This window comes from Pinus tabuliformis, chromosome 2_1 (genome assembly GCF_031772625.1).
Source record: "Pinus tabuliformis cultivar Carrire ecotype Pingquan chromosome 2_1, CPIR1, whole genome shotgun sequence".
NCBI lineage: Eukaryota > Viridiplantae > Streptophyta > Pinopsida > Pinales > Pinaceae > Pinus > Pinus tabuliformis.
This window is the reverse complement of record NC_142299.1, coordinates 498,789,714-498,861,802: the sequence shown is the minus strand read 5'-3', so window position 1 is coordinate 498,861,802 and position 72,089 is coordinate 498,789,714. Positions and strand designations below refer to the sequence as shown.

General features: G+C 36.1%; 1 protein-coding gene and 1 pseudogene across 1 annotated transcript; one reads left to right on the top strand and one right to left on the bottom strand.

The window, feature by feature from the left end:
* Positions 1-13,062: 13,062 nt before the first annotated feature.
* LOC149201119 (uncharacterized) lies at positions 13,063-17,721 on the bottom strand. Its single transcript, XM_089402882.1, has 3 exons — positions 17,152-17,721; positions 13,674-13,866; positions 13,063-13,459 (listed from the first exon to the last, which is right to left on the bottom strand). Exons 1-3 carry the CDS (start codon positions 17,203-17,205, stop codon positions 13,329-13,331), a joined length of 378 nt encoding a protein of 125 aa, XP_089259008.1. The 5' UTR covers positions 17,206-17,721; the 3' UTR covers positions 13,063-13,328.
* A 20,563-nt stretch (positions 17,722-38,284) lies between these two features.
* LOC149201118 (serine/threonine-protein phosphatase PP1 isozyme 3 pseudogene) lies at positions 38,285-39,290 on the top strand (annotated as a pseudogene).
* The last annotated feature ends 32,799 nt before the right edge of the window (positions 39,291-72,089 follow it).

Below are 72,089 nucleotides of genomic sequence, written 5' to 3'. Positions count from 1 at the left end.
TATTTCAGTCATTATGGGGTGGCAAGGAGGTGTTAGGATGGTGCATGAAGTCGCCTACAAGTTGGAGCCTGTGAACACTTCAGGGTGGTAGGTTGGTCTAGGGTGCTGGGGCATCCATTCAATTGATTACTGAAGAAACCAAGGCATTGGGGCGTCCTTCCAGAGGGAACTAGACAAGAATGTTTTTCTAGAATTCTAGAGAGTTGATGCTTTCATTTTAGTTGGGGCTGAAGATTAAAGAATTTATTCGTTCGGTGGTTTTTGACCCGGAGGGGGTTTTCCACCTAAAATTCTTGTGCCTATTGTGTTCTTTTATTTAATGTTATCACTGCATAAACATTAATAACAATTGAAGATTAAGTAATGCTCTAAAAAGATTTAAAGGTGCTAATTGCTAAGGAATATTTATTCACCCCACTCTCAGTATTTCCAACACAACGGAATATTACATTGAATGCCTTAATAATATTCTAGATTATGCATCGGATTGGGATGTGTTATAATGATATTTTAGACGTTTGCAGGTGAAGCAGATTCAGATGAAAGAGGTGCATTACAGACGTTGGACTTGTTAACATAGGCAATGATGAAATGGATAGATGCGATAATGCATTGGTGGAAGTGTTAATTCAAGACAATATTCATTACATTGCAACATGCGTTACAGATTTTAGGGTTTCATGCCCTAATTTAGCCCATGTCAAAGTTTATGATAGTCCATACAGTTCATTTTATCGTGCCCTTACATCAATAGAGTGCATTCATATTCACAGCCTGATATTTGCAGTCAGTTGAAAACTACAGATCTTACAATTTTAATGTGACTTTCATAAATTTGAGGACATAAGACTGGAACCATTACCTAGATTGGAATAAGAAACGCCTGCCTGTATAACAACAAAACAATGCAAGTTAACATTGGGTGCATTAATACAATGGCAGGATTAACATTAATACATATATTGCATGGCATATAAATTGAAAATATAAGGTGGTATATTTACAATACATACGACATCAGTGTCCTTTCTACCTGGTGATCAAAAGAAGTTGAGAGATCCAAGTGAAAGCCATATATGGAGATCGTTGGCAACATGTGGCGTAGCCCAACAGATTTCCAATGTGTAGTTATGGAAAGGTGGAGCGTCGTCATTTATGGTTTTATGCCCTAATACATGGCATTATTATATTGGCTCCTTATGAAAGATCAATAGATATAGTAGTCTTTCTCCAAAAGACACAAATGATGGTGATATACATATGCATTAGTAATATTATTCGATGGAGGTTATATTACATGGTGAATATTGTGCTCCCAAAGAAGCTTAAATATAAGTTCTCATGCACAGTCAGTATGGATGTCAAATTGTTCTGAATTTTTGTGAATAATGAATTATGTACAAATTATATCGATGTATGTTATCTATATTGGACATTCAACAACAATAAATGTGCACTCATTGAACTCAATGATCGATCTAAGCAAGCTACATCAGTGCTCCCTGCTTGGAACACATGTTTTTTTATTACATAATGGCAGGCTATCACCTCACATATGCATATGCTACGGCATCTACAAAATGTAATTTTCAAACATTAATGGAAATTACAACTTTTTTCCAGGGGAAAAAAATACTTGGATACAAGCATTATATGGAGCTGCATTATATGGAACAGCACTATGTGTTATTGTTTATTTGGAGCACTTTCATAATATTGTTTAAATGGTTATGGATTATATGGAGCATCTTTATAATACTATGAGCGATATAATGTTAATTCAATGGGCATTGTTATGAAGCCACATGGATAAATTGTGGACAACCATATGATATAGTGTTGCTCCCCTGCCTTGGCACATGATGACACAGAAATGAATGGGATGGGCATTATTTGTTGAAGTAAAATGGAATCAAAGCTTGTTGTAAGACTTTGTTAATATCATTGTTATTGCCTCTGAGTTTATGCTTTTATTATGTGTTATTATTATCTTACTAGGTTGGAAATACTTGAGGTTCAGAGTTTCCAACACCCAAGTTCATGTTTGATCTCAAAATCCTAAATTCCTCAGTGTTCCAAGCATCTGCAGTTTTGAACCTTCAAGGGGTGGAATGACATGCATAATATCCAGTGTTTTTTTTAGTCTTATCTTTGGAAACACATCATTGATTTATAAAAGTGCAAGTCGAGGAAGAAGATGAATTTTACTATGGAAATATGGTAGAATCTGAAGTCGATACTAATGATTTTAATGACTATCCTAGTAAAGTTGATACTAATGATTTTAATGATAAGAATAACCCAATGAATGACTATCCTAGTGCAGAGGAATCTGAACTTGATGATAAATGTTGAAGTAGCTTCTCCAACGAGTCTAAGGAAGAAGATCCATTTGATGAAACAATGAAGATTTCGATGTTGTTGAGAGTAACGAAGAAGCCAGAAAATGGACATACCGCAAATGATGATAAAGTTCCTTCAAAATTTCTTAACATGCCTTGCAACTGTAGAATTTTCTAGTTTATACTTCTTTAGTTATAACAGTTGGACCATCACCACGACATCGAGGAGAGACAACAAGCACAATTATGTTTGGTCAGAGAACCATGAAAGTGGAAAATATGGAGAAGCTGAGGGAGGAGTTTGATTACAAAAGTCTTTGCCGCAAGCTTGAAATTCAGGTGGATGTACTAACTATGGAGAATGAGCGACAGTCTAAAGTGGCTCTTGATACTTATTATCGATGGCACAAAAGCTCATATCGATGTGGACAATCACCATTACAACCTGGAGTTTATTAATATGGTGTTATTATTATTGTTCAAAAAATTATTTACAGGAACTATTTTGTTGGGATTAAAGCAAATCCTATTTATTCATTGGAGTTGTTGAATAATCATATTCTTTGTCTACCAATTTTAATAATGGAGATCAATTTTTTGCTTTGGCAAAGGGAGTTTTAAAATGCCATGAAAAATTAGAAAATTTTTGAGTCTAATTTGAGTTGAGCTTTTGTATATGGAGTACTTGGTAAAGTTGTGTAATGCTTAAGGTAACACTATATATAACAATCTTTATGAGGTTGTGTAACATTGTGTAATGTTGTAAATCTAGGAAAAAAAATGGAATAAGAACATTGTTGTATGGTGGTTTTATAATTTAGGGTTGTGTTCTCTAAAGCTATTTGTTTGCCATGGAAGTCTGCTGAGAAGCTATGGAAATATCTAGTTTAATAGCAGATGTGTACTCACATATTAATTGAGAGCTTTGGCACATATTATGGTCCATAATATTGGAAGTGTTGGCACATGAAAGCATTGGCACATATTATGGCTGTTCACAATACATATATGGCAGCAAGCATTGGCACATATTATGGATGTTCACAATACATATATGGCAGCAAAGTTATTAATGTGTTGATCATTGTATATTGGAATACATTCAGTTGGAGCAGCCTTGGAGAAGCTTATATTGGAGCAACCTTGAAGATTGATACATTGGGAAGCCTTGGAGATTAATACATTAAGCAGCATTGGAAATTGATACATTGGTAGTGTTTTTAATACATTCTCGGGCATAGTTATAAGAATTAGGGTTTTGTGCCCTAACATGTTTATTCCCTAAGAGTTCATTATGGAACAACCTTCATTATGGAGATGCAGTGAATCCTGAATATTTATATCGTGGAGAACATGTTAATATAGAGAGTGTTTATATTCAAATGATGAAGACAACTTTCTTTTCAATTATGGATCGCTGGTATTTTCATGGAAATCCCATCTATGATGCCTTTACGGTTGAAGATTAAGAATAGGTGTTTCTTGCATAGCAAAGGAATATGGAGACTTTGCATCTACAGTGTGCACTCTTATAGAACATTTAAAATCTACAAGAAGACGTCTTCATAACCTCAATATGTCTGGACAACAGCGTACATTTTTTTGGGAGTAGCCGATTTTTTCATCATTTTAAAGGAAGACCTCAAGCCCTAAATCAAGAGCTCATATTTTTCTCATAAACACAATGATGGAGGTTCCAACACATGTTAAATTGGATGGTTGCTTGCTACAAAATGGTACTCCAAAGTTGGATTAGAGTGGAAAATGATTTTGTTGAACTTTCTATCCAATTGCTAGAAAGTGGATTCTATAAGAATATTCATAAACCAATAGCAACATCAGAACCTTATGCAGCGCATAAAAGAGTTTTATCATGCTCATTGCTCTAACATTGTCATATTCAAAGCTTAAATGATTGTAACATTTTGCAAATCACTATATCGTTTTTTAGATGATATGGAGTTTTTCAGAGGTGGAGTTTCTTTTAGTGTAGCAGATTTGGTTTAGATCAACATTAAATATATGCTTAAAGGGCTTTATAGTACTTTAAAGTGCTACTTCCATAGCTTTAAACATTGGAGTTCAGTGGATTTACATAGTCAGGGGGTTTTGTTAAATTCCAACCCCTTTGCCATTGATGTAAGCAAAGCAAGGATCACAATGATTGTCATCAATGCCAAAGGGAAAGATTGTTGGCATTGTTGTCATTGATGGAAAAGGAGCAAGACAAGGGAAACAAAGACAAAGAAGCGGAAAAACTGCGCAAAGGCAAAGGAACAGCGAAAGTGTGGCAAAGGTAAAAGAGCAACAAAAGTGTGGCAAAGGTAAAAGAGAGCAAAAGTGCAGCAAAGGCAAAGGAGTAGCAAAAGTGCAGCAAAGGTAAAAGAGTAGCAAAGTTGAACAAAGGAGCAAAGACAGAGCATTGGTGTGTTGCAAGGCTATGGCAAAGGAAAATATGTGCAAGAAAGAATGTTGCAGAAATTGCTATGTTGAAGATTTATTGTGATGAAGTGTTGCGATGCAAGGTAAAGGAAAGACTCCATGACACCAAAGCCAAGACTCCATGACACCAAAGGTAAAACTCCATGACAACAAAACAAGACAAGACTCAAGGAGGTTGAGATAATGACATGAAGATGTTGTGATGTATTAATGATAAATATTGTTATTTGATGTTGGCTTATGTTGATGAATTTAGTCATTTCATGTGGATGAATAATAATATCAAACGGATTATTTATTTCTGTGTTTTAATATTCAAGATATGAAGAGTTTGAAAACAAATGAGTGGAAGGCAGAGTCAAGCCTTTTCACTTCGTATTCTTATGTGGAATACAGCGAGCAAACTTCCTTTATAAAAATTTTGTTTTTAGAAGCAAGTGAAGGAAAGAGAGTGAGAGAATGTGGGAGAGATGATTGAGGTATTATGCACTAGTTATATGGCACATTTGAAGCTTATTTGAAGGGAATTTGAAGAGAACAGGAAAAAAATGAAGATGGAGATATGCAGAATTTGTGACTAGGTAAACTAGCACATTATTGTTTCTTGTTTGCATCAGGGGGTTGTAGTCTCATTTTAAGTTGTGGTTTGATAAATATCCAATTGGAGTTAGTTGAGGTAGGAGCTTTGTATAAGATGTAGCCTACAGAAAACATATGGGAGTTGGAGGTTCCTTGCATGTTACAGCTTGCAAAAAATTGAGATAGCAGACTCATGTAGGTTGGAGCCTACAAAAAATCAAATTTAATAAGGAGTAGGAGCTTGCCTTTGCATCACAACAATAACATAATCGTAGTTTTCTCTCTTTATGGGTTTCCACATATATCAGGTATCATTATGTTGTTATTATATGGTGTTGTGATGTTTTGGTTTGCTTATTACTTGTTGTTCACATATTCAATCTGTTGGTCATTATTTGTTAAGATGCTCATGTAATGATTCAGTTGATGAAATTGATGAAAAAAATACTAATGTCCATGAATATACTAAACTAATTCACCCCCACTCTTAGTTTAGTCAAGTTTTCATCATTATAGTGATGTGAGAGCTATGTGAATGACAGCTACGAGCAAATCAAAGATGCGACATCACCATTTCAAAATGCGAAGCTATCATTATCATAATGTGAGATATAGCAGACCATGCTAAAGTGCGAGAGGAGACTTGTAGCATAAGTATTGTTGCCATACATATAAGGTTGTTCTGAAATATATGTGAGATATAGAGTATCCTTGTGGCAAGAGTATAGCCCTATAACCAGTGCAAAGCCCTGAGATCAAATTGAAGTTCTAAACCAATAAGCTTGTACAAGCCAAAGAGAAATGTCGAACCTCATAATTAAGTCTTAATCTAATCCATGTAATATAATGAGACAAGAGGTGCCCATTTATATAATTCAATGAGGATAGCCGACCTTTAATTTGAACTTCAAATAGAATGATTTTCCATCCAATAATTTGTGCCTACTTCGAAATCAATAATCAATTCATTTTAATAATATTTCGAAATTAAGGGCTAGGGAATTTCTCCCTAGCTGCCAAAATTAACAACACCTATTATGTTTTGTCAAATAGTTTTGTTGCTATTTCAATATGTAAGGACATACACCTAACAAACCTATAAACAATGCAATTGGGAAGTCGAAAATAGAGATTTGTTTTTAATGATAAATAATATATTTTTGTTAGTAGACCATGGCCCAGCCCTAAAAAATTGCATTGCTATGTTATCTTTCAATTGCAACATCTTCAAATATAAAATATATTTGTTATAATGTTTGGTAAAACATATTCTTGTTTAGAAAATATGCATTGATAACACTGTAACCCTTTCCACAAACAGCCCAACAAAATAGCAAACTCCTCCACTTAGTGTGTAATAGAGTAATGAGGTTTGGGTTGTTAGGTGGCTTTGCAATCTAGTATAATCCTTCCCTTGTGTTAAAAATTTGAACCTACTATTTAAAGTCGTTGATTATATTTTAGTTTTCACTAGTTCATTTGCGATTTATGCATTACACGGGTTCGAATCTTACATTTTACCAAATACATTTTATATGCCTTGAACCTTGTATAAGCAACCTTGGTCTCCATCACTTGCTCCATCTCCTTCCACATTTTTTTGGTGGGTATTTTTCCCATTCTCCAACTACCATCGTCTTGAATATCTTCCACACCAACCTGATATATATATAGGCATGCTACACTCAAGACATGATTGATGTCAAAATTTTCGAAAAAGCCCATCAAGAATGCATTTTCATTTCATTTTCATTGATTGTCTTCAATATTTGCAAAGGCAAACTTTTTCAGCCTCAATCAATTTTAAGTACCTTGTGAAAATCCCTCTTAGCAAATAAACCATGGCTTGATCACCCTTTTAAAACACTCACTTTGATGTTACCGTGCTCCTCTTGTATTATTCATTATTTTCTTCTAATTCTTTCCTACCTTGACATTGCACGTCTTGTATACACTCCACAAAATCCTCAATTTAGGATGATAACTCAGATCCGCTATTTCTCGGGTCTTTCTACACAAACAATCTAAAAAGGGGATTTCCATGTAGACCTATATTGAAATTAAAAGGGATAGTAAATCGAATCCACTATTCTAGGATATTTCCCCATAAACAATCTGAAAAGGGGATTTCCATATAGACCTTATGATGTTGAAATTAGAGGCTAACTCGGTGTGTGATCAAAGTAAAATCCATTGTCATGTTTTCTTACCAATTAGGCTACCATGTATGTTGCTCAAGCCCTTATCCACTACTATCATTTGTCCACTGGTTTGGGGGTGATAAATTGAATTATACTACAAATCACTATCCAATTTTTCAGTGTCCTCCATAAGTGACAAAAAAAACTTTGTATAGCAGACGTTTGTGATTGTCTTGTACAACTTCTTTGAAAAACAAATCAATGAACTTTATTGCATCATTCATTTTATTACACAGAATGAAGTGGGCCATTTTGGAAAAACAGTGCACAACCAAATTGGAACCGTTACCTCTTTGAGTATGAACCAGCCCTTGCACAAAATCCACAAAGATGTTAATCCAAGGTCCTCGTGGAAGTAGAATTCATGCAAACTAGTGTTTTGTTGTCATCCCTTTAACAAGATAGCAAGCTATGCAAATAGAAACAAATTTATTTGCAAATTTTCTCAATTGTGACTAAAGAACTTTTCACTTACTAAGCTTTGTCCCCTCTATGGACCTCCAAGCCACTTCAATGAATTTCTCTGTTCAGTTCCCACCTTCTATATCCAGTGGGAATACAAAGTTGCAGTACTTTAAACAAAATCCATCAACCAACAAATATTCATCTAAATTTAATTTATCTATATAAACTAGGTTACTGAGTGCTTGCAAATGCAGCATAAATTTTTACTAAAACACAAGTCAGTTATATATTTTTCCTTCATTTCTTCAAATCAGTCTTCTCAAGATTTACAAATAATGCATCTGTTCAGGTGTCCCAAACACCATTTTTAATTGTTCTAGATGTTCTTCCATATTTTTACTAAAAGTCAAAATATTCTTTATAAAATACAAAAGAAAAGAAAAAAATTAACAGATTTGCCGATTTATTTCTAACTCTCTCATCCATGGTTCACATGAATGCCCTTGCAGCATCAAACAGTCCAAATGGCATTACCAGCTATTCATACACATTGTCCTTGGTTTTGAACTCTGTTTTCCACTCATCTTCTCCCAGATTTGGATTTGATGGTAGCCACTACTTAAATCAATCTTAGAGAAGACCTTAGCACCTACCAATCAATCTAGAATATTATCCATTCTGGGGCAATGGATATATGTACTTCATGTGATCTTGTTAAGGGGCTTGAGAATCCACACACAATCTCCACTTTCCTCCCTTCATGGCTAATATAAACACAGGGGTGGCACAAGGACTCGTGCTCTCTCTGATGAACCCTTGCTCAAAATTCAGTTATTTGCTTTTTATATTGTTGCTTCTAGATAACTCATCCTGTAGGCACCTTGGTTGGAAAGTCTTTCCACTGGGATTGATGTGTGATACCTCTAAAGGGAGGTAAACATGTTGGTAATTCCGATGGAGTGAAGTATGCATAATCATTCAACATCTTTTGAACTTCTTCTAAGATCCTTTACTTTCTTGGCACATTCTCCTCTAATGAGCATAGTAGAAAGAAAACTTTTCTAGCTTCTTTTAAGAACTTAGTCTAGCATTTTGTACTGAGAAAAAGGAATGTTTTGTCAAATTGGCCTTCATCTTTCAGATGTTTCAACATATGTTTCTTTCCACCCTAATGCACTCCATCAATAATTCCTTTACCATTATGGATGGCATCCTTATCCTACTTCAATGGCCTGTCTAATGACAAATGATGTGCATCCATAGGTACTACAGCACTGTTCCTTGTCTTCATATGGTCCAATATTAAATGAAATTTTTACATGGATTGGCTCTAGAACTATAAGAATCGTAAATTTCAAACCATATGTACCTACTAAATTAGTAAATTCTCTAAAGAGCCACTATCAATAATGACTTTGCATACCTTGCCTTTACATTTTTATCTAGTTCTGAAAACCTCATTCCTTGTCCAATCTTTTCTGTTGTCTCTTGACACCGCAATACCAATGTTAGCATAAAGTTCTCACCTATTTCAGCTTCAACTTCCTTCTATTTGTGGCTCCTCTTGGGCCACATTGCTCTATTTGCAGATCTAGGGTTTTCAGAGCAGTCTTGGGTTTTGTGAGGCTTGTTGAAAATATAAAGCCATACTGTTCTCCAATAGCCAAAAAGCCTCTTCCTCTACTTCTCAAACAACCTCTTCCTCTAATGTCAGGGTTCAATTCATTGCCTTCCTCAAGGCCCTCACACTTGATAGACTTTGAAGTATTTTCATTTCCAGCAATTGGAGTACTTCCACCCCTTTTTCTCATCAACTTACCTTTACCCAGTTTAACTTCTTTTCAGCTTCTATGTCACACTGGTATGCCTCAGCTACAGAATGTAGTTTTAACGAAGCTAATTCATCCTAAAGTTGAAATTTTAGTCCATCAAGATAACTAGCAGTTGAATCGTCCACATCTTGAATATCCACCTGATTTGCATTATCAGAAATTGGTGTATATACTTGCACAAAGGCTTCTCCATTTGCCTCAAATTCTGGAAATGTTTAGACATATTTTGAAGCTACTCTGAGGGCAGAAACTTTATCTTGCCTAGCTCCCTTCTCTTGGATTGTTGTAGACTATCCCACCAAAACATAGCACATGAAATTAATTTTGCCACAGCAAACTTTACTCTCCTCGGATCATCTTCATCAATATCTGCCATGTCATAGTACCTCTCTAACTCTTGTACCCTCCCCACAGAGATTTGGATTCAATTCTCCTTTAAACTCGAAAACCTAGGTCTTGACTTCTGACCCTTGCTTAGGATAGCCTCAATCACTGCTCCATGGGATCAACTGTATATTTTTCTAACCCTAGGTGACCACTGTCCTCATGTTCTCTAATTAAATAACTCAAAACAGAATTTATTTAACAGCAGAAACCTAAATTTTTGAACATTGCATCAATCACATAGTAGCTGAAAAATGAATGGAAGAAATAAAATGCATACACAAGGATTTCTCCTTCTAATCAGCTTTTCATTCCTTTGATCAAATTTCCAAGGTGACCTCTGCAGCCTGCTTGTCCCGGCAGCTGTACAGTCAATAAAATCACCTCAAACAGCAATGGAGAGACTGTAAAAAAAGGTACAGCTGCAGCGGTACAGCCTGCTCTGTTTATGCCTTTCCTATAAAGCAAATCACTCTCTCTGCTCCCAATACTGAAGCACACTCCAGCTATCCACAAAATATAATTATGCCCTACAAATCTAAAGGTGTACGGCCTGTGCATGGAAAATACCACTCTAGCAGTGTACAATGTGTTGTACAACCTATTGTACTTATTGGTCACTTCAGAAATCTTCTCTTCTTCTCCTTCAATGCACTCTACCCTTTTTCTGCTCTCTTACTCTCTACTCATATGAGATTGGTTGCTCCTATCTTTTCCTCTTTATGCTTTGAAATAAATAACTAATCTCCTTAATCCTAGAAACCACCTAACTCAACCTTGAGATGTGCAGCTAAATATTAAATCATAATTTAAGTCACTAATGTTTTAGAACTTTTAAAACATTTCATTTAGATTCTTAAGACTAAGTTGACTTCAAAACATTAGGCTTCCACTTCTCTTTTATTTTTCAAGAGAAAATACAAAATGGAATCATTCCCACATTTTCTAAGTGATCACTTCACAAATAATGAGAGAAAATGAAATAATAGGAAATCTAAACCTAAGACACAATTTGAATTTGTCCAAGAAGTCCTTCCCCTGAACTGGTCCAACAAAGCACCATGTAGATTCTGCTGCTCTCTGTTGTAGGTCCCACTATGTCATCTTGTCCTCTGCATCATTCCTCATAATGTCTAAAACCACTCACTCCGCATTCATACTGAAGCCTGTGCAGGAAGTTCCTGTCTGAGCTACATTTCTCAAAATCAATTACCCCGACTTGAGCTCCATGGTTCTCTTGTTTCTCTTCAAAATCACCATGCTACAATCTAGCATCCAGTGCTTCTAACCACCTAATAAATTCTTCACCAATATTTCTCCCATCTTGTGCTCATTCTGCCACTCTTTCTCAACTGAATTTGCAGGGCTTCAGTAACGGATTTGCACACTATTGACTGTATACTCTAGAGTGCAAGAGCCCAGGTTTAGTTGGTAATAGATTTAATTCATTTTGGATGGGAATAGATTCACCTCGCTCAAGAAGTTTGAAAAAAACTGGAATTTCACATAAAATTTTGACAAGAAAAGTCTTCTCTTTCAAGAGAGCTATGTTCTAAAATTGTGAGAAATATCGTGAGCCACTGAATGACTTATGTAATTATGCACTCTGGTAACCTATGCCAGTGCCAGATAACTAATAGCAGAAAAACACATGAAGAGTAAAAATCTGGAGAAAGTAAGCATGCTATTTAATTGAACAGTCACTGAACAAGAGACTTTCATTGTCTGTAAAGTTATGAACATGAACTCTCACATATTTGGAGCTACAGTCTGTCACAGTAGCTAATCATTTTCTGTTAGATCTAAAACTTTTACTTCGCAACTTGCAACAACATCAAACGAGAGGACATGGTATGACCTAGTAATCTTTTAGTGATACATCTCAAATAGCACTAGGCATTAACATTAACTGCTCCTTATTCATGAGAAGAAAAAGTGAAGCCTGTGTATTAAAAACTCCATGTTGAAATAACAATTCTATAACTTGGACTGCTACAGAACTGGATGTTCTGCCAACTGAGTATGACTTGACCTCTGTGACGAAAAAACTTGCAAATACTTGAAAGGTAATTTGCATATAGTTTTTTCACAAAAGGTTTCCCTCATGGATGTGGTACAAGGTTATATTTGTGATTTATTGTTCTATAATTTGTTTATAGAAAGTTAACAAGATTCATTGGTGAGAAACTTTAATGGAGAAAAATAGGCAAATGAATCTGTGCAATTTCCTTAGTATCATACACCAAGAATAAGTTAGCCTCAATAATGTTTGACCTCAACAATGAGACACCATCAAGAAATATCAATATGCTTCAAGTGCAGTTGCACTAGAGTCTAGAAGCATTTACTATTAGGTGACATTAATTGTTAGACACGATGTATCAACTCAGTTTCTACTTTAACATCTTTTGGAAAAGGAATATTCAAGCCTATGGCTGGCAAACCAGTGCCAGGTCTCATTTGAGCTTTGAAAATGAAATGCATAAAACTTCAGCAATAAAACGCCATTGAGAAATGTGATTGAAATGCAGTAGAAGAAAAACTAAACACAAGAATCATTTACTGTTTACCCTGATTAAACAGATATCCTGTAAAAATTCAGTTCCTACATCGACTTTTGTAAGAGTCGAAGATATAAAGAAGCCCATGGGTTACAAAGGGCCAGGTCTGCTATGGATCTGAAAACGTGGCGAACTATATAATGCAAAGCTTAACCATTTATTTTCTCATCTTGGAGATGGGTTCATCAGACTCACTTCTAATAAGTTGAAGTTCTTCCTGTAGTATTTATAAAATCATAATTCCATTATTTCTAGTGTGCATATACCTCCACCTTAAGAACCACTCCAACAAAATAACAATCCAAGATGCAACAAATAAGAGCATGAAAAATGAACTATTTCTATTGACTTAGACTTCACTGGGAAATGTCGTAGTAAATATGTTGTTCTCAGCATCCGGGGACATATGACATGCATGAAGTCCCTATAGAGTCTATACACATCTGAGATTCATGAAGAGAGAATTGCCTCCTTGGAAAGAAAAATGAAGATTGCAACAAGGATGAAAAGAATACATAAACGAATGCGTTAACACCTTTTTCATGTGAATCAATTTTCCCAAGCATATCTTCTTGGCCAGTCTCAAGGGTCAACTTTCAATGACACAACTCGAGACTGTCGATTATGCTTTGCAACCTTAACAAAAACTGCTGAGAGGCAGGAGGGTGCCCACCAAGGCCTACGAACTTCTTGCTCACCTTTCAAGCATGCCACTGGAGTGAAACAAGCAACACATGCCCCAAAACACAGGTCAATCAGAATCAGCAAATCAAGCCAAACTTAAAATACAGACATATAAAAAGCTTTACATTCATAGATGCACTTTGTAGTTGGCAATAATAACAAAGGAAAATAACTAGTAATGGAGGACCAACAGTCCTGAGTGTGCAATTTTAACATGTAAGCATAATATCAGATGGCACTAACCTTTAATATGTCGAAGTTCCTTGCACAAAGTTATAAAATCCCCCCATTTCATGTGACACCGCCTAATAAACCGCAAAATCTGCTCAGTTGTAAATGTTGATAAGCTATCCAGATATTCTCCATTAACACCATTCTCTTTGAAAATCTGCCTGTAACTGCCAAGACCAATTTCATCCAGCCATACCCCAACATCCTGAATAAGACTCCCACATGTCAAATTTGGCTAAAATAGAAATTTTCCTAGGCTTCAGAAGCCGCCATAGATAGACTTGTGCCATGCTTAGGAGACTGAAAATGAAGCATCTCATAAATATCTGCTATAACAATCAAAGACACTTCAAACTACAAAAATCAAACAAGCCTAACAAAAATCATATCTATCCTGCAAAATTTCCCTTATCATAGCTCATCTATTGATGTAAAGTCATCTATAAAAGGAAGTTTACAAAGATCTAAGAATGCCTTGCCATTCTATGCTATTTATAATTGAAAACATGCAACTGTTGCGATATTTAGAAACAACCTGCTCTTCCAGTGATCATTATACTTGGGAGCATTTTTATTTTCTTTTCTTACCATACAAAGCTACTAATGCGTGCTCACAGTTACGTACCTCCCACTCATGAGATCCATTGCAACTCCACCTGTATTCAGTGTTTAGTATATCCCACTCATAAGGTGAGTCATCAAGGATTGTAACTCTCTAAAAAAATGTGAGATCACTAGCTACAAATGGCTCTTGGGCATTAAGATGGGTCTTTTTTTGAAGTGTGCTCTGGTTTGGAAGAGATTATTTGGGCCAAAAACAGCCTCCATACTGCCTTCGATTGGACCTGAGACATTCTTTTTCCCAGGTTAATATGATATTCAGCCATAAACTATTTCCTGCTAAGATATACTTCTGTCATTCAAAGTCTGTGTTCAGTTCTGATTGAATCTCTGGTATTCTGCTACTGTTGGATTTGGCCCGAGTTGACACCCGTTTGACATACTTTTTTCCTAGGTTATATGATGTTCAGCTACAAACTATTTCCCACTAACATTTACTTTTGTTATTCAAAGTCTGTGTTCACTTCTCATTGAAAGCTCTGGTATTTCCCTGCTGTTACTATTGTTCATGTCTTTGCTGTTAGTACTCTTAAAAACTGTTGAATTTTGCCGCAGTTAGTTGCCTTGTGAATTTCCTAAGTTAGGGTTGCTTTAGTATCCAGATTCTCAGAACTATTTCCATATTTCAAATTTCAGTTCTCTTATCAGGTTTTCGTGCTGGCTAATAACAGTGGCAATAGAGCCCCGATTGATAGCCGATTCATACCATATTTTTCAGTTACAGTTCAGATTATAAAATTAGGTCCATAAGAGCAACCCAGTATAATTTAATGTTATTTCTATGTTTGGGGCCTTTTATCTGAAGAGAACAATTAGAGAAACATTGTTTATATTCAAATGCATACTCGCTCATATGCATTGAACTACAGAACACAAATCTTACTTTCAATTTCATTGCATCTTTTCAATGCCCATGGAAGTCACAAATGGAGTCTTGATATTACAAGACTCATCAACTTCCAAGTCCAAGTGGACACTTGAATTTGACGTTGCTCTGAAGAAATCGAGTGGAGCCAGAGCCTCCATGTCTTGGACTTGCAAGTCAAACAAGTCAGATTGACTCAGCCCATTAGACTTGATCGTCTATCTATGTACACACAGAAAAAAGATAACAGAAAGCACTCAATTTGCTTATATTTCTGACCTAAATTCACAGTCGACTAAGCAGACCTGTCAGTTGTCTAAAATCCATGGCATTTTGTAACACGTAGCATCATTTATGTGCTTTCAAAAAATTATGGAAAATATGCATCATGTGGACATTATATACTTTCATATTAAAGAATAATTTTTCTTTTTAAGAAATTTAAAGTTTTTTTAAGAAGAGTTTCGACGTAAATCACATGTAGAAAACCTTTGTCGACGCATTTCGAACCAACCAGTATGGTTCATCCTGTGGTTTTTTCTTTTTTTCCTGAAAATTCCCAAATTTTTCTTGAGTACCAGTCAACTTTTTCTTGAAAATTCCCAAGTTTTTCTTGAGTACCAGTCAACTCTTTCTCTTTGGCCTCACAAATAGTTGTAGCTGGACCAATCTCTTGAACAAGTTAAGCTTCTCAAGAAATCGCCTGCTATGCAACTCAAAATAAAAATGTCTTAGCTTCACAAAATTAACAGTATAACACGAAATATCAAGCATTACAACATCTGCAGGTAAAAATAACCACTGAGATTCACAATGGCGAAGAAGCAACTCCTAGAAATTATACAAGATTTATTCAACTTCTGACATGCAGTAACTTTAATGGTGTCAGGTATGGCAATTTTATAATGATTTATACATTAAAAACAGCAAATTGTCATCCATCGACCACTAATTGAACTCTAAGAAAGGGGAACTTGCTATGCCGAGAGGGAGATTCTAATCTTGTAGGAAATCTTGAATGATGTGCCAAACAATAAATCGACATTAACTTTGCACCAGTGAGTGACAGGCAGTTTGGTCCAGATGGGTTAAAAACCTGTTCTTGGAAAAATACAGCGTGCAAATCAATCTCATCGGTGAATATGTCCAATCTGGTTGAGATTATTATGGTATTTGATTATTTGAGTCAATAAATTTTAGTGTTCCTTAATGAAGACATCCTTGGCAAAATAAGGTAGTGTTAAGAGTTATAGCAACAGCCCCAGATTGCAGGTAAACGGCGTCTATGAACCAAAGGCTACATAATTAATTTCCCGTGTAGACACCGCAGCTCGACCAAAAACAACACAACCGAAACCAGCATCGCAGACAAACTGATGGGATCTGGAGAACCAGGAATTGGTCTACAAAATCCTAATTTCATGGAAGCATATGCAAATTTAATTTAATTCGAATTTTTTTTTATTGATGTCCAATGGTGGTCAGAAATGACCAATGAGGCTTCAAAAGGTACATTAATACAATATGAAATGAGAGTCTGCCTAGTGCACTCCAGCAAAGCTAAGTATCATAAGCCATGAAAACTCAAGGAAGTCAATGGATACATCATAATCGCAAAATTCCTAAGCAAACTTGGATAACATTTAGAAGCGTAAACGATCTAGATATTTTTTCACGATTTGCATGCTAAAAAATTATATCAAAATGCAAAAATTGACATTTGAAAATATAATAAGAGAGAAAACGCCAACAGCAGCCCCAGATATCACAAAGGAAAGATATGGATCACAATTTGCCAAAAATGAACAAAACATATCGGAAACTGATCAATACATGTCGTAAAATAAAATAATAATATGCGTTGCCAAAGAAGAACCTCAACGCTGCACCGTGCTCTGAACTCGCCTTGCTGTAATTCCTTCAAATTATTTCTTCCTATAAACGTTTCAGCACAATAAAAGGAAACCAAGGAATTGTAATTTCAAAAAAAAAGCAACGCGGTACCTCGGAAGTCCAGATGAAGAAATCCAAGGGTTCGGGGGGTCCTCCCCTACTCATTTGCTTCCACGAACCTCGCAACGCCAAACCACCGACCGTTGAACAACTACTAAAATAGCTTTATTCCGACATATCAGCCTTCATCGCCACAATTTTCCAAATCCGTCCGGCGGAAAAGCACGCCACGCCCTGTCCTCAAATCTCGCTACACTTATTGCACAAGAACGCCAAATCCGCGAAATCCCAAAACACACATTCAATTCGAAGTCTTTCCTCTTTATCGCCAATAACTTACAGTAGAATCCGCTGATGCAGACCAAAAATAACCAATTAAAAACCGCCGATTTCAAGCCAATAGAACGCAGAATCTCTAGGGCCAATATTTTCTCCACGATCATCAATTTAGGGTTCCTTCAGACCACTGCCATGCCAAGAATCATTCAACAACAAACCCTCGAAGCTCGAAGAAAATTTCACAGAACCTTCGTCGACGGATACATAAGAGAGCTGCCTTAAATATCATGCACGTCTCCGCTATCCCATGGACTAGGGACTGCCCAATCTCAAAATATGCGCACTCCTTAGTGGACACCCGGTCAAGCGATGACATCAGCTGCCGCTTGCTTTAACACAAGATTCTCATTTCTTTAATTTCTTTAAGCGAGTTTTTTTCTTTAACTCGGTGGTCTTTTATTCTTATACGCTGCCACTGACAAATGGACACGTGTCACCGTGAGATTGCAGTTGCCAACTTGCGTCCATGATCTTGGTACGGCCGTATACATTATAAGAGTATGACGTACATTTTAACATAAAAATCAACTTTTATAAAATTGAGTTTTATGACACGTCATCATAGCTACAGCATAGTTAAGTCAACAATGAGTGATGCACAAAGAAAACTAGAGGGTGGGTGGAGGAAGGAAGTACATGACAGTGCAATGAAAAAGAGTATTTTTCAGATTTATCTTTGGGAATTTTTAAGATTTATATATTTTTGGTGAGTTGATTTTGCTCTTTATCTTGGTTTTGAAGAATTTATTCAATTTAGATTTAGGTTCCAGGGGACTTTTTATTTCTATAGGACTTTTTGTGAAAATCTGAGCATTATATCATGAATCATAAATAAAAAAATTTGAGAAGAGTATGTTAAATTGATTAATTATTTTAATTTTGAAAAAAAAAAAAAATTGAGTTGTAAAAATAATTTTATGTTATCAAATAAAAGATTAATAGATAAGTTTTAATGATTAAAGATTAAATTAATATAAGAAATAAATGTAATGAGAGTGAGAGTGTACAATAAGATGGGTTTGGAGTATGTTTTAAAAACTGTTTTTCTTGGCTAAGAGTTCGTATTTCTCACACATAAGGAAACAGGTTAACGGCTCAAGACCCAAAGGCATTTGGCAAGAGTGAAACTCTGCCCCTTTATGGACCACCAGCGGGTTATTCCAGGTGGCATGGTTTTCCTTAAATAACAATGATGAGTCAGCGTGCATTTGCGGTTAGCAATTAGAGATGATTGTCCTCACTGCTAGTTTGACAACTGAGTTATGATAGGTTTTCCCACCTATGTATAAGAGTGTACAATAAGAAGTGTGTAGGGTGAGTAATCTATATAAAGATTGTAGAAATGAAAAATATTATGTATAATTCAAATGCACAGAAGTGTGTTTACATAGAGAGTGTGACTAATATGTATGGAAGTAAGTATGTGTGACAAAGGAAGAGTTTAAGAAAGGTTGATGAAAGAATTAAAGATGAATGGCAAATGTACATAGAAGATTGTCAAAACAGTTATGGTGCAATGCAAGAAGATGGTGTGTTAGATGATATTATAGTGATTACAATAAGTGGAAAGACACATAAGAAGAGTTAAGAAAGAGCTATAATAAAAAAGATTCCACCAAAGAGGTTTTTGTTGTTGGTTTCATGGAGTGTATGTAAATGCATTGTTGGGCTTTGTTGAGTGCGAGTAAGTGCTTTTGTAGAGTTGTAAAAAGTCAATCAAGAGTTATTGCACAATATTGTAATAAAGATGTAAAATATGTGTGCACGTGACTTTACACACTTAGATGTTCTACATTATGAGTGGAACGAATTGTAGAAAGTCAATCAAGGGTCATTGCAAAATATTGTAGCAATAATGTAAAATATATGTGCACATGCCTTTACATAATTAAATGCTCTACATTGTGAATAAGACTAATAGTAAATATTGTAGCAAATAGGTGAAATATGTATGCATGCCTTTACACAATTAAATGCCCTATATTATAAATGAGATTAATGTTAAAATTATAATATATCTTTCTTAAATAAAAATTTAATTTCAAACAAATATAATACGCAAATCTCTATAAACAAAGCAATAAAATCGCTATTTAAAAGAGATTCATATATTAATATGACATTTCACTATATTATAACCTTAAAATATATTAATGACTTACAAAATAAATATATAATAAATTTAATTATTCATATTTATTATAAAAATAATTAAAAAAAATATCTCCCAACTTATCACATATACCATTATTTTTAATTTTATATAATTCGTATTAAATAAAATTTTAAGATATTATTATAACGTGTAACACATTACATAATTAACAATCTCCCATATAAAACACAATGATAGCTTTTCACATTGAATTAAGGTAATGATAATTTGATGTTGAAATTTATAATATTACAAGGTGATAAGACTTACACTTTAAAGTCACATGGTCTTTTTTGTCAGTATGGTCTTCCACTCACGCCCTAGGCCCACATGGTTTTTTGTCATTATGTTCTTCCACTTGCCCACATGGTGATCTCTTACCTAAAACATTGAAAACTTAAAGCAAACCCATGTACATGTAGCTCTTATGATTCCCCATGGAATCAAAGATTTTTAACATATAATCATAAATGTATATAGTTGTAATACATGTAATAATTTTTTATGATAATAATTTTTATTATTATTATTATTATTATTAATAATTTTTTATGGAATCAAAGGTTATTTTTCATGTAATCATAAATTTACTTAGTTATATTAATTTTGGTATATATCATATTAAGATGTATTTATATGGTTTTGATTAAAAAAATTAAGTTTGGCGCGACTATATTTTTATCATCTTTATCATGTCTAATATATTACCTTGATTAGAGCGGGAAATTGAATCTGTGATTTCACATGGAAGAGTACCTTAACATAATATTTGATCACCGTCTATCCAAAACCCCGTAAACTAGTTTTGATTAATTTTTATTTTATATTAACTATTTTTATAATTTAATTATATTATATTTTTAAATATAAAAATTATTTAAGCTATATATAAAAGAATGTAAGTATGGAGGCAATGTCCCAAATCTTATAGATAATATAGTTAAAAGTATGATGCACCAAATTTTGTTTGGGTTATAAAGTTTATTAATTTTTTTTATATGATATTGTTAAATGAGTTTTAATTTTTGTTTTTTTATATTTATATTTTAAAATAATATTTATAAAATTATAAAATAATTTATATAAAATAATGATTTATTTACCTATGGTGGTTTATAGTGAATAGAGTATAAATTATATATTTCGAGTGTTTGGTGTTTTATTTAGTAGTTGGTTGATTTATTGATATTTTCATTTTTCTTGAACATAATTGTGATTCATTAAATTGACTAGCCCATTTTTAATCTCAATTATGTTTTATATTTTTATGGTCAACATATCAATTTCCTCATATTTGTGCATATCTTTGTCTAGTTGTGCAAATCCTATTGTAGTCATTAAATTGACTAACCCATTTTTAACATCAATTATGTTCTCTTCATGGTTGACATCTTAACTTCCTCATTATTTGTCATAGCCTTGTCTAATTATGCAAATCCTATTGTAGTCATTATTTTTAGTGTTTCTTCCTTAATACAAACTATCGTGTTCTTTTATTACACTAACATATTTCCTTATCATTGCATTATTATATACATGCTTCCCTTCCATTATCATTCGCATACTTTTACGCTTTATCAATGTCATTTGTATATCTTGTTGATGTCATCTATGTATTTTATATGCGTGTGTGTGTTTTAATTATCTATCTTGTTCACTTTTTTATTACATTTATTTGTATTATATTTTTTTTACATTTATCTACACTATGCTATTCCCACTCAAACATTTCTCAAATACTTCCAAATTATTACTCATACAAATTCATTTCAATGTTAATGTTATTTTCAGTCTATTTCCTCATACATATACTTGTAAATATATTATATATGTGAATGATTATATACTCATCTTCCAGATAGCATATGTCAAAGATTTAAAATAAAAGAAATTCATTACCCATATAAATTCAATTTCAATGTTAATGTTTTTTTGCAACCATCTCCCCCATCCATACACATGTAGAAATGTCATATATAAGAATACTTATGTGTTTCCCATTAATGTTTGTGGATAGCATATATATTAAAGATGTAAACAAGAACCTCATAGAGTCATTTCAAGTTTCTATTGAGTAAATCATAAGTGTCTAGCATTTATTAAAGATGTAAATAAGAACCTCACAAAGTCATTTCAAGTTTCTATTGAGTAAAGCATAAGTGTCCAAATGCCAAAAGCACCTTTCACATAAAGTTTGAAGGACAAGATGCTTACTTGATGTGAAGCATAAGAGGACACAAAAGTTCAAACTTTCAAAGGGAGGTTCACATGGAGATCCTCTACCAAAATGTTTGGCATTATGAAGAGCGTGAGATCAGAGTTACGGATGAGGTTTTAGCATGAATTTCTTTCTACTTTATTGTTGCATAAGTGATTTTAGAAACTATTGATGTTAAATTTCTAGAAGTTTTTTAGTAAGGGAAATTTTATAATTATACTTTAAAATGTTATTAATTTGATGGGTTTTTTCAAACCATTTACTTTTATGATGGGAAGAGCATGAAGCATGTATATGTTAATTAATGGAATTTGAATTTCAATTACACAAATAGTACGCAAATTAGTGTGTCCCCGTGAAATTGTCTCCATCTTTTGGGTTAATAGTATTAAAACCTTATGTACCTCTATGCATGCTCTTTTTTCACAAGGTCACGAGGCAATAAGTTTAGTGTCCATATACATGACATATGACTACCTTCCTTGTTGATACAAGTGACCACACGTGCAAAAAATAAATATGATGGAGCAGGGGATCTCCATGTTGAGTTGTTACTCCAAAAAACCTTCAAGAGGCAACAAGAAAAATGATAAACTAGTTTGCCTGGATTTTGCAATGAAACTCGACCACCATGAGTTCAATAGTATTATTCCTCTTCAATTCATGTAAACCCAATCAAATGGTAAAATGGTCACCATCAAAAGGAGACGACTTACATTTAGTCATTATACCTCAACATCAACTATAAGAAGGGAAATGCCAACTGAGTTGTAGATTGTCTAAGCCACCCCATAATTGCAACAATATTCATTCTTGATTCATACAACACAAGAGTGCTTTTGATTAGCCTTAGTTATATGTCAACCATCATATTTTTTTGACATATATCATATGTTAATTATGTGTAAGCAGGTTTACAATTTCCATTTGTAAGATGAGTTACTTTGTTCTCATATGTATATTTGTGTTCCTTCAAGTGCGCATGAAAATATGATTTGGGAGGCACACTATAATTGAGTAGCATGGCACTTTCATGTGAAGAAGATTGTATCAATATTGAGGAAGTAATTATATTGGTCAATTATCTACCCAAATGTCAATATATACATCATATAGTACATCATTTGTGCCATGTTGTGAAGTCGACATTCAAGAATACCCCACCGCCACTTCTTAACAAACCATGAGAATTTATCTCCATACACTTATTGATTGGTACATCTTCTACAAACCATGGTAATAGCCATGATTTTTTGGTTGATAGATTTCCTAAATTACCAATTTTGGCACCCTATAAGAAGATCACAATCATTGAGAGTGTTGCTAAATCTACTTTGAGCATGTATTGATTTACTTTGATCTTCCTATAACCATTGTACCAAATATAGCAAATCAATTTTTGGGTGTTTATTGGTCTAGCATTTGGTTCCCACTAGACATCAAGTTGATCATATACATCACTTTTCATCGTCATATATGTACTCAAATAGATTTGGTCAACTATATGATGATAATTCATATCAAGATGTACAACTCAAATCATTTGCACATATGAGATAAGTTCATTCCCTATGTGAAACATAGTTATAGCATGACTCTTCATAGTTCTATTGGACATGATTGGGGTTCTAGCCATTGGCCACAATTGATTTAGCTTTTCCCATTCAATTAGTGCATAAATATCTCCATGCTCAAAAGGAAGAAAGAAAGAAACAAAGCTTAGGTAGTGGATTTAACAAACACAACAATAAATCCATAACATTTTGCATAAGTCTAATGTCATATATAAAAGTGATATTATCACTAGCACATAATACATTACACACGTAACAAATGCAAACATAAAGAAACCACCAAACATAATAGCAATGTCAAAAGACATTAAAAAACATGTGTAGTTCTCATAGTTGACCATTTATTATATTAAAGTGAATTTGTGATAATATGATATTTGATTCATAATTACGTATTTTCTTTTATGTTAATTTGTTGGCTTTCATTGATTTATAATCTAGTCATACAAAAATATCAATATTATTGTCTTGACCTGCCACAAGGGAAACGAGACCAATGGTAGTAAAGATATTACAAAGTTCTTTTGTCTATCAAAATTAACCATATTAGAATTATTACATAACTATCTCTAGGCCATGATAGATGTATGAAAAAGTCATCATGGAAATTACAAAATAACAAGTGGGTATAACAAACAAACCATAGTTGTAAAACATAGGAAACTATAGAATGAAATTCAAAATACATAAGAATAAAATTATAATGAACCTAGGATTTCATCCTTCCTCTGAAGAAGTTGCAAGGGTAGGATCCTATGTGCTCAAACCTAGTGACATCTATATTCAAATTTAGCATCTAGGTTGAGTGCAAATGCTTTTGGACCCTTTGGATATTATTGAGATGAACAATGATTTCATTACAATTTTCTTGCTTCTCCTAGATGACACGACCGAACATTGTTTTCATCTGCTAGTGCAAATTTATGGAGTAGAAGTATTGATTCATGCAACCCCTGGTGTGTCTAGGGTTTGGAACCCAATTAGAAATATTAGCTTGGATCTTTGATTTGAAGTGGGTATTCTTGTTGCCAATTGCTTAAGCTTCAAGTAATTGGATTCCATCCTAAATTTATGGGGGGTGGATGCATGGTAAAGATATGTTGCATACTAAGCCTGAGAGTGGGAACAAGGCTTACCGATGGGGCCTTGGTCATCATAACCATGACTTGAGCGCATGTGTTGTTGCAACAAAGTAATAAAGAGAGGTAAGTTCCCAACTAGAGGAGATCTAGGAGACAAGAGAAGGGTGGAGGATTCATTAGAGGAATTTTGAGGTCTAAAATGGGCCTCCTAAGGAAATTATAAAATAATAGTGGAAATAATAAAATAATATTACATTACATCATCAAATTTTAGAGGGAAAAAAGAAAAAACTGCTTTTTCAACTCGTATTTTCAACGTATCTCCCCATGGGTTTACTCAAATTTCAAGCAGGAACACTCGATGGGTGCAGAATTTGATTCCTCAGCCAAGGAGTACCCATGTTGCATACTTTCTATGGACCCTGCTACATGAAAAATAAGAAATATATGAAAAACATGATTGTAATCATGTTTTTTCACGTATCTCTCATTTTTCATGTAGTAGGGTCCATCAAAAGTATGCAACATGGGTACTCTTTGGATGAGGAATCAAATTTTGCTTCCAACGAGTACTCATGCTCGAAATTTGAGTAAAACCTTAGGGAGATAAGTTGAAAAAACAGTTTTATTATTTTATTATTTTTGATCTTTTTACTTTTTTACTCCAAAAATGGTGAATCGTCCCCCATGGTTGACATCATCATCTTGAATCCTATTGGTTCTTATAAAATTTATTTTGGTTGTACATTTTTCTGAGGAGGTCCATTTTAGACCTCAAAATTTCTCTAATTTGGAGGTCAAGGGGGGAACAACGTTAAGCATGCAGGGTGAAAGGCTTCAGGGGTATAGATACCAAGTATAACAAGAACTAAGGGAATCACATGGAAATGTTGGGAGTAGAACTCTGCAACAAAGAGCCCTCCTTGAAATGGAGAAATGCTAGGTAACCTTCCCACAAGATACGACAAGTCGTTGTCACTTGCTAGAAGGTTGAAACCAATTTCTTGAACCAAAAAACTAGAACCACAACATTATAACAACAATACCCTCTGGAAGGGTAGGTCAAAAATATTACCAACGAGCTTGGAGGAGACAAGTTCTAGAGGACCCTAGAAGAATCCTAGTTTCGGTTATCCTGCCAATAAGCGCATAGACCAATTGCATTTACCCCCATGGATAGTTAAGGTTTTTAGAGTGTCCCACCAACTGTATAGAATGAGCAATGGAACACCAATCTAGGAGGACTTGGGCCTTCCTCAACCGACATACCACAAGTGTAGATGCAAGGGAGGAAAAATCCCATAAGCATCTTGATTATATAGTAAAATCTCCAGATAAATGCAAAGTGCCTCCAACAACACTAGGAAGACAAAGTGGTCACATATGTTTCTAGTTTAATGCTCTACACCATCATAACTCATGAATATGTGTGAGTACATGAGATTGATTAACCACAACATCCCCTCTTTAATACATGAGATGACAACAAGGTGACTAACCTTCTCCCTCTCTTTGACACACTTTCTAACACCCATCAAAATCATAATTACATCATTTTAATAAAATAATTTATATTAAAAATTATAAAATTATTAAAATTATATTATTATAAATTTTATAATCTGTGAATAACTTTTAATATTATGTGTGTATTCTTCCATTTACTCACATGGTATTTTCTTACATATAAAACATAAATAAATTTATGCATATACATTGAAAATTAAACCCTTTGAAGCCCACTTCTCATAAAAACAAAATGATGGGATATTTTTCCCAGATAAATAAAGTCACATAACAATAAAGTTACATAGTTGTGTCCATGTCTTTGGTAGCATTGTAAAGTTACATAATCGTGTCCATGTCTCTTGATAGCGTTGAAATATATCACCTTGAAAGGTCTTTTCTATGGGCCTACCCTTAATGGGTTTTTATGTCATGTAGTGGTATAGTTTATTGCATTGGAAAATATCACCTTGAAAGGTCTTTTCTATAAGTCCTATCCTTAATGGGTTTTTATGTCATGAAGCGGTATAGTGATTTAGTGTATATACAAGAACAATATTCAGAAATTAAGAAATTAAAACATATATTATTTAAAAGAATTATAAAATTATAATAAGATGACATGGGTAGTTATTTATTCAATTATTAGTGTTTAGAATTTATAGATTATAGATTATTATAGAATCATAACACAATGATGTTCGTAATCATTTATTAAGTATTAATGTTTAGATTATATATAAGATGATTTTTTTGGAATTTTACCTAATAAACTATATTTTTAATAATTTAATTATTATATTTTTTCAAAGAAATATTTAAGCAAATTTATCTAAGTAATTATTTATTAAGTATTAATGTTTCAATTACATATAGAATATGATTTTTTTGGGAATTTTATTGGATAAATTCTATTTTTAATAATTTAATAATTATATTTTTTTTCAAGAAAATATTTGAGCAAATTTACCTCAAAGGATTATATTTCGCTAGTTTATTAGCAAAGCCTAATGTCGAGAGTATCGAGGAGAATTGATCTTGTGACCTCCCTTTAGTAAGGTGCTTTAGTGACAAGAAATTGACCAATTAAGCTAACTCTCAAGGCTAATAAATTTATCAATATATGTTTTATTTATTTATTAATAATTTTGATAATACGGTTTTTAAAATAATTTATTGAAATATTGAAACACATTTTTCTTTTAATTTAAATTTTTTCCCTATATTTATAGATTATATTTTTAATAAATTTATCATTATATATTAATATATTTTATTTATGGGAATTTGAATTAGATATTTATTAATAAGAAACTAATCAAATATTCAATAATATTAATAGAAATTAATAAAAATAATTTATAAATCAAATATTAATTACTCATTAGCTATTAAGAAATGAACATTTTGATATATACTTTTTACCTATAAGTGTTTAATCATAAGTGTCAATTTCACAGTCATGATATATATTTTTATTTATTTATAACTCTTTTGTGAGACATGTTAGCCTATGATGATAAACATATGTCACATTTTTCAAGGATATAAATCTTGATGAAGTAATAACATTTCCTTACCTTACTAACCTAGTTCACATCTCATGACTACTCCTCTTTTATCACTTAGTTAGAACTCTCAGCTAGAACTCATTAGATTAGTTACTGAAAGACTAATATCAATCATATTATTTATTTTCTTCATTGACACTCAACTTTTTTGTTATTACTTTGTATTCATTTTTAATTGTTCAAATCTTCTTTTAGTCATTCACATTAATGTCTATCCAAATGTATTCTTCCAATTTACTTATTATATTTGTTGCGAGAGGCATTCGTTTTAGGCTGACCATGTCAAATTGGTTAAATAATTTTCAATTTCACAAAGTTAAACTTTAGATTTTATTTTTTATTTATTACAAAAAAAAATATTAATATTTATCTACAATGATGTTGCTATAATTTTGAAGATCTTATTGGCCCATGCCTCGTAACTCGTGACTTGAATTTTAATGCTAGTCTAATCATATCAACTTTACTCTCGTTGAATAATTAAATATCCACTATACGATTCTCTCGAGTATACTATGTATGATTGTCCATGTTCCATTTTCTTTACGTATTCTTCTTCCTTAGGCTACTCGTGCATGTATATATTATTCCCAAACTTTACTATCTTGTATGTACCTTCCTTTCCTTTGGTCAAATAACAACCCATATACCTCCCTTTGTCAGGAGCTACTACTCATATTCATGACCTATAATATACTAGAAATTGCCCATAAAGGTGCAAAGAAACACCGAAGGAATAGAAAATTCGGTTCCCCTGAGAAATTCCACTGGTCTAGTCAACACTTCTTTAGGGATGACCCTAATGCTTTTATTACAAGAAAAGCAAAAAAATTGTTCGATATTGAAGAGAAACCTTCTACTTAAGAAATTGCTTACTTGCTGATAGCAATTTGCCATTGCAATATTTGGTTACTCTCGAAGTAAGATGACTGATGAAAAACTATGCAATTAAAATATTTGATTACTCTCGAAGTAAGATGACTGATGAAAAACTATACAATTAAATAATTAAATGACCACAAATTCCTAAACTTTTTTTTATAAATCCATTCTTAATTAATAAAACTAATCATAAATATGTATTAAAACCATTATTGATATAAAATATCATTCTCACTATTCATAAGAAAATTTTATTATCTATAATAACCTATTCCATTTTTCACATATATTTTACTTTATGACAAATCTACATAGAAAGAAAACATTTTCACTAATTATTTTCAACAAATCTCATGCCCATATTATTAAATATATTTTCAGATCATCGAATTCATAAAACTCAAAAAATATCTGATATAGATCTCATGCACATGTTATTAAATATATTTTCAAATCATCGAATTCATAAAACTCAAAAAATATATGATATAGACAAATTTCTACTTAATAAATACATTAAAGAAACAACATGAAAATTTAACATGCATTAGCCATGGAAGGAAAAGTCAAGTCATGGCACGAGTGACACTTGTTTCACACAAGGTTTGATATTTAGTGTTAGAATGTGAAGCAATGGAATTTTTTAAATAATCTTGTGAACCGGATAAAGTGACATTCTAAGTATTTCATGGAAAATATCCCAACCAAATATTACCCTAGAAATTTACTTTATCAACTACTATAATATATATAATTTATAATATATAATATATGAACTATTATCAACCATATAATTCATATAGTTATGTTAATTTATGTTTAATTATTATTATATCATTTATAAATATTAAATAATTATTATTTAATTAATAATTAATAATAATAAAATATTATATATTTTAAATAAAATATATAATTTAAATTATATATTATTTGAACTAATTTATTTTAATTAAAATAAGAAATTGTTAATAATTTGTTTTAATATTTTTAGTTATACTAAATTTAGTCTCAATATTGAATGAAAATGAAAGCGCTTTTTATTTTTTTTACAGAAACGGTTATGGGATTTCATTAAATGTTTGGCAAAGAGCCACAATTTCGGTTACAAATAGTGAGGCAGATTTCTAAACGTCTCTCCAGCAAGAGGAACATAGCACATACGCTTATGAGTCACCTCTTTTTACATTTTATAGTATGAAATTTTGTTGTTGATTTCCCGAGCTTATGAATGCATACAAATTGTTTCAATAAAATGCAGTAAAACATGGATCTTTAGGGGATTGGATCCCAAGAGGTTTCATTGTCTCTGAGAATAGTTCTGGCAGCTAGCTAGACTGCCTTGTTTGCCTCTATGTCTGCTTCTTTGTTATTTTCTCTTAGGACATGAAAGAATTTCAATTTCAGGAGCTTTGTCATGTCTTTGATCCTTGTAATTGTCCTTGCAAGCCGCAGATCCGCTGGATTAGTGTTGGTCGCCACTGCTTTGATGATGACCTGGGAATCACCAAAAACATTTGCCTCCTTGTGTCCCAGCTCTTTGAGAAGTTTGATTCCTTGAAGAAGGGCCATCGCTTCAGCTTGTATGCTTGAGGAGTGGCCCAATCCCCAAGCAAAAAAGTGTGTAGAAGTTTCTTCTAGGTTTATAATGAGCCCTCCTGCACCAGCAATTCCTGGATTTCCCTTGGCTGCCCCATCAAAGAAGAGAGAAGGAAGTGTTAGCTTGGACATCCAAGATTGAAATTCTTCTTTGTTTTTCCTGATTTTGAGAGATGTAGGTGAGATTTTCGATTTTTGAAATTTGAAATTGAGAGCAGCTCCAAACTCAATGTCCTGTTGGCTTAGGTTTGAATCATCACTTTTGTCTCTCAACCACTCAATTAACTGACATTTCACTATATTTGCAACTAATCTGAAGTCCTGTTCCTTGTTTCTGAATATCCTTCTATTCCTTTCCAACCAGATTTGCCAGCTGATGAGTTTAGGCAGAGCAGTCCATGCTGCCTTGATGATTTTGTTTTTTGGATTTGGGCCTGGATATCTGGCCATCCATCCCGCAAACAGGTCCGGGACAGAGCGGGGGAAGGTGAACATATAATTCCATGAACCAAGAAGCTCATGCCAGATGAAACCTGCGAATTTGCACTCTAGCATGAGGTGAAGGGCGGATTCTGAACTTTCCTTGCATAGCATGCATCTTGATGGTCCGAAAATGCCCCTTTTCTGTAGCCTGTCGTCTGTTAGAATTTTTTGGTGGCAAAGCAGCCAGCAGAAGTGATCGACTTTTGGTATTGAAGGGAAATTCCAAATGCCAACCCAGGGGGCAGGATTGGGAGGCACGTGAGGCCGCTCCAAGCACTTGGTGTAGCCCTGAGCCACCGTGTAGCCAACCTGTTTCAGACCCCAACCTCTCACATCTTTCCTTCATGCGTGAGATGGAGCCAGCCTATGCATCATCGTTGTAAGCATAGCAAAATCTGTTTGTAAAGTGGGTGGAACTGGGAGTTGTTTCCAACCCGTCCAACAGTCGCCACTCCAATTCGAAAGGTCCCATAGCATTTTGATATTTGCTTCAGCCATCCATCCCTTCAGCTCGGTCATGGAACCCGAATCTGCCAGCGGGGGCCTGTTCATTATACTATCATCCCACAAATTAATGAGTTTTCCATTTCTCGGTATCCAAAAGGAGTGGTTTCTTATCAGCGGGCCAATTTTGTTGTTGAGCATGCTGAATGGGGTTCTGAGATGAGTTTTGGGCTGCTCCAGGCATCTGAGTCTCTGTCCTCTGAAATATTTTCTCCACAGTGCTATTTGAACCCAACCTGGTTTTGGAGCTATGATTTTCCAAATCAATTTGGCTCCCATGGCTAAGTTTTGAGCACAAAGGTCTTTGAAATTCAACCCTCCCTCCTGAAGCGGTCTGGTGACAATTTCCCAATTAACTAGGGGAATCCTCTTCTCGTTTTATTTGCCTCCTTTCCAGAATTTTTTTTTGATTAGCTCCTCCATCTTCTTAATGATTCCCACAGGAGCCAAGAGAACAGAGAATTGGAATAACGGTAGGTTGCTAAGCATGACGTTGATGAGCATTGATTTTCCTGCAATGTTGAGCCAGGAGGATCCCCAGGCCTGCATTTTTTATTTGAATTTTTCTATCTGAGGATACCAGTCTTTGCTCAAGGCCCTCTTATGAAAGATGGGCAATCCAAGATATTTAAAAGAGGACCAAGATGAAGAGGCTGCAAAGCCTAGACATCTGGCAATGGAGTTTGCGGATGAAGCAGGTATATTCCAGCAGTAGATATGGCATTTGCCCTTATTTAATTCACTGCCCGAAACCTTACAGTAGTCTTCCAGCACTTCTTTAAATTTAATTGTTGAAAGAGGAGTTGCAGCCCCCAGCAGCAAGGTATCATCCGCGAAGAGGGCGTGATTGATGTTCTTTACCCCTCTTGCAATGCACAGGCCAGCTATATCTTGATCTTGTTGTTTCTTTTCTAAATAAAAGCTTAGGATAGAAGCCTGCAACACAAAGAGGAGGGGTGAGAGGGGACACCCTTACCTCAGCCCTCTAGAATCTTTGAAGAATTCAGCAACCCTACCGTTCACCAAGGGAGCAATCCAGGGTTCCGATATACAAGCTTTGATCTACTTGATAAAATTTCGACCAAACCCCAGTTTGTGCAGAACATCAAACAAAAAGCTATGTCTTACACGATCAAATGCATTTGTTAGATCTAGTTTAATGACCATACCTTTTTATTTTCGGCGTAGACTGGAATGAATCATCTCTTGTACCAGGACGAAGTTATCCACAAGCTGTCTGCCATGAATAAATCCACCTTGATTCTCCGGGATGATTTTGGGGAGAATTTTCTTCAACTTGTTTGCTATCACCTTGGTTATCACTTTGTACCCAATGTTACATAAGGAGATTGGGCAAAATCTATTGAAAGAGTTTGCACCTTTTTCTTTAGGGATGAGGGCGAGAAAAGCTGAATTTGTGCAACCTCCAATTTTCTAACACTCTTGGGAATTTTGAATCATTTTAAAGAACTCCTTCTCAACAATATGCCAACAGGTATGGAGAAATCTAGGTGTAAAACCATCCGGTCCCGGGGCTTTGTCAGGATCCATTGCAAAGAGGGTGTCCCTGACTTAATTTTTGTTGATTTTGCCTTCAAGAACCTGATTCATTCTAGAAGTGATAAGGTTGGTTACAACGTCCAATAGATTATCATTTTGACCAGCCTCCATGTCTTCCCTATACATCTTCTCAAAATGTTCTGAAGCTGCCTTTTTGATGCTGGCAAAATCCTTTAAGGTGCAGTTATCTTCTTTGATTTCAGAGATGGAGTTATGGCATTTCCTGGCTTGAGCTTACTTATGGAAAAAATAGGAGTGTCTATCGTTAGCTTTGAGCCATAGACTCCTAGAATTGAGCCTCCAAAATTCTTCTTCTGCCAGACAGGCCTTGTGGAAATTATGTTGAAGCTGAGCCTCCTTTTCCAGCTCTTCTTTAGTGATTTCAGCTGCTTCTAGATGGAGATGCTGCTTCTCTAGAGCGCTTTGGATTTTTTTCTTTCAACAGCAGGATTGGGCAAGGTCTTAACCCAGTTTTTCAGCATAGCTTTTACTCTTCTAAGTTTTTCCTCCCAAACAAAAAAAGGGGAACCCTTGACTGGATCTTTCCAGCAATCTCTGACCTTTTGCATGAAGTCTGCCTCTTTGGTCCATAGTGAAGTGAATCTGAAAGGTATAGGCCCCAAATCCTTGGGAGTCAGCAGCTCTAGACTAATGGGCTTGTGATCTGATACATTGCTATGAAGAATGCACATTCTAGCTTCTAGCCCAAGAAGTAGGAAGGAACTTTGAACAAATAATCTATCAAGTCTTGCCGCTATGTGACCCGGACCAACTCTCTTTTGACCAAGTAAACTTACCAGTAACCGGCTTGATGTCTAGCAAGTCCCAGTCCTGCATGAGATCTTCTGCCCATTCTCTTGCCAGATCCCTGACAATGCTACCTCCTCTTTTTTCTGACGAGAGGAGGGTGAGGTTGAGATCTCTGGCTATGATTATATTTTCCAGGTGCTCTAGATTTGCCAGGATTTTTATGGAGTCCCAACGGTTTTTTTCTCACCTGCATTATTAGGAGCATACACATTGAATAGACAAATAATCTCCTTGGATTCTAAATGCTGCATTTTTAAAAAGATCCAATGAGTATTCAGAGACTCAAAGATTAATGAGAACTTATCAGGATTCCAGAGCGACCCAAGTCCTCCCGAAGTTCCGCGGGTTGAAATTGCATGCGCTCCGCCTTTATTCCAAAATTTTTTACTTGCTTGGAGGAAAGCTATGTCCTCCAATTTAGTCTCCTGGATGAGGAGAATATACGGGGCTTCCAATCTTATTAAATTGTTCATTGCTTCTTCCTTGGCTTTGGTGCCCATTCCCCTACAATTCTAAGAGACTATCTTCATCATTTATTTTTGTTGTGGTGAGCTCCCTTGGAGCCCTGAGATTGATTCCTCATCATCTTCGAGGTTTTTGCCAGTAGCTTCTCTAGTGTTGGCTGGCTGCCCTGAAGCTCATCCTTATAGGTTTCTTGTTCTCTTTTTTCCTTTGCAAACTTACGTCCTCTTGTGGATCTTCTGGGGGATGATTGAGAGTCTCCTATTTCTCCTTCTTCCTCTGAATCCTTTGATTCTTGGGTTTCCTCCTCCTCTTCTGAAATCTTCCCTTTGGATCTCTCTATTGTGCTTTTGATGGAGGGGGAGGCTTTAGATGGAGAAACCTCCTTTGGGATCTCTGCCTTCTGGGAGATCATGATTGCAGATCCAAGAATCTCGAATTTATTCCCTTGACTTTATGGAAGGCTTCTGAGCAGGACCCGTCTGTGGGACTTTAGCATTTACGTTTGCATTCTTCTTGTGAGAGGTTTTGGAGCACTTTCCCTGGTTTCAACCCTCTTCCTTCCCTTTTTCTTCCACACCGTTGGATGGACAATCTCTGGCGAAATGTCCATAGACGTGGCACTTCTGGCATTTGAACGACAGCTGCTCATAATCCAGTTTCTGTATATGAGTCCAAGGGCCTACGATTATTTTGATGGCTTCCGGTAGTCCGATCTCTAGATCTACCTCCACGCAAATTCTGGCACAATCATACTGATCTTTGTTGTTCGCCTTGTCTATAAATTTGCCCAGGGTATTGCCTATGTGCTTCAGAGAATCCCAATTCCAACAGTGCACTGGAAGGTTGGGGAGTCTCACCCACACCGGGACCGCTGTAGGCACATCCACTGTCGGATCAAAGTTTGGCGTCCATTTATTCAAATACAGACCTTGAGGACCCATGAAGTAAGGGCCATTCTGGAAAATGAGATCTTTGTCCTCTTTTGCCGTGAACTCAAACAAAAAGTATCCTCTCTTGAGGAAGTATGAGGTTACCTTGTCTTTTATCAAAGGAGCCCAGTTCCTGGCAACCCAGTTCTTTGTGGATTTCGGGGAAGGCCAGAGTCTTGTGAACTGGCCAACAAGGGCACGATCTGCCAGAGACAGGGCTACTTGGATCAGTCCTTCTGGCGGAAGGGCGATCTCAGGGATATCATCTAGTTTTTTCACAAACTTTGCAGCTTCTGTGTTCTTCTTCTTGGGCAAAGAGGCCAGCAAGGATTTGAAAGCCTCAGCGGCAGAAGGCAGAGGAGGAGAGGGAGGCCCCTGAGGGGGAGTCTGCGCTTCCATGTCAAGCTAGCTTGGGAGCCCTAGCCAGGGCAAGCGGCCACGGCTAGCAAAAAATCAGCGGACGCATGCAGGTTGCAGAGCTCGATTCAGGGCATCCGAGGATCCAAAAAATTTTCAAAAAATTGGAAATTTACTCAAAACACAAAAAAAAACCGAAAACACTCTCTATTTTTAAAAGAAAATTTTATCTTAAAAAAATATTAAATATTATCTTGATTGTTCAAAACTAATTTTGAAATGTCAAATATAGTGTCAACATGTTCCTTGTAAAAGGAAGACATGGAAAATTGATCTGGGCCCGATGTCTTTGAATAGTGGACTCTAAGAGTATATCGAAAACTATGAAAAATGTAATTCCCGAAATGGCAATGGAAATGGCAGAGTGATTTTTTCATGGAAGTCATCAGCTCCATATGTGTTGGGAGGAGTGGGTGTGATGCTAACAATTAGATTCCTTGCTCTCATCATTTCCGCATTCGGTTATTTGAAGAAATGTGTGTTCTTCATATTACCAACTCTAATTTTCTAGCCTCCACTGCAACAGATCACCAGTGTTGTGGGAAGAACAGGCTTACGATTTGATGATAAGAAGAAGGACACTGTTGTGGCAATAATGGTTGGTGATTGTTTCCTCAGATTTAAGCTTCAAGAGAAATGGTTGTATTGAATTTGGTCATCTTCATATTACCAACTCTAATTTTATGACCTCCACTGCAATAGATCATCAATGTTGTGGGAAGAACAAGCTTACAAATTTTGATGATAAGAAGGACATTATGGTGGCGCTAATGGTTAGTGATTGTTTCTTCATATTCAGGCTTCAAGGGAAATGGTTGGATTGAATTTGGTAATTTGAATGCGCAACAAGTGAATGTTTTTCTTTTGCCTTGTCCAGTTCCCTTTTCATTTGAATTTGGAAATTAAATTACCCGCCTCATGTGCTTGAGTATTATTTTGGAGGTTAATCATTTTACTTGCATTTTCAAGGTTTCAGAAATGGATTGAATCGTTTGGCTTTTTGTTCCAGTTTCTTAAAAGTTGTAGCAAATATTGAGCTTTCTCCCTTTCGGTAGGGAGTACAACCATTTCTTTTATTATTAGATCATTTTTGCTACATATTTTCGACTTCATGACAGTGGATTTTCTAAACGTCGGATGTGATTATTTACCTTATTTTCCATTATTATAGAGGAATGGTAATTGTTTCTTCAGATTTAAGCTTTAAGGGAAATGGTTGTATTGGATTTTCGCAGTTCAATTATGCCAAGGAAAAAAGGATTTCTCTTCATTCTATGCATAAAATAATATGTACTATTTGCTTTATTTCACGATTCCTTGTTTCCAATTCCCAAAGTGAGATAGTTGCAAAAGATCGTGTAGAACAATAACTCGAAGTGAATTGGGCCAAAAAATGGTTAAGATTGTCTTTTTTTCAAAAATAAACTTTCATAATTCTAGCCACAGACACTTGTAGCTCCATTAGAGTATCAAATTGAAGCCTCTGGATTGACATTAAAAAGACAAAGTTGTTGTTTTTGACTACCTTCTTTGTTTTCGCTATTCTTGGACTATGAATTGTTTACTTTTGATTTCTCCAACATTTTGAAAGCATCTGAAAGAATCTAGTGCCTCTCGTATCCATAAATTCTTAGTTTTGGATCACTACAACTTTGTTTTGCTATAAAATATGAGAAAGTGTGTTTGTTGATTTTTCCTTTTTAGTATGTTTATCTTAACTATTAAGATTATCCTTTAAAAATAATTCATCACAATGTCCCTTTTGAGTGAGAATTAGAAAATACCACTCCCTCTTTTATTCTGTGAGTAATATCCGCTGATAATTAAACATTTATCTTATGTAATTTGTGAAACTATTTGGGTTTTAATTTGTTGTTTGTTCAATGTAGGTTGTGTTGGATGGACATTTCTAATCAACAGGGTAGACCCTTTGAACTGCATACAAGTTCTTTCTTTCCAAATGTGTTTTGGGGCCTACCACATCAATCATTTTGCTTTAAATTTATCGAAGAGGCAACTGCACAGTATGTGAATTTGCTCTGTGTGTTGTTATTAGATTATTAATCTCAAGCCTGCTTCCTCAAGGCATGGTTCTCAAGCCTGCTTCCTCAAGGCATGGTTCTCAAGCTTGCTTCCTCAAGGCATGGTTATTTGTTATATATATATATAAGTTAGATATCTCCTAAGGGTAGTGAATTTTATTATTGAGAGTACCCTTCCCTTTTCTGCAGCTAATGCTAAGGATTCAAGTCTATGAAGAAATTTTGATGCCTAAAATTTTGAGCTAATGGTAAGACTTAAATTATCTCTCCAGTGTCCCAAGAAGTCCTTAGATTATGAAGTGCACCTATTTCCCTTTTGATGTGTGCCTACAATACCTTCTATGCCTACCTTAGAGTCCATAATGGATATTGTTCATCTTATGACAACCAAAGTCGACTGAGAAGTTTTGTTCATCTTATGAGAACCAGATTCGAATGAGAAGTTTTCTTGGATGCCCCTCAAACTATGCATAATGGGTCTGCATTTATGAACATTGTTTGAATATGTTTCACAAATAACCTCTTTGTGGTGAATCCAATGTTGTGTTAGGTAAGAGCTAAAATGTTAAGATTTAAGTAACTCTGAAATACTTCTACTAAATGAGAGATTAGAGATCAAACTTCATGGTTATTCTACACTATATAATAGAAATAAGGATTTTTTTTTCCAGCAACATTGATCCTTGTAGACAATTTACCGTTGGAAACAATTCAAAGGAGGGGTTTTTTTTTTTTTGGTTAGGGATTGATTGATACATTTATTAGTTGTAGTCAGTCTTTTATCTTGCTTCTTTTCCTTCTTCAGTCTATATAATTTATTTTCCTTATTCATCTATTCGAAGATTGAAGCATTGGAATTCTCTGTCACTCATGGTTATGGCCCCACAGTCTCGGTGGGTGGGTAAATGTGAGTGGGACATACTTTGACTTCCAACCCACAAAATCAAAGCTATAGAGGGCATTAGGTCTTAGCGAAATTGGATGCAGGTAACATGAGCAATGAAGAAGAGATAGATTAGGGATTGCATTATAATTGATGTAAATGACAATGGATCCAATTTTGGTAGATGGTATCATGGAACGCCTTCTGGGCGTTAGGTCCAGAAGCGACAAAACCATCCCAATCACAAATACAGAGTATAGGCAACTTTTCCAAGCCTGTAAGCAATTTCTTTTGTCACAACCCAATCTATTAGAGCTTGAAGCACCCATCAAAATCTTCAGTGACATCCATGGTCAATATTCAGACTTGCTAGGGTTGTTTGACTATGGTGGCTATCCACCAACAAAAAATTATCTATTTCTTGGTGATTATGTTGATCATGGAAGATGGAGTATAGAGACAATATGCCTTCTTATGGCCTACAAGATCAAATACCCAAAAAAAAATCCTCTTAGGAGGAAATCATGAATGTGCTTCAATCAATAGAATATATGGCTTTTATGATGAATGTAAACGGCGCTTCAATGTTCAATTGTGGAATAATATTGACATATTGCTTCAACTGCTTGCCTATTGCTGCTATTATTGATGAATATATATATATATATATATATATATATATATATATATATATATTTGCATAGGGACCTTTCTCCATATTTAAAGGACTTGGATGACATCATAAATATTCCACGCCCTACATATGTTCCAGATCATGGAATTTCATGGCCTTTTATGTGATATTCTTTGGGTTGATCCAGATAAAGACATTGAGGTTTGGCATGAGAATAATAGAGGAGTATCATATACCTTTGGATCTGATAGAATAACTGAATTTCTACAAAGGCATGACCTGCATATTACTTGTCGTGCTCATCGGGTGGTAGAAGATGGATATGAGTTTTTTGTAGACGTGTAGTTGGTCACCATATTTTCTGCTCCAAATTACTATGGAGAATTTGATAATGTTGGGGCTATGATGAGTTTTGATGGAAGTCTAATGTGCTCCTTCCAAATATTAAATCCATCTGATAATAACGAAAGATCTTATTTTGGCAATGTATCAAGAATAGGCACACCACCTAGAAAGTTCAGACATGTTCTCATGTAATGTCTGTTGCGCTGAATTTGATGAGTAATGGGAGTTGTTCGCTACAACATCCTAATTTTTTGTTGAAGACACAACGTAAACAATGTTTCCTTATGATTGACCAAAGTTTAAGTTCCAAACATTTTTGAAAAATTCTTGTGTGTGATGGGTCTTGAAATTGTTATTCACTTCCATTATATTTTCACTTATATTTCCATATTGTCATCTTCACTCCACCTCTATTTCATTACATTTACCTTCATTTCATTATATTTACCTTACCATTATCATTATTGGGTCACATTTATGTTTTTCCAAACTTTATTAATTCTTAGCATTTTTAAGTGAATTTATGGTTAAAAATTAGAAAATAATGTGCATATGTTTATACCTAACAAGTGGGATGAGATTGTTGACATGTGTAGGTCAAAAGGAAGCTTCTAAAAGACCCTTATGTGGCCTCCCAAAACAAAATTCGAATTTGAGTGGAGAAGATCATGGGATCATGAGGATAAGTGTCTCATTTCCTATTTGTATTTAAACTCTAAGAAGACATGTGTCTTATCATTTCCTATTTTGATTGTAACTCTAGAGATATGGGGAGAGATTCATGGACTCTCATTAATGAGATAGCTTCTCATCTTTTTGTATAAATAGGGGAAGTTTTCTCCTATCATTTTCATGTGTAAAATTGGAGTTATGCTCAAGCTTTGAATACATAATTAGATTGTGGCACCTTACTCATGAATGTTCCTTCATTTTGACTTGGTTTTGCTTACATATGGAGCATCTCGATTTACCATCTCTCACACTTTTAGATCAGCTACCTAAAATGTGTGAGATTTAATTGCTTTTATAGATTAAAGTTCATTTTCTTTCTTAGTATTAGTTTTAGAATGACTGTGTAATCTTTGCTTTTCTAAAAACATTTCAATAGGAAAGATTTATGTATTTTCCAATTGGATTAAGTTTGAGGCAAGAGCTCATAGTTATTTAGTTTCCTTTCATGTTCTGTTATTTACTTTCTTAGATCAAACTATCAATTCATTGTATAATTGAATAAAAGACCAGGCCAAGAAGGTGACTTCAAATTGGGTGATTGAATGTTCAACCTATGCAATCATTGAGCTTTACTTTTTCGTGCTTTTATATTTGCTTTTAAGATCCTCATTTAATTGCATTAACTGATATTCCTAAAGATCATTCTAAGAAATTGATTTAATCATATTTCAAGATTGAATGGTTGAATATTTAATACATGCAATTACTGAGTTATTTTCTGCACACTTTACTTGCTTTTCTAGGACATTAGAAGTTAAAGTATAAATAGTTGCTTACACATCATCTCAAGAAGGTAATACTTCATAATTGAATGCTGGAGTAACTAAGTATACATTCGTTGTTTTTTATTTCACAAGTTAGTTGAATTTCACTTTCATTATTTGATTTCATAGATTAGATGAATTAGTTTTCGTTATTTTGTAGTTAGATTGATCTAAACTGAAATACAATTTCTAGCACATACAATGCACGCATGCTTCAGAAGTCTACGAAACCCTCGGATTGACAAATTAAATGACATGAAATCACTTTGCCCCAAAAGTGTGTTAATGTGACAGGAGAGATCTTGGTAGAATGAGCTTTGGAAGAAATATGATGTCAAGAATTTGTTATCAACACACTTCCTCTCTGATAAAGGCACTTAAGGAATCTAATCACAACACAAATATTTTAATATGGCTAGACATTTATCTTCTATTGAACATTGTTATTTGTTCTTGCAAAACATGAGCAGTGAAGTCCAGAAGATAAAAGGTGATAAAGGAGCCACCCAGTGATAAAGGGTAATAAATGTGATAAAGGGTAATAAAAGCGATAAAGGGTAATAAAGTCGACACTGTTGATATTCACGACAAGTGTTGAGGACGAAAAATCTCAACAGTGTCACCAACAAGAACCTCACAATAAAATACCTATCAACATAATTATATTATTATAACAACTTAATGTTTTGGAATAGGAAAAACATAAAACTAAGTAAACATAGCATGGATGCATGACGCTATTTCTCCATGTACAAGGTGATGACATGGACATATTAATGTTATCCTTGATGACTAATGAGTGTTTTTAATCATCTCATGATAAGAAAATTTTCAATTTAAAAATTATATTTCAGAGAGCTTTTCATTTTGCTTGTGCATTAAATGCCTTGTTAATGATTAGAATAGAGGACATGTTCTTCGTTAAGATGACGAGCCAATGTTACATTTTTTTACGACTAGCGTTGTTTTCCATCAAATATTTCTCTATAAATATCACTTTTTTCGTCTTTAATTAATTGATGTTATAAAGTAAGTTAATTTCCTTTACTATGATTTAATCCTAAACTGGAATTCTTATTAGCAGTCTCATGCTTAAACCATCCCAAAGGTATTCAAGATCATTCTAGATAAACATAAAATGATAAGAACCATATAATAGTTTTAAATGATAAGAATTATAGATAAACTATTATCTGGTTCTTCCCATATTATCTGGGTCAAGAAGAATTAGACGGTAACCTTAAAGAATCTAAATCTAGTCTTCCCTTTCCCTTTCACCATTGAATTGTAATCAATTTGTTTATAAATATATATGCAATTTTGACTTTCCAAAATGCGTGTATGATCAACCAATCAAAAATTCATTATTATTGTTGTTGGGTAGGATTGAATTCTCCACCATGACAATGTTGAATTACAAATAACCAAATACCTCAATTTGATTTAGAATCTAAATTGACTGGATTCTAAACCTTAATACTAACTTGAATTTAATATTACTACTTTGATTTAGTTACATTTAAACTAAGCAATAGACATTAGCTACTATGTAGCCCTTCTCTCTATCACACTGTGTTTTTTTCAACTCACGTGCACACTTTCAAAACCTTTTGTATTCCTTCAATTTACTTATGTCTATCTCTATGTGTTTTTTCAACTCACATGCACACTTTCTTATGGATATCATTTGCATACTTTTACACTTTATCATCACTATACTTATTTTTGATAGTATTTGTATATTTTTATTTAATCTCGAGGATAGTGTTAAAAGAAGAAAAATGTATCTTTTTAATAATACATTATTAAATTTTAAAAAAATGCATTATTATTTTTTTTAATATAATTGTTAAGTTATGGTATGTTCTATGCTTATAACAGTTTACTTCTTTTTCTTATTATATTCCACCGATTAGCAATCACATGTAAATAAAGTAAAGTGCAGATAGAACATTAAACGATCGACAGAAAACAAGCCAAGACAAGAGACACAAGATGTGGCGGCTAGCCAGGGACAAACCCCACAATGTGTGGGGAAACCCTTTGATCAAATCTTCTTTTATCTTCAATAATTCAGCAGAGAGAAATAGTACAATAAATCTGATTCATATCAGCGGTAGCAAACCCTAGATCAGTAGCATCAACATTAGCGGCTTCATTATCAAACTAGGGCAGACCATATCTCACAAACCGACAGTCGGATTGACTTCATTCCACCACCAAAAGTTTTGGCTTCCAGAGGAGGTTCAGATGAACCTACAATGCAGTTCAGATGAGGAGATATTCTAGGCCATGCAAGTCAATCTTTACTTTTGCAGTTGCAGCTTCAGTTTCAGCAGTTTCCGGCTCCAAACTAGGGCAGTCGATATCTTGCAAACCGTTCGTCGGATTGACTTCATTCCACCACCAAAAGTTGCGGCTTTCAAAGGAGGTTCAGATGAGGAGATCTTCTAGGCCACGCAAGTCAATCTTTACTTCTGCAGTTGCAGCTTCAGTTTCAGTAGTTTCCAGCTTCAAACTAGGGCAGTCGATATCTTGCAAACCGTTCGTCGGATTGACTTCATTCCACCACCAAAAGTTGAGGCTTTCAAAGGAGGTTCAGATGAACCTACAACGCAGTTCAGATGAGGAGATCTTCTAGGCCACGCAAGTCAATCTTTACTTCTACAGTTGCAGCTTCAGTTTCAGCAGTTTCCGGCTTCAAACTAGGGCAGTCGATATCTTGCAAACCGTTCGTCGGATTGACTTCATTCCACCACTAAAATTTGCGGCTTTCAAAGGAGGTTCAGATGAACCTACAACGTAGTTCAGATGAGGAGATCTTCTAGGCCATGGAAGTCAATCTTTACTTATGCAGTTGCTGCTTCAAATTCAACAGCTTCCGGCTTCACATGTGTGAGAGAGAGACCCATTTCAGCACAGTAGAGAAGAGACTCATATCTGCGCAGGAGAGAGAGAGTGAGATGAGTGAGTCCAAATGAGGAAAAGTTCTCTTATATTTATACACAACATTGGTGGGTGAATAGATGCGACTGTTGGGCTTCTGAGCCTACATGAGTTGTAGGTCGGCTTGATAATAGTTCCATAATCAAAATAAATTCATATCTCCATGAACACTTATCGGAATCGAATGATATTTATATCAATCCTACACCTCTCGACTAGAGGAATCTAATAAAATATTATCAGCCATGAATAAGATGACCCACATGAAGTTTTTTCCTGGTTGCCAATTTTAACACTCCCTCTCAACCATGGAGAACTTCATCTGCAATCTGTCTATCGGTCGTTACTATTCATCCATCAAATGCACTGCTTTGTACAGCCTGACTCTTGCCCTGCTCTGCTCTATTTTGCCTGTTCTGCTTTGTCTTGTTCTGCCCTGCTGTTATAGACATTTTTGTGCCTTACAACTCCAAGCATGAAATGTCCATAAACCAAGGGCTCCTAAGTCCCTAAAAGTGTTGTTCTAACCCCTAAAGGAACAAGGTCAACAAATTACAGCTTCTCCCACAAGTTCTCCACCAGAAACTGCTCAGAATAAGTCAAAACAGGATCATTTCAGCTGCTCCACTGCCTAGGTGCGTTGCATTGCACCTAAATACACTAGCTAGGTGCGTTGCAACGCACCTAAATGCACTATGAGGGTGCGTTGGGCGAGAAATGACAAAGGGTGGTGTCATTCCGCGAGGTGGAGAGACAATGGAAGCTTCCAGAATCTTCTCCTGTGACACTTGCCTCACTGAATTCGACCAAGGATGAGTAAGAGGCCTTTAGTCTCCAAGTGGAAGCAAGAACTGACAGAGAGAAGACACTAATCAAATCACAAGCTGACTCATCCTCCTTACACATATCTATATATGGATCCCTCATCCCAGAGATCTGGAGGCTGGAATTTTGCACATTGTAAGGAATTGCTGTTGGTTTTGAGACAAACATCAGAGTATTGGGTGATCTATGCTTTGTTGGAGGTGAAGAGGGGCTTCTTTGCTGGGAGGTTGATGCTGGGTCAGGAACCATCGGTTGTAACTCCTCCTGGATCTATTCTTGTTTATCAATAAAAACTATTTGAGTTTTTCCTCCATGCTTTTGTATCATTGATGCTTGTTACATTTATATGGTTAACTTAAATTTGATCCTAAGTTGTTTATGAATATAGATCCATGTCTTTGTATAGTGTTCCTCTTCTGTGATCTTATAGGTACTTGGTGAAGTTGGGCAAGTAAGGGAGCAAGTAGCTGGAGGCTGTCAAAGAAAAGAGGGATTGGATCAAAGGATTAGCGCAAGACAGAGGTTGGTTCTTTCTATTCCTCTCTATCTATAGTTCATAAAGGAAATACAAAAGTAGTTTTTCTCTGTTTGTTTCTAAGGCAACTGTCACACCTTAGTGGGATAGAGCAGTTCTAAATAGACACTTTTCCCGGTAACAAAATGGCGACTCCGCTGGGGAAGTCTAATTAGTTTGTTTGTGTATCATTCTTTGTTGTTTGTTTCATAAACTTATAAGTAGCATTCGAACTGCATTTGCCATAACAAATGCAAAGTAGACATCTGCTGCTTCAATCCATTCACTGGATCTGTTTATGATTTGAACAGCTGATTCACAAACTATCTGATTGCCCTTGTGATAGCTCTTAGACCCTCCTTAGATCTACCCCTGATTGTGCATTACTGATTGCTTTTACTCGGCCGAAAACCAAAGACTGAACTGCAAACTGTGACCCAGAACCCGGACAGATTCTCGTTTTTGGCCCAGCGCAGGTACTATTAAGAGATCCTGAATTTCAGCGCACTTCCCGAAAGGGCAACCTGCGCTGCAGTGCAGTTTCTCTGTGTTACAGGTGCGCTGATCAGACTAGCCCTGTGCAGCTGTGGTTCTTGTGCTTCATTTTCTCCAGTTCTATCTCTGAATTTTGCTGCCTGTGATCAGTATATGTGTCTGTTTAAAACCCCTTTTCCTTGTTGTTATTCCGCCTCCTTTGTACAAAAGAACTGTAGATGTTTTTGTGTGTTTGTTGAGTCGTTTACAGTTTTCCATTGCAAAAGTAGAATAGTCGTACTGTCGTCCTTTGATTTGGATCTGTCGCAAGTGTCGATTTCGATCATAGGAGAAAGTTTGATTGCTGGTCGATTATACTGTTACTATTGCTTTGGTCTGAATTTGTGATTTTCTAGTGTCAAGTACAAGTGTTCATTTCAAAATCGCAAGGTGTCGTAATCGTCTCTATCTTTTGATTTCGAAAAGAAGCTTGTTTGTGTTTGTCGCTTGAAAGCAAATTCAGATTTGTACATAAACTTTCTTTTTAGCATCAATACTAAGAAAGTCGAAAACAAATACATGCATGTGCATTTGCATATAGACAGTCTGTTTGGCTTGATTTAGGAAAGTGCATTTACAGTGTTCTCTTTGCTCTTTGTGAAAAGATTGTGTCTTTCTTTTCCTCTAGTAGCTAGGATTTTCATTGCACAAAAGAGATAAAAGTTTGTTTATCATCTTTAGATTGCATTTTAGGAATTACATCTACATCTCATGGTGAACCCAAAAGGCAAACTTCATAAGCAAGATCAACTTATAATAAATTCAATGAATCTAACAACGCTTTGGAGCTTAACGCACAACATTTAGAGGTCTAGGCTAGAGACGTATTCCGGCGTCGTAAAGCCTGGTAACTATTGTTCTCACTGTTGGTTGGGTGATTCCTCCACTTTGAGACGATAAGTGCCAGTACGGACTTGTGCTCCCACGTACCGTCGAGTATATTTTGGGAGACCCCTATAGGCTTAAATCCTTTATCCATAGGAAGCCGTGTCTGCCGCCCTATCGATCGCAATGCACTGAACACAGCATTCGGGAAGATTGACTGTCGTATCGTAAAAAGTATTCTGCAGTTTTGCGATTGGTTTGGTACTCCCTCTACCTAGATCTCCAGAGCAGTCCCTTTCGTTCCTTTTCAGACTCCTTAACGGAAAAGGTCCATCTGAGCACTTGTCACTTGAGGCTCATTAAAAATCGAAGGAGATTAGAGTCATCTTTTGTTTTTTCTCGACTCTTAAAAATTGAAAAAACAAGTTGTGTCAAAGCGTCTAAAATTTATTTTAAACGGAATAATCATCACCTTTCCCTCGTTGATCTTCAAAGTTAGTCTCCCTTCATCACAAGTTCTTGTAGAATCGCTAGGAAATATTTTGTATAGACTAGGTATGTCTGAACAACCATCAACATCCAGGACTGTGTCATCTAATGCAGCAGTGGCAAAGCCTCCTGTTGCTACTCCAACGATGTTCGATGGTATACCAACTGTCCCGACAAGTTATCAACAACAAGCCGGAGTCCAATCGGGGACTGTTTCGACGACATGGTCAGTTCCTATTTCTTCATCCGGATTATCATCTGGTATTTCTTATGTTGAAACTCAAAAAGTTGATCCAATGTGTCTTCAAAGGCCAATCTACCCTTTAAGTACTGGATTTCCACCATATGGAGGGCAGTATGCCTTTTCATTGTTCCCTCCTGGAGAACAACCATATGGGAGTTTACAACAAAGTTCAGGTCAAACTGGAATTACATCCAGCGGTTGGGTACCAATACTGCCTCAACAACCAAGGGTTGTATATTCAATGCAACCAGTCCACCCTGTGTCGAATATTCCCACTATACCTGCTATGGTGACTGCGTCGCAAGTACAAGCGCTACCTGTTGTATGTCAACCCCAAGTTTCTCAGGTTGCAATACAACAGCCTCTTGTCTCAACGACTCAATCACAACCTCAGGTTAGTGCTTCCTTATCTGGAGCGACTCAGGCTCAAACAAGTACTATGACTCCTCATCTTGGTCAATCATCCAATATTGGACAACAGCAAATGGTCCAACAACCAGGGCTGGTTCAATCCCAACAACCGTAATTCCAACAATCATATCAAGGACCTAAGCAACAAGTCTTTGTAAGTAATGGGCAATCGCATTTCCAAAGCGGTTATCAACAACCATATTATAATGGTTATGCCCATCAACCTTGTCAAAGTTGTCAGCATCAAATACATTATGCTGGTATGCAAATACCCACTGCTCAGGCGATTCCACCTTATCCTGGGTATGCTTCGCCTAACCTGAATCAATAGTTGCCCTTTGTAGCAACTCTAGAATTACCAGATCTAAACTGGCTGACGAATGATCCAATTTCTTATGCCCCTTGGTGGTCGGCGATTCCGCATAAACTTCCGTCAGATATTCATAAATTTAATGGAAATCCGGGTGAAGACCCGTCGAATCATGTGATGACATTTCATCTGTGGTGTTCATCAAACACCCTAAACAATGATTCGATTAGGCTTCGCCTTTTTCAGAGGACGTTAACTGGTCCGGCAGAAAAATGGTATATCGAATTGCCTAGAGCTTTATTCAACAACTTCAGTACCCTAGCCACAACCTTTTTAACCCATTTTTAGTTACTGATAAGGTACGAAACGGGAACCGAACTTCTTACCAAATTCAAACAAACGACGACCACTCACATATCTGATCATATACATGAATGGCGACGTCGTCGTAGAATGGTGAAAACGTATGTTCCCGATCAGCTTTTAGCTGAATGGTTTATTAAGTCATTACTGCCTTCCATCACAAAAGATGTGCCAAAAGGGGGAGTTGTCACAGAAGAACGAGTTATCGCTCGTGCGCAATATTTGGACTTGATTTACACTCAGTCCGGCACGCTCTACGATAAAATACCTGACGCCCCTAGACCGGAATTCTCAGTTCCTCCTCCTCCTAAATCAAACAATGACTCTCATGCCGGCGATGGCGTGATTGGCACAACAGACACGAAATCAACAAAGGCTACATCTAAAAAGGCCCGTAAGATTTCTAGTCAAAATGCAAATGAGGAACTTCTTGCCTCAGAAGTAAATGCCGTGTCGACCGACAAGGGCAAACAACTGAAGCAACCAGGGGGCAAGAGGAAAAAGAAAGGGAGGAAAAAGAAGCAGGATGAGTCATCTCCTGAAAAACCTTCTACAAACCCTTCTGGGCAAAGGAAACCCCCTACGGGGTGTCATATATGCGATGAGGATCATTGGACGAGAGATTGTCCACATAAAGCTGAAGTTAAGAAACTCTTTAAGAGTTCAAAAACCTCAGCAGTATTGACTGATCCGTTTCCAAACCCGGGAACCAAACTGGTTGCTAATCAAAATGCTTCCCAATCCCAAGTGCTTATGTTGTCTATCTCAAAGCAGCAAAATGATGCTTTGACAAGGAATAAAGATTACGGGAATCCACAGCTGTCGAATAACAAGGCTAATGAACAACCTAGTAGTTCGACAACAACTTTGACCGAAGTTGTGCCACCCATCATTCCTGAACCAATGATAAAGTCGCCAAAGGGAGTAGTACACAAATCGACATTTAATCCTCATGCAAAAATAGCACATAATTATAATATAATAGAGGACCTGGCCCAATCGCCGTCCGCTATGTCGACACTTGAGGTACCGCAAAATTGCCCCTTCCAAAAGCAAGCTTTATTATCAGCAATAGGTGGGATTGGCCCAATGGATTCCAATCTTGTGGCCTTTGATCATAAAGGATATGACCCTCAATTACCAGCTCAACTAGCTTTCCTTATTCAAGTGAAAGCCCTCAACAAAACTGTTCATCGAACAATTGTTGATGAGGGGGCATCCACATGTATTATGTCGATGAGTTGCTGGAAAAATTTAGGCTCACCACCCTTGTCGCGATCTTCAAAAATGTTAAAAGCATTTGATGGACGATCATACACTCCATACGAGATTTTAAGTAACTTGCAAGTTGAACTGGGGGGCAAAATAGTAGAAATTGATGTTGAGGTTATCCATGAAAACCTCGATTACAACATCCTACTGGGAAGGCCCTGGATATATGCCATGGCCGCAGTTGTGTCAACATACTTCAGGAAGATTGCATTTCCCTTTCAAGGAAGAATTACAATCGTTGACCAACAAACATTTCTCCCCAACAGTTCACAAGTTACAGAAAGCATTCCAATGATCCATGGAAGCAATCATTCGCTTCAAAATATTGGAGTAGGCCTCCTAAAAGACCCTGCCTTAATGGGTACTTTTGCCCTACCGCCTCCGAGTAATCTGGCGGAAGTGGCCACAGTGGAAACCTGCAATATGAAATCTTCTATATCTAATGGATTCAGAAGATTCCTAAACATTTTGTCAGCATGGATCATCGCCATTTTAGAAATATTATAGCAATCAATTTTCTTGGCTTGGGGGGCAAACCCAAATCAACGCTCATTGAGTGTTTGGATAGATAGGTCTAAGGAATATGGCACCTCTTCAGATCCTTGGTCGCATGTACATTCTACAGACGAAGGAATCATTCAATCAATGATGATAGGAGAGGCACCATGGGAATATTACCACCATCGTTCTCATCTCCCGGACTACAACGAAGATTATTCCAATGATCTTAATCATCCTTCAGTTTTTGATTTTCTATCAAATACTGTAAATACGGTGGATTCTGAGGATAGTTCTTTTACAGTGTCAACCTCATTAAAAAATGAAATTACTCCCTTTCCAAATCGAGTCTTGGATTACGATCTCGTAAAATCAAAGTCGAGTCTTTTGAAGATCTCGAAGGTAAACCTTCATTACAACCACCGAGATGAATGCAATGAAGCTTGGGGGGCATGCACCTCTATTTGCGTTATTATGCTGGGGGCATGCAAACTTATCATGAGCAGTGTTACTGCAGGGTTCAAGCTCGTTAAAAAATAAACATAAGACATGAGCAAATGTTTCCACCCGCGTTTAAGCTCGTTAAATAATGAACTATCCCCCCGGTAAATAACCACCGTGAATGTAGTACTTCGGCCCTTAAAGCCTTGGTCGTGTTTGCACCGTCACCTCCACTTTTTCATTGGTCGATCATTCACCTCCACTTGATTGTTTACCCATTTTGAGGAACAGCTGCGAAGAGTGATTTCACTAGCCATCCTTGTGACACTGTCGTGATTGGAAAATTCCAAACCTTACCTGGAATCAGCTGCTACCTGTTTTATCACTCGTTCCTCAAAAGACGAGTCTTCTTTAAGCTCTTTTCAACTGACTCGTAAAATATGAAAAGATTGCCGAGTCCTTGGCCTTCCATCTCGTTAAAGGGACAGGAAGTGCTATCCCTCCTCTAGATTTTAATCTTTTTGGACCTGAGGGATTATTGCACAAAAAGATCGAGCGCTTGTTTTGTTCGGCTCGTTAAAACTATCGAAAATTCATCCCTTCTGTATTGTTTTATACTTTTTCGGACTTAAGGGATTAGATGACGAAAAAGGAATTTTGGAGTTACCTTTACGTACCTTTTCAGACTCTCTAAAATTGAAAAGGACCGAGTTATCTTTGTCGTTAAACTCGTTAAAAAGATTAATAGCGACAAACTTGTCTTTAGACGAGAACGAGTTTCACTATCTCTAGGCTCGTTAAAACATAGTGATGGGTTTGCCCAAAGGGAAAATTATAGAACAAGCATATGTTATCCTCCTCAATCTTGACAAAAATAAAGAGGTACTGGTTAGCAATGACTGGGGAAAAATTGGGAAGAAAACTCAAAGAATCTTTATTGGTAGCGAGTCGCTCTTGAACATGACACTTCCACTCCGTGTCCGAGTCGGGTTGGGTTGTTTCATTCACCGGTCACATCGCCATGGTCACACCATACCATCCACATTTGGGGTTAATGCTACCAATCCATCACATCAGTGTCGCCGACATGTTCAAGAGAAGTCATCCAGAGAAGCCACCTGTGTCTCACCCACTACCATACATTATACTCCATTCTTTCATGACCGCCACCCTGAACCGTATATCATCAGATCGTTTTTCACCTCCATCAAAATCATTTGCTCCGTTCCGTGTCATTGATGTGGGATTCATTAAGGCCCTCCTTTGACGGATCACTTCTTGTCGACATCAGCTCCTTATCCAAGAAGTTGGTCTAGGAACACCCCATTCAGTACTTTGAAGCTTGCATGCCTTAATGGCAAGTTTCTCTTCCGGCGACAAGTTTACATCAATGGCCTTCGACCGAAAGATTTTGCGTGGTGTTCGACGCCAAATCCTTTATTCACACCACGTGAATTGTACTGCAATACCTTGAAGATCATTATCATTATCGGTGATTCCTCTCGCGCTTGTTAACAGTTTACATCATTGACTGGTAATCAAGCGATGTCTTTCCATGTTCGACTTCAGAACATTTCTCACATGGATCGACTTGTACTTCGAGTGAAGATCGGACAAGATTGAAGACCCCGGATCTAGTTTCATCCATCCGGGCTGCGATATATATTCAGGGAAATAAAGACATTAAATGTACAACATTGCAGCACAGATAATCATCCTACCAAAAGGATGGTGGCTCTATCAGAATCATCAGTCTACAATCAGACGATTGTCTGTCCTATGTACATGAAAATGAATTTATAAAGCTGAGCATGGGAATGCCCGCCTCAGCTAGATCATGAAAAACAATATGAAGATAATGTATTGTATTGTATCTTATTATAGGTCTCCTCCCAGCATTGAAAGAACTTTGGATCCTCATAATAAAGCATTTCACCCGACACCACAAGGTTAACGGCCTCATACTTTAGGGGGCAACTGTTATAGACATTTTTGTGCCTTACAACTCCAAGCATGAAATGTCCATAAACCAAGGGCTCCTAAGTCCCTAAAAGTGTTGTTCTAACCCCTAAAGGAACAAGGTCAACAAATTACAGCTTCTCCCAGAAGTTCTCCACTAGAAACTGCTCAGAATAAGTCAAAACAGGATCATTTTAGCTGCTCCACTGCCTAGGTGTGTTGCATTGCACCTAAATACACTGGCTAGGTGCGTTGCAACACACCTAAATGCACTATGAGGGTGCGTTGGGCGAGAAATGACAAGTGGCGGTGTCATTCCGCGAGGTGGAGAGACAATGGAAGCTTCCAGAATCTTCTCCTGTGACACTTGCCTCACTGAATTCGACCAAGGATGACTAAGAGGCCTTCAGTCTCCAAGTGGAAGCAAGAACTGACGGAGAGAAGACACTAATCAAATCACAAGCTGACTCATCCTCCTTACACATATCTATATATGGATCCCTCATCCCAGAGATCCAGAGGCTGGAATTTTGCACATTGTAAGGAATTGTTGTTGGTTTTGAGACAAACATCAGAGTATTGGGTGATCTATGCTTTGTTGGAGGTGAAGAGGGGCTTCTTTGCTGGGAGGTTGATGCTGGGTCAGGAACCATCGGTTGTAACTCCTCCTGGATCTATTCTTGTTTATCAATAAAAACTATTTGAGTTTTTCCTCCATGCTTTTGTATCATTGATGCTTGTTACATTTGTATGGTTAACTTAAATCTGATCCTAAGTTGTTTATGAATATAGATCCATGTCTTTGTATAGTGTTCCTCTTCTGTGATCTTACAGGTACTTGGTGAAGCTGGGCAAGTAAGGGAGCAGGTAGCTGGAGGCTGTCAAAGAAGAGAGGGATTGGATCAAAGGATTAGCGCAAGACAGAGATTGGTTCTTTCTATTCCTCTCTATCTATAGTTCATAAAGGAAATACAAAAGTAGTTTTTCTCTGTTTGTTTCTAAGGCAGCTGTCACACCTTAGTGGGATAGAGCAGTTCTAAATAGACACTTTTCCCAGTAACACCTGCACTGATCTGTACTGTTTTGTTCTGTTCTGCTCTGCTCTTGCATTGTTCTATTCTGCTCTGCTTTATTCTGCCTGTTCTGCTTTGTCTTGTTTTGTCCTGCACTGATCTGTACTGTTTTGCTCTGTTCTGCTCTGCTCTTGCATTGTTCTATTCTGCTCTGCTTTTGTCCGAATTATGAAGAAGAAGAAATGATCGAGGATGTATCATACTGACTCAAAGTCAGTCTCAGAGTAGGTACCACTGGTCCCAGACCAGTCTCAACCAACCCGAAGTCAGCGTCATAGTGAGTACAACTCCACTGGTCCTAGACCAGTATCATCCTCCACTGACTCAAAGTCAGTCTCAAAGTGCGTACCATTGGTCCCAGACCAGTCTCAGCCGACCCAAAGTCAGCTTCATAGTAAGTACCACTCCTACCACTGGTCCCAGACCAGTATCATTAATCCCAGATCAATGGAGGTCATCCTAGCGTAGGGAGTACGGTAGTTACAACGATGCATCCATCGGTACTACTATGGTCCCTAACTTCATTTCCCTGCTCATTGATCAGATGAGAGGTACTTCCCATGAGTCCCAGACTACATGGGTAGGATGCCTCGACAGGAGAACTAATCAATCCTGTCCTCACAGGAGAACACATCAATCCTGCTACAATTGCCATGGAGAACACATCAATCCAGGCCTCACAGGAGAACACATCAATCCTGCTACAATTGCCATGGAGAACACATCAATCCAGGCTGCCATGGAGAACACATCAATCCAGGCCTGACAAGAGAACTAATCATCCTGCTACACAGGAGAGTGAATCATCCTGTTCCACAAGAGAGCGAATCATCTTGTCCCACAAGAGAGCGAATCATCTTGTTCCAGTGCGCACCAGCAGGGGAGGGTGAGTCACCCTGTGGTCGTATGCACATCAATCCAGGCCTCACAGGAGAACTAATCATCCTGCTACACAGGAGAGCGAATCATCCTGTTCCACAAGAGAGCGAATCATCTTGTCCCACAAGAGAGCGAATCATCTTGTTCCAGTGCGCACCACCAGGGGAGGGTGAGTCACCCTGTGGTCGTATGTTGCTCCAGTAATAACCACAAGCCCTCAGAGCTCCCAGAGCTCAATGTATGCAACATGTAGGACCCTTGTACAAGGGTTTCTTACTGACTCCAAGTCGTTTGGGAAAATCACAGATTAGATCTTTCCTCGGGGCTTTGACAAGGTGTATCAACCTGTACATCATCTTAATGCAATGGAGCCTCCTTGCTCATCAACTTACCATATCCAAGATGATGTCTATCTGCTGGAGCAATCAACGAATACGGGATTCCTCAATAATCGAATCCCACCTCTGGTTGTTATAGAGAATCACAGTGGTATCCAATGTAAATCCAAACAGCTCACTGAAGAGCTTTCACAACCAGACTACCTCACACGAGGTTATGCTAGCAACAATATATCCTTCTTCGGCAATGCTCAAAGCCACCGACTTCTACTTCCTACTCATCTAGGATATCAAAGCAGATCCCAAGGTGAAACAGCACCCGGAAGTGCTCTTACGGTCCACCACACTGCCTGCCCAATCAACATCAGTATATCCAAGTAGTCTCGCATCTCCGGCAGTGTATCTTCATCCATGAGAGATTGTGTCCTGAAGACATCTCAGAAGATTCTTGGCATCAATCCAGTGAGGCTCAACCAAATATGAGCTCACAATGTTAACTGCAATAAATATGTTCGGACGGAGGTTCACCAAGAACATCAATGCGAATGAGTTTATGAAACTCAGAGGCATTTCCCAAATCTGGTCCGACATCACTACCATATAACTTCTAAAAGTTAAGATCCTCGAGGTAGTCACAGGCTTGCAGTCCATCATACCAAATCTTTCCAATATCTTTACCACATATTTCCCTTGAGATAGGAAAATTTCCCTTAGCTTCTGCCATACTTCAAGTCCTAGGAAGTAGTGCATCAGTCCTAGGTCTTTCATTTCAAATTCAGAGGCCAGCTCCCTCTTACATTTGTGAATGAGAGGGTCTGCACCCGTTAGAAAGAGGTTATCCACATACAATACCAGTATGAGAGGCTTGTCATCTTCAACCTTAAAGTAAAGGTTAGGATCGGCTTCACTCCCAGTGAATCCCAGCTTTATCAAGTAGCTTTCGATCCTCTCATACCATGCTCGGGGTGCTTGCTTCAGCCCATAGAGAGCTTTCTTCAACCTGCATACATGAGATTTTCGATCATAAATCTCAAATCCTTCGGGTTGCTCCACGTAGACCTCTTCTTTGATCGAGCCATGCAAGAACGCAGTCTTGACATCCATCTGATGTAGGTTCCATCCTTGTGAAGCGGCAAGGGCTATGATCGAGCGGATGGTCGTATATCTGGCAACAGGTGCAAAAATCTCATCATAGTCTATACCTTCCTTTTGGGAGAAACCTCGAGCAACAAAACGAGCCTTATACTTTTCTGTGCTTCCATCTGCTGCATGCTTTATCTTGTAAAGCCATTTTGAAGTAACAATTGTCTTGTCCATGGTCTGGAACTACTTCCCAGACATCATTCTCCATAATAGACTCATATTCTACGGTCATAGCATCCTTCCATACTTGATGCTTGACGGCATCTGAGAATGACGAAGGCTCATTTTGTATGATCGTGCTCATGATGGTCATGTATCCTTGATACCTATTAAGTTTCTTACTTTGACGGAAGGTTCCTCAGGGTGCAGCATGTCCTTTAGCATCATCAAGTATCCCCCTAAGCCATGAAGGCCTCTTCCTAGAAGAGGAAGGCTCATGTGGATGAGAATCTATCAGATCCATGGGTTCTTCTACATCAGGCATTGATTCATCATCCTTTTCTTTTGGTTCCCTGGTGTTGGCTTCTTGAGAGATCCTCAAAGTCAAAAGATTGTTCACCTTGTGGTGAACTTTTCTTTAGGAGTCTTGGAACCCAATGCTCGATGAGGGCATCGATTTTGTACATATACGACGGTGATTGTAGTTTCAGCCCATAGAAACATCAGAAGTCTTTGATCATGTAGCATGGCCCAGACAGCTTCCATCATCGTGCGGTTCTTCCTTCCCACCACACCATTCTGCTCAGGAGTATGTGGTGTAGTAGTCTCCCTCTTAATGCCAACCTCAGGTATGCCTGAGTGAACCAATTGTAATATATCAGAGGACTTGCTTTGGCTTGAGGGGAATGGTCCCCTTTTGAGCTTTCCTTCAGCACATCCTAGACATCCACCTTCATTCTCTATTCAGAATTCGGGCATCCCTATCACCATTTGTCTTACACCGAGTATAACTTTATAATGAAGGGGGGAAAACCTCTAATGCCAAAGTTCGGACTGAAGAGATATGTCATAAGACATGACACCTAGCAAACTTCCATCGACCTGATATAATGAATCAACACTAAACCCAAGAGTAAAGGCATCTTTAACATTATTTTTCCATATACATACCTTGCCATCGCTGAAGGTTACCTTGTAGCCTTTGTCTTCCGTTCCCGAGATGGACACTAGGTTCTTTTTGAGGTCAGGTGCATTTAATACATCCTGGAATTTCTGGCCTTCTTGAATGCTTGTCCTCTTCCTTGATTCCCAGCTCTCCTCTTACCTTTGTTGTTGAATTTGTCATTCCTTTGATTGCCATCAGAGGGATTTCGAGTTGCACCACTGCATACTGTACCATGCTTCTCTGATCATGATTATCATCATGCTGCCCATGTCCATGATTTTATCCATCATAATGCTGCTCAAACTAGTGTGCATCATCATCATGCTATCCTATATGTTCATGATCTCATGTTGCCCTTTATGTCCATGATCTCATACATAGTGACTTGCTTTATCGCAAATGTAACATCGTCATTTTCTTCTAGCCTTAGGTCCAGCCTTTCCTTTTGATTTAGTCACGGAATTATTTCTTTTCTTTGCATGAAAAGAAAAGACAACAGGAAGCATTTCTTACACTTCTTCCCTTGTTTCTTCTTGAATGCATCTAGCCATTAATTCCTCGAAACCAGGAATTACATTATAGTTCAGAAGAGTAGTCCTGAACACATACCATTCAGATGGTAATCCTTCAAGAGTTGTGAGTGCCATTTCTCTGTCAGTAATAGTTTCTCCAATAGATAGGAGATCGTTCTTGATCTCGGTGATTCTTAAGAAGTATGCTTGCATACTTTCATCTTTACCCTTCTTGATTTCCCTCAACTTATTTCTAAGAAACAAAACTTGATTTGCATCATTAACTTTAAATAAACTCACCAGTCTGTCGTAGATTTCCTTGGAGGTGTCTAGATCAGAGATGTAGGCCACCAAGCGCTTGTCGATAGAGTCCCGGATGATCTTCTTTGTTTTGACTTCTCCATTTTCCATTTGTTCCAGGCAGCAACAGATGCATTTGATGAAGGCTCAACAATATTGCCTCTTACATGGTCCAGCACTCCTTGATCTTCAAGGGTTAGATCGATAGACATCTTTGATCCGTGATAGTCAGCTTTCTCACGGAGCTTGTCTTCTGTAGGAAAGAGTGTTGAGGACCCCATAGTTCTTTTAGGATAGCCTTGCCAATCTTCTCTTCAATGATTGCTCTTGCTCTTGCTCGGGCTTTGTCTTCACCTTAACTCTGATACCATGTTAAGTTATGGTATGTTCTATGCTTATAACAGTTTACTTCTTTTTCTTATTATATTCCATCGATTAGCAATCACATGTACATAAAGTAAAGTGCAGATAGAACATTAAACGATCGACAGAAAACAAGCCAAGACAAGAGACACAAGATGTGGCGGCTAGCCAGGGACAAACCCCACAATGTGTGGGGAAACCCTTTGATCAAATCTTCTTTTATCTTCAATAATTCAGCAGAGAGAAATAGTACAATAAATATGATTCATATCAGCAGTAGCAAACCCTAGATCAGTAGCATCAGCATTAGCGGCTTCATTATCAAACTAGGGCAGACCATATCTCACAAACCGACAGTCCGATTGACTTCATTCCACCACCAAAAGTTTTGGCTTTCAGAGGAGGTTCATATGAACCTACATCGCAGTTCAGATGAGGAGATCTTCTAGGCCACGCAAGTCAATCTTTACTTTTGCAGTTGCAGCTTCAGTTTCAGCAGTTTCCGGCTTCAAACTAGGGCAGTCGATATCTTGCAAACCGTTCGTCGGATTGACTTCATTCCACCACCAAAAGTTGCGGCTTTCAAAGGAGGTTCAGATGAACCTATAGAGCAGTTCAGATGAGGAGATCTTCTAGGCCACGCAAGTCAATCTTTACTTCTGCAGTTGCAGCTTCAGTTTCAGCGGTTTCCAGCTTCAAACTAGGGCAGTCGATATCTTGCAAACCGTTCGTCGGATTGACTTCATTCCACCACCAAAAGTTGCGGCTTTCAAAGGAGGTTCAAATGAACCTACAACGCAGTTTAGATGAGGAGATCTTCTAGACCACGCAAGTCAATCTTTACTTCTGCAGTTGCAGCTTCAGTTTCAGCAGTTTCCGGCTTCAAACTAGGGCAGTCGATATCTTGCAAACCGTTCGTCGGATTGACTTCATTCCACCACCAAAAGTTGCGGCTTTCAAAGGAGGTTCATATGAACCTACAACACAGTTTAGATGAGGAGATCTTCTAGGCCACGCAAGTCAATCTTTGCTTCTGCAGTTGCTGCTTCAAATTCAACAGCTTCCGGCTTCACATGTGTGAGAGAGAGAGACCCATTTCAGCGCAGTAGAGAAGAGACTCATATCTGCACAGTAAAGAGAGAGTGAGATGAGTGAGTCCAAATGAGGAAAATTTCTCTTATATTTATACACAACATTGGTGGGTGAATAGATGCGACTGTTGGGCTTCTGAGCCTACATGAGTTGTAGGTCGGCTTGATAATAGTTCCATAATCAAAATAAATTCATATATCCATGAATACTTATCGGAATCGGATGATATTTATATCAATCCTACACCTCTCGACGAGAGGAATCTAATAAAAATATTATCAGCCATGAATAAGATGACCCACATGAATTTTTTTCCTGGTTGCCAATTTTAACAATAATTTTATGTATTTTTTTGTATTTTTCCAAATTACATGATATATTTTACATTTTCTCATATAAATATATATAACGCTTTTTTTACTCTGCGTTATTTAAAATTCTCTTATATTATTATCTAAATTTATTGTAAATATTATTGCTATCACTGTGTATATCTAACTTCATTGTGCATACTAAATCCCTTTCATAATGTTTATACAAGATTACCCTCTATATCTATCTAAATTGCCACGTACTAATTCCCTTTCATAATGCTCCTACATGGTCATCCTTTGTTTCTTGTTGGATGAAAGTTCTCATGTCAAAGGGTGAATGGTTCATTACTGAGTAATGTTTTCATTAATGTCAACACCGTAATCTTAGGGATGATGCCCTAGCTTTGGGATGATCAAAGCATGTGATAGTATTTCAAGAAGCCCTAAAGATAAAAAGGGTTTAAGCCCTCAAATTCAATACTGGTGGTCAAAAGAAAATCAAGGAAAATGTGGTCAACGCCGAAGAAAATTCAAGGAAAGGCTATATCATCACGCCATCCTCATCAATACCTTTCCGATGGTATATAGCATGCCCTCTAATTCCTCATGGTTGAAGAGAAATGATTTTTGAATTTTTTATGCTCCATTTGGATACACTATCTTTGAATGCATTTTTACTCTATTTACCTAGTTCAAATGGAGGTATAACATACATGGTTGGAAAGCTTATTCTGAGACCATTTCCAACGATATATGGAACTCCCTCTAACTCCTCATGTTTGAGGAGAAAGGATTTTTTGAATATTCACTATGCATTTTGCTAGTTGCACAAGCCAGTCGAGCCACTAGATAAGTTGGCCTAGTTTAGACCTCAAATGAACTATATATAGGCATGAGGAGGAGACATTTTAGAAATCTGCTGAAGGAAAATTTGGAACTATTGAAACAAACAAAGAAAATAAATGTTTATGGAGTTCAAATCTCTTAAACTGAAAGTGAGGAGAAGCTGGATTGGGGAGGCTATATATAGAAAGATTTTTGGAATATTTTTAAAGGATTTTGGCACAACGTTTGAAGTTCTTTTCAGCATCATTCTTGTAGAAGTTTGGAGAAAATATTGAAGTTATTCTTGTAGAAGTTTGGAGCAAATATTGAAGTTATTCTTGTAGAAGTTTAGAGAATATCTTAAAGTTATTCTTATAGAAGTTTGAAGCAAATTTTGAAGTTATTATTGTAGAATTTTGGAGTTATTATTGTAGAAGTCTTGAAGCATATCTAAGTTACCTTTTGAGGCAGATCATCAATTTTTTTTGACGCAGAGTTTCTAAGAGAGATTTGAGCTACTAAATGTACAATCAGAGGTATGTTCTAAGGCATATCTAAAGTAGTTGATTGAAGGTATGAATTAGAATTTATTTTGTTGCATTGGAGATCAAAGTTACAATGGCATAATTGGAGTAGATATGAAGTTGAATATGTTTAGACAAAGATAATAGTGATTGTATATTGTTGTATTTAGGTCACTATCCTTGGTACGGGAGCCCAAGAATTTTGTTCTTTCTTTTATTGTTGAGAGTGGTAGTGTGGTGCTAGGGAAGGAAGTTGTAGCTTCCTTTAGGAGGTTGTCGCCTCCTTCCAATGAGAGCTGGTAAATCTAGGGTTATATCCTTTCCAATCATAGCTAGTAAAATCGTAAGTTGTAGCTTCCCTCAAATATATATATATATATATATATATATATATATATATATATAATGTTGTGTTCCTTTGATGTGATGTCATTGATTAATGTTCTTGATATTAAATTGTAAGAAAAAGTGAAATATTGATTCTCACACCCCCTCACTCTTAGTATTTCTAACATATCTAACTTCATTATGCATATAAATTCCTTTTCATACGTTTATAAAAATGCTATATTTTCCCATTTAAGTCATACCCTTCATTATTATAGTCATCATGAAAGAAAGCACATTTCATATAATACATTTTCAATTCAAAGATAATCATATGATGTGTAATTTCAACACCTTTTCAATAGTAAGTTATACTTTTTCATTAAGTAACAAGCGATATTTGGTTTAAGCACAATTTAACACAGTGATTTTTTTTTTTTTGGTTGGAATCTAGTGATACAATTCTTGGTGAGATTTTGGTGTTTCATTGTTTAAATTGCATTTTTGAAATGTAGAAATAAGTTCAATGCCTTGAAATGCTTTTGGGGCACATGGATTATGTAGATTTAAGAACTTAAAACTACAATTCTTCCAATTACTTACCAAATGTTAAGCATAATCTTCCCAACAAATCTACTGAAAATGCTCAAAAATCACCTTTTTAAACTACTACATATTTGGTTGGTCATTCTTTATATTGTGTCAAAAATTGATTACACTTGTACATATATTGTACATATATTTTTAGTTGAAATCAAATAATTGTCTTAAGCTTTGTTTTGTAAATTTGATTGTAAATGTAAATGTAATTATAATGGAAATTAAATAATTATATTAATGACTTAAATTAATATGTTTAAATAAATTTAATCATTAAATTGTATTTATAATAATAATTAATTGAAAGCCCCAAGGGTTAGCTCAAGTAGTCTAGAGTCAAATGTGAAGTTTTTTTTTTTTTTTTGTTGATAGTTGTTGTTGATCATGAGTTCGACTCGCTTCAATTCTCTTGGAGTGAGACTCTGTATTCAAGGATGACAAGTTACTAATTTACCATCCACAAAATGTGGAGAAATACTCCAAAACTTTCCATACTTTCGTTCCAAGTAAATAAAATAATATATATCTATATCTATATATATATATATATATATATATAATCAAATTTTATAAATAATTAGATAATTTACTCAATAATATGTGGAGATTTAATATATCTTATAATAAAATGATTTAACTTATAAATAAATAATTTATCAACAAAATTATTATGAACGATTTAAACTATAAATAAATTTTCTATGAATAAACTATCATTACATTAATGGGGGATGGAAAGCTTATTTTGGTCTTGAAAATAATTGTAAAACGACAAACCTCGTAATGTGGGATAGAAAGAAGTTTCTCTTTGAAACTTTAGTCACTCCGGTTATCTTATATAGATGTGAGGTTTGGGGTTGTACCATCTCTAAAGAATCTCAGAGAAAGATTGAGCAAATCTAGAAGCATTTTATAACGTATAACCTCAAAATTAGAAGCAACGCACCCTATCCTATTCTCCTTATAGAAGTGAGTCTTTCCCCTATCGAGAGCCTAGCTATGACTAGGCTTTTGTTGTACAAGCACAAACTCAATAATATAGGAGACCATAGAATTCCTAAGCTAGCTTTAAATTCCAGCCAAAACCACCTAAGGCACAAACAAGGTTGGTATAAAGACACTAGGGCCTGGTTAAACCATTGGGAGATCGACGAGAATGTTGCATTGCAAAACATTAATAACATTAAAAATATTGTTACTTCTAAGTTCAAAGAAAAAATGTGGTGTGAGAAAGATTTAGCAGCTAAAAGAAAATTAAGATATTATAAGGAGGTCATCAACCCCATCCTAGAAGATCAAAAGTATCTCTCTGTTTTAACTAGCTCAAAGAAGAAAATTAATATAGCCAAGATTAGAACAAACTCTCATGAGCTCCATAGTGAAACGAGTCGTTGGGCAATTCCTAAAACACCATGGATGGAAAGGTTCTGCCATCTCTATGAGAATACGAACATCAAGGATGAAAATCACTTCCTCTTAGAGTGCCCCACGTACAACCACATTAGATCTCAGTTTCAAAATCTTTGTTGCAATACTGACCTTCCTAACCTTTTAGGTTGTCAAAATTATAATGAGCTCAGGAGGCTTCTCTCCAAGCTTTTTGAGCATAAGAATAAAATCTTAAATCAAACTAAATAGTTTGTTTCTTTAGGTCCGCTAGACCAAAGTTTGGTCTCAGTAGACGTTAACCATCATCATCATCATCAATACAATAAAATTTAAATAATATTAATTAATTAATTAATTAATTAAATGAAGAAATATTTTAATTTAAAAACTTAAATTTTATTTTCTACATTTAAGAAAGTGGAGTGTAAAAAATTCAAAGGTAATGAAATTGTGTAACAAAAAGGACATTTATCATTTGCACATAGTGAGTTGTTATTGCTTAATACATCTATTGGAAAGTGAAAACATACCCAACAAATTTAGGGGTAATGAAATTGTATGGCACAAAGCAACATGGATCATTTGCACATAGTGAGTTGTTATTGGTTAATACATGCCTTACAAAGTTAAAATTATACATAATAATAATAAGCATTTAATGTTTAAAATTTAAATTTATATATTATAGATAAATATAGAATATATAAGTCATCTAATATTAAGTTAAAGTTAAATTTTTGAGGGTTAGTTTAATTGGACAAGTCTTTGTCGTTAAAGGTTACAGGTTCAATTCTCTCGAGATTAGGCTGTATGGTTGACGTGACAGGAAGTGATCCCTTCAAGTGGATTTGCCTAATATAAATATTCTGTGAATATAGTAGTCACCAATCTCGAGGGTCTCTGAACCAAAAAAAAAGAAGAAAAAGTCACAACTTGTTGGAAATTAAATATGTTATAATCCAATTTTAATTATATTTAAAATAACTCACTTATTGATTGTTATAATTATTTGTTTTTAATGTTAATTAACTTTTAATTGAAATAACTATAATAATTGCATCAAAAGGCGCTCTTCGGCCTAATATGGTAAAGATGTTGTAACATAACGTAATGTAATATAAACATTTTAACTCGGTCAAAATAAAATAAAAATAAAAAAAAGCTCAGTATGGTAGAGATGTTGCAACCTAATGTCAACATTTTAACTTGGTCAAAATAAAATAAAATAATCCAATAAAAATAAAGGATAATAAAAATAAAAATGACTCATAGTATTCATGTGGAATATAACTTATTTAAAGAGGAAAATTAAACCAACCTAGATCCATCTTAACTCCTGATTTATCAAGCGCCGAGAGGGATCAAATCTCTTGAGATGCAAATCTCTCTTAGAGTAAAAAGAGATTTGTTCCATCTTTTCTCTTGGTAGATCCAAAATTAAGATGGATCAAGACTGGTTTATTTTATTAAATTTAGATTATTTTAAAATTAAATATGTCACAATCCAATTTTAATTATATTTAAAATGACTCACTTACTAACTGGTATAATAGTTTGTTTTTAATGTTAATTAAAATAACTATAATAATTTATTCCATTAAACATATGCATACATTATTTTTTATTCACTTAATTAAAATGTGAAAATTACATGTAAATTATCTCATAATACATTATAATTTTAATTGAGGTTAGACTTTGCTAATGAGTCAGTAAGAAGCGATCCCTTCAAGTGGGCAGAAGTGATGCCCAGATATTTTAGTGGACATAGCGGACATTAATCTCCAGTGTACGTTAACCACACTAAAAAAACACATTATAAATTTAATAAAAATTTTAACTTTTAAAAAAAAAACTAAATATTATGAAAATAATTATAATATAAGGGTTACATTGTAGCTAATACCTGTTGCTTAGCTTAAATAAATCTTAATTAACTAGTATTGTTTATATTAACATATACACACTTTAATATACATGTGTATGTATGTGTTTATTTTTTTAATATATATACTTTTTTATAATTAAATTTATTAAAATAGTCCCTGATAGAGGTGCGATACAGGTCACTGCCCCTCTCGGGATTTTCATCATCTGTGAAAAGATTGGTGATAGGATTCATGACAAGTTGTGGGGCTCTTGAACTCCAGGTGGGGAGGGTGTGGAGTCTCATTCATGCAATTGACTTGTTTTGGAGCTCAGTGCCTAAAGGTAAGCGCGGGCTCTTGACTTTCAATCCTTTGTTTGCAAGAACAATTGGGAAGTTCTGCTCTACATGACCGACCTCTAGTTCATGGCATGCGCAGCCGGGTATGTTCTTTTCCTTTTCTCCCCTCCTCGACCGCGACATGTTCTATACTCGAAGGTCTCCTACAATTTTTTTGACAATCTATGCAAATTAAATGTCATAAGAAACAAAACTAGTTGCTTGGAAAGTGGGAAAGTTTATGTGGTTTTGTTTTATGTTGTGTCTGTTGTTTCTATAATGGTGTCCGTTTTCTTTGGTATTCTATTGCTTCGAATGGGAATGTATGAAAAAATTTGGGTTAGTCGTCTTTTGTTGAAGGATTGTATGCTCGATGGTAATGGGTATCTTTGTGATTTGTTGTCCCTGAGCAAGGGAATGTCCTTTAACTCTTCTTCCCTACTCTTTTATGGTTATGGTATGGTCTTCAATGGTATCGACTCAGGGAGTCGGTCTACGGTACCTCCCTTCTGAGGAAACAAACACTCTCTGGATTCTCTCTATCTAATGACCCAATTGAGCACGGGTTGCTAGTTATCATAATAGAGTGGTGTCGATGACCGCCCTTTTCAACTTTCAATGTATATGTAAGGCTCGAGCCTAACACATATTGTTTCTTGCTCTTATTTTATGTAATTGTGTCAGGTTTTAAAAACTTGTGTAACCACTTAGTCCACAAGCAGATGGTCTGGTCCTAGACTGTGGCTCGGCCTGTTCGGTTGATAGTTTGTAATTTCAAATGGCTCGTCCTTCCCCTCGTGTCAGTTCGTCTAGAAATGGGGGCCGAGGTCGTAGCAGAAAAATGGGGAATGGAGGTGGCAAGGGTTCTACCTCTGCTCGAACACCAAAGAGAAGTGGTCATAAGTCGGATGCTCAGATTATCAATGAGGTGGCCCATGCATATAATACATGGACCCTAGCTAGGTAAAAAATATGATTTCGACCTCGGAAGTAGAACTCAATTAGAGCGCAGAAGATGCAGTGCAGTTAGAAGATTGACGAGTCCTAGTTCCATATCCCAAACACACTTGCAGTCATACCACCCAGTATAAACAAACTATTCATCTCTATTGGCTAATGAAAAGTATTGTGGCCAAAGCTATTATATTCCGACACATAGGAAATAGTTAAGCATAAATTGGTCTAGTGTAGAGTTAGGTAAAGTGTGTTTCTTTACTATGCACTTTTGTAACTTACAATCCGACAGTCACAATATGTTCTAGACATGAAGTGATCAGATAGTTCATCTCTCCCCAGTATCACTGACACTTGATCCGTGGCTTAACACGCAATTGGTCCATGATCTCTATTTAAAGAGCATGGAGGGTCATTTGTAAGGTGACCATTCATGAGAGAAGCTTATGTAAATTTTCTTTCTTTTAGATTAATAAATTGCATGAAGTGGCCGGGTTGGCTCAGGTTGTGGATTGTTTCCCTCTTTGAGGGTTTGAACCACGTCAAGGATACTGGTGTATTGATCTATGATCTATTTGTGAGTGGTGTCCTTTGGTGTTCTATTTGAGGAACTCACCCTGTAAATTTCTACATGTTATCAAATCCATTTGAGGTCCATATCCATTGGTGATCCAAATCTGAAGCCGGTACAATTGCATCCGACTGTCGTTTCTTAGATCTACTGTTTCTGACCGCTTTCGAGCCGAGAAGACTGATCTATTGCGTTAGGAGCATCTGTTCCAATGACAAACCCCTTTTATTTCACGCGAAAAGGTTTTTGGTAGCCCTAGCTACGACCTTTTTAATATCTAGAGGTATGCAATTTTTATTTGCAGTTTTAGTTATTTATCTCTCTGTTTATTTCGGTTTATTTATCTCTCTGTTTTATATTACTGAATCAATACCTTTCATTTATGTGTATGCTCTTTTCCCTGCAACGATGTGCGATCTGCGCAAATTAGAAACAAAAATGAAAGATTTTTCTCATGTGTATGCTCTTTTTCGCCGCACCATAGTGTGATCTTGGAAAATCAGAAACATTGAGGAAAATATTTAATTTCCGGTGAAATCTAACTTCAAGCCGTAAGTTTTTTTTTTTTTTTTTGATGTTCGTTTTGGGTGTTGTGGCTTTTTGTTTTGTAGGCAAAAAGGGTTTTCTCAAGCAAGCATGCACTCCAAATCTCCAGTGAAAAAAAATAACCCTTTCTCTTTTCCAAAAATTACTAGCCTCTTAAACTAGCTCACTTGGTCCAAAGTTACTGTATGAGAATAGAGGTCTTGAATTCAAGTCTTTCCTTTTGTTGAGTTTTTTTCAAAAAGCACATGTAACTTTATGTAAAAGTGTTCTCACCCATTATAAAAAGTGAGTCACTTATAATTCTAAAGTCTCTTTATCTTTTATTTAAGTTACAATTTAGTGTGTAGCTCATAAAATACCATTGTAAAAGTGACTTTCACTTATTTATAAAAGTGGGTCACATATTTTTTTTTTAAATGTGAGCTAATTAGATTATGTTTGGAAAGATGAGGGATTTTTTTTAAATATAACATTATCGTTCACTTCCGCACATTCACGTACTTCGTCGACATCTTCAACAAACTTTCTTCGAGATCTTTCCATTGGAACACTTAGTTTAAGCATCTACAGCTTTAGTTTATGTTATAATGGAAAGTCCATGCCAAGTTATTCTTGACAACACCAACTACTTCCAATTGGTGTCCTACATGGAGGATTTACTTAGAAGTAAAGGTCTTATAGAATAGCCTCAGGCCAAGAGTCTAAACCTAAAGATGAAGATAAGGCAGTCAAATGGGAAAATAAGCAAGATCAAGCACATGGGTTGATAAGGATGTCTATATCTCCAGACCTTAATTTCCATATTGCAAAACTTGATACCCCTGATGAAGCAATGAAACAACGTAATAAATTTTTTGGAATTAAAAATAAAATTAGAGCCCATCAACTTGAAAATGAGTTGCTTACGTTGGACCCCAATAATTTTTCTTCCATTGAATATTTTTTGTCCAATTTCAAGACCCTTAGACTTCTCTTGGAAGGTGTTAAGGTTAAGAAAGAAGATGGTAGCCTTATCTATTCCATTCTTACTAAGTTAGGACTAGCCTACTCTATGTTTGTTTCTAACTTCCATTCTACTAGAGAAGCTTTTATTTCTCAAGGACAAGCATACAAGTCCCCCTCTTTTGATGCCTTTTGTGATTCTTTAATAAGAGAACAAGAAAAACTATTACATCTTGGTCTTCTTAATCTTGGAAACTCTTCTAAGAAAGCCTTAGATGCCAAGAAAAAACCAAGTTCAAAGAATCCTAAGAAGCAACATCCTAAAAAGAATGTTCCTAAACCAACCAAGGGTCCTAATCAATTTCAGTCTTAAAATGAAAAATCAGTTCAACAAAATGATAAGGCAAATAAAAACAAAGGAAAACAAATTGATAAACATTGCCACTTTTGTAATCGAGATGGCCACTTAGAATCCAAATGCTTTAAGAAGATGGAAGAATTGGAAGCATCAATGAAGAAGCATAACATCCATTTGGAGCACTCTTCAACTTCAACTTCATCTTCAGGAATAGCATTTTATGCATGTGGTTGTTAAGCATCTTGGTCTGGTTATGCACTAAATTTATCATTTTTCTCATTCTCATGAGTGGCTCATTGATTCTGGAGCTTCTTATCACATGGTCAAAAACAAAGCCATGTTTTCTTCTTTAAATGATTGTAACACCAAAAATATATATGTTGGTGATGATAGATCTTTTAGTGTTGTAGGGACTGGAACTATTCATATAGACAATGGTCAATTTACTGATGTATTATGTGTTCCAACCTTATCCTGCAACCTTCTATTTGTATATCAAATAACTCATTCAAGTGAACATAAAATCATTGAATTTTCACCTCATGATGTTTTAATTAAGGACCTAAGAGATTCTAGATAGATTTTAACTACTGGCATTGCGGATGATTCTACAAGGTTGTATAAATTGAACAACTTTGGGTCATCAACTCTTCCATCGGTATTTGTTGCTCAAAATGATGAAGTGAGCAAACTTTGACATGAGCAATATGGTCACTTTAACTATCGCTCCCTTCAACATCTATGTAAAGAAAATATGGTAACAGGTCTTCCTATGGTATCTTGCAGAGATGGTGTTTGTTCCGGATGTGTACTCGGAAAACATCATCAAGATAGTTTTGAAAACGTGCCTCTTGGCATGCCTCAGCCCATTTACAGCTTGTGCATAGTGATTTATGTGGTCCACTTCCAATTGTTTCATTCTCTGGCTACAAGTATTTCTTAACTTTCATTGATGATTTCTCCAAATGCACTTGGGTATACTTAAAACTCAAGAGTGAAGTATTTAGCATGTTCTTGGCCTTTAAGGCCTTTGTTGAGAAACAATCTGGACATCAAATTCTTAAGCTAAGATCTGATAATGGCAGAGAATATGTTAACAACAAATTCATAAACTTTTGCACTGAGCATGGAATTCAAATGCAACATAATGTTCCATATACTCCACAACGAAATGGTGTAGCTGAAAGGAAGAATCACACCTTAAAGGAAATGGTTAATTGTATGCTTCAATCTAAAGGACTTAATCTTAATTTTGGGTAGAAGTAATTAACCGTGCAAATTACATATTAAATCGCACTCCTACTAAGGTTTTAAGGAATATCACTCCAGAAGAAGCATGGAGCTCAATTAAACCAGATTTAAGTCACTTTCGTGTTTTTGGAAGTGAAGCATGGGCCCATATTCCCGATGAGAAACCTAAAGCCTTAGAACCTAAGAGTGAAAAATGTATGTTTGCTAGATATTTTGAAGATGTCAAAGGATATAGACTTCTTCCACCTAAGTCAAAAAATGTTATCATTAAAAGAGATGTGAAGTTTGCTGAAAATATATCAGCCTACGACCCTAGTTCGACAGATGTGCCACCTCTCTCTATCCCTTCTACTTCTGAAAATATTTCTCCTTTAGATGATGACAACGAGGATGACAATCCTCCCCCACCTTCTCGAGATCCTCCTTTAGCTCCTTAGCTTCAGAAATGGGTCTGTGCTACTCGGGATGCAACAGGTGATCCTACAGATCAACGACGCACACGTTCTCAGTTCAATAGAGCCTCTTCTTTACTGGCTCAAGCTTCAACGAATTATGATCCTGACACCTTTGGAGAAGCTTCAGCCCATCCAGGTTGGGACACAACTATGAATGAAGAATATTGTTCATTATTGGAAAATGATACATGGGACCTTGTTGCTCTTCCAAAGGGACGAAAACTTGTTAGATGCAAATGGGTTTACAAAACCATGTTTGGACCAGATGGAAATGTTGATAAACATAAAGCTCGTCTTGTTACTAAGGGTTTTTCACAAGTTGAAGGCATTGGCTATACTGAAACCTTCTCCCCTATTTCCAAAATGAACTCTATATGCCTTGTTCTTTCCCTTGTTGCCTCTTTCAAATGGGAAATCCATCAAATGGATGCTAAATTTTCCTTCTTGCATGGGGACTGAAATGAAGAAATATATATGGAACAACCTCTTGGCTTTATACAAACAGATTCCAACCTTGTATGTCGGCTTAAGAAATCCCTTTATGGTCTCAAGCAAGCCCCTCGGGCTTCGTATGCCAAAATGGATAGCTTTCTTTTAGATACTGGCTTTTCTAAGTGTCATTTTGACAATACTGTCTACACCAAGAAAGTGGGTAAGTCTCTTATCATTCTTGTTCTTTATGTTGATGATCTTATCCTTACTGGTAGTGATCCCAACCTTATAAACTATGTGAAGTATAGCCTTAAAAAGCAGTTTGAAATGACAAACTTAGGACACTTGGATTATTTTCTTGGTCTTCAAGTCTTGTAATCCAAGGAAGGTATTTCCCTTTCCCAGTCCAAGTATGCCTGTGACCTTCTACGCCACTTTCACATGGAAGACTGTAAGCCAGCCCCTTCTCCCTTTCAATCTGAAGCCAAACTTTTAGTCACTTGTTCTTCCCCTGAATTTGATGCTACCTTATATCATCGGCTTGTAGGAAAAAAATTGTATCTAACCCATACCCGTCCTAACCTTTCCTTTGTTGTTGGCCTTATTACTCGGTTTATGCAAAACCCACATGAAAGTGATTAGAAAGCAACTAAAAGAATACTTCGTTATGTTTGAGGTACAATTTAGTTTGGGATTCATTACAGTGCAGAAGCATCTACTCTATTGGTTGGTTTCACTTATTCCAATTGGGTTGGTGACCTTGATGATCGGAAGTCTACTGTAGGTTATATCTTCACTCTTGGTTCTGGACCTATTTCATGGGCTTGCAAGAAACAAAATGCCATTTCTCTTTCTTCAGCAGAAGCAGAATATCATGGCGTCATAGAAGATAATAAGGAAGCCCTGTGGCTTCATTAGATCCTATCAAAGTTTGGCTTTCAGTAGCAACGTCTGACTACACTTTGGTGTTATAATCAAAGTGCCATTCAACTATGCAAAGATCCAGTGCAACATCAGTGCAACAAACACATTGAACTACACATGCACTTCAATAGAAAGCTCATTCATGACCATGTTCTTGAAGTGCAATATTTTTCAACCGATGATCAAGTTGCAGACATCTTTACAAAAGCTCTCGTAGAGGCGAAGTTTACTAAACTTCAATTTATGGTTGGAGTTCAGGAAGTTTTCACTAAGGGGGGATAGGCTCTAATGCCTCCTTCCTTCTCCTATTGTGTCATATCTGTACATCCTTCAATCCTCTCCCAAGTTGTTCTTAGGATATTTCGACACATAGGAAATAGTTAAGTATATCTTGGTCTAGTGTAGAGTTAGGTAAAGTGTGTTTCTTTACTATGTATTTTT

What these genes read in the sequence shown, in the direction of transcription:
- LOC149201119 (XM_089402882.1), bottom strand. Translation starts at nt 17,205, where the DNA reads ATGAGTAGGGGAGGACCCCCCGAACCCTTGGATTTCTTCATCTGGACT. An exon ending in TCTTCATCTGGACTTCCGAG is followed by an intron (nt 13,867 to 17,151) that starts GTACCGCGTTGC and finishes AGTCTTATTCAG; the next exon opens with GATGTTGGGGTATGGCTGGA. An exon ending in GGAACTTCGACATATTAAAG is followed by an intron (nt 13,460 to 13,673) that starts GTTAGTGCCATC and finishes GTTTCACTCCAG; the next exon opens with TGGCATGCTTGAAAGGTGAG.